The sequence below is a fragment of the Odocoileus virginianus genome, unplaced genomic scaffold (genome assembly GCF_023699985.2).
Source record: "Odocoileus virginianus isolate 20LAN1187 ecotype Illinois unplaced genomic scaffold, Ovbor_1.2 Unplaced_Scaffold_34, whole genome shotgun sequence".
NCBI lineage: Eukaryota > Metazoa > Chordata > Mammalia > Artiodactyla > Cervidae > Odocoileus > Odocoileus virginianus.
In genome coordinates, this window is record NW_027224296.1 from 193250 (window position 1) to 261042 (window position 67793).

The following is a 67793-nucleotide window of genomic DNA, read 5'->3' on the forward strand; positions in this document are numbered from 1 at the left end:
AACAAAGATTAGTCTGTGTGGTAAGTAATAACAACTTACTTTTTGTTGTTTAGTTGCTAAGTCCTGTCTGACTCTGCGACCCCATGGACTGCAGCCCACCAGACTCTTCTATCCATGGATTTTCAGGCAAGAATACTGGAGTGTGTTGCCATTTCCTTCTTCAGGGGATCTTCCTCACCCAGGGATTGAACCCATGTCTTCTGCATTGGGGGTGGTGGGGTGGTGGTGGATCCTTTACCATTAAATCACCAAGAAACTTATGCTTACTTATGCTCATATGTTAAATATCTGATTAGTACTTTCATCATCATCCCTCTTCTTTTGACTGAAAATGTCAGCTAGCAAATTAAATAATGACTTACAGCTTTCAGGAAATAATGCCTATTGAAGGGCCTTCCTTTACATGTGAGGAAACAGAAAGCTATGACTTGCCTAGTGACATACAGGCATTGATGCTCAACTACAGCTAGAGCCCATATTCCTTAATTCCCAGTGACATACACACAGCAGGCTGTGATTCCCATTACAGATTGAGATATGAGCCTTTCTACTTTGCAAAGATCACATTTCAGCCCTCATTTTGCTAATGCTTTTGGCCACTTTAAAGACAAACTTCATGATATAAAGCTATAATAGTTAGTTCAATATTTATGTGTGGGTCACAGAGATCCCTGAAGATCTGTGTAAAGATGGAACATAAAGAGTGGATGTTAGCAGAAGCCCTTTTTAGAAATAAATATAATTAAAAGTCCTAAATATTGACACTTGTCTAGATGATTCTCTTCCTTGAAAGTGAAAGTGAAGTCACTCAGTCATGTCTGACTCTTTGCGATCCCGTGGACTTCGCACCCACCAGGTTCCTCCATCCATGGAATTCTCTAGGCAAGAATACTGGAGTGGGTTGTCATTTCCTTCCTGGGGGATCTTCCAGATGCAGGGATCAAACCCAGTTCTCCCACATTGCAGGCAGATGCTTTAACCTCTGAGCCACCAGGGAAGGTTGTCTAGATGATTCTCTCTTCCTTAGGCACCTAGAATACTCAAATTGTCGGAAGCATGGATGGAAATTGAGATTCTCCACACTCTGATGACACTTAAAATAAAGGAGTTCTTAATATAGGAAAAAAAAAAGATGGGATTTCTTAAACTGGCACACAGATAGGAAGCCCAGTTACATTTGAATCTCAGGTAGATAATGGATTATTGATATAAATGCATCCCAAGTATTCTATGGAGGTTTCCATACTAAACATTCATTGTTTATCAGAAGCTCAAATTAAATTTACCATGCTGTATTTTTACTTGCTAAATCTGTCAACCTTATATCTAGAAGAATTTAGAATGTTATAGTGAAAAATACATTCCACTTGGGACTTCCTTGTTTTAGAACAATAGGATCTTGCCTGTCAGAAATTCCCTCCATCAAATAATGAAGACTTCTTGCTCAGACTAATATATCTGGTAAGGTCATCTCTGTTTCCACATCCCTGGAACCAACTGGCTCTAGGTGTTTCAGCATTAAAGGTTAGAGGTCCCATGTAGCAGGACTCTTGAGGGTCCTGTGTGTTCAGATATCCAAGGATTTAAGGATCAGTCAGAAGGTGATGTTTCCAAATCAGTTCTCACTATTATAAAATTCTTTACCAGTGAGCTTTCTCAGTTTCTCAAACTCAGCACTATTGATATTTGGTTCTGATTTATTCTTTTTTACGGGTACCTACACTGTTCAAGGTACCACATATAGCAGTATCTCTGGCCTCTATGACAGGATCACCCTCCCCCTAGTCTCTGCATTATGGCAATGAAAAAGGTCTCTAGATATTGTCACGTGTACACTTGGGAGGGGAGAGAAAGTGCATAAAGTGAAGTCGCTCAGTCGTGTCTGATTCTTTGTGACCCCATGGACTGTAGCCTACCAGGCTCTTCCATCCATGGGATTCTCCAGGCAAGAGTACTGGAGTGGGTTGCCCCAGTGGTTGCTTCTCCAGGGGATCTTCCTGGCCCAGGGATTGAACCTGGGTCTCCCGAATTGTAGGCAGACGCTTTACCGTCTGAGCCACCAGGGAAGTCAAGAAAGTGCATATTTGCCTGTAATTGAGAACTACTGCCTTGTTTCTTTTATTCTGGTAGCTTTTCATTTTTCCTCTGTCTGACTTAAAGCCATTTCTTATCTCCCAAATGATGCTATAGTATGGATTAAACAATTTAGCCTGTCTTTGGATCAGGGAAGAATGGTCTAAAATCTTCTTTCTTATGACTGCTTCCCCCCCCCTTTTTTTTATTTTGCTTTTATGAGCCGACATATTTCTCCCCCTGCTCTAAAATATTATTTAGAGCTAGTCCTATTGATTCTATTTCTCCAAAAGGTTCATTTTATTCTTTCAGTTCAGTTTTATGTAAATGCCTCCTTATTGTCTGAAAAAATCACAGAAACACAGAGTCACATACCTGAAAACTCTCACGGCCCTCTGTCCCTCCACTCCCAGGAAACACTTGTCCAGGACACTATGAAGAAGCTCGGTTACACCGAGGTCCCTCTACAGAGCTCTCTAGAAAGTATGGCCTTCCTGTTCTAAAAATGTAATGTTTGCAGTGGCTCAAACTTTCCCTTAAATAATCTTTCTCATAAAGAACTGACAAGCCTAAGATATCTTCTAGATCACCTTACACGGTAAAGAAGATCCTATTTTCTCAAACCTACAAGCAAAGCCGCATGTGGAAAGAACAGCCTCCCCTCCAGGCTCCGGAGAGTCGCTGGTTTGGGGGAGAGGACTCTCATATCTCTTTTACTCCTGGTGCCAACAAGACCCTAGAGAAAACTCCCTGCATTGTTCTTTGTTCTTTGTAAGCCTCCGAACAAGCAATTAGAACTAATGATCGTTTTCTGATGAAATTCTGATTTCTTGAAAAACAAACAGAAGCTTTAGAAACAGTTTATACAAAAGTTGATCAAAGTGTTAATGTCAAAAACAATCCAAAACATTTTGTGTAGTAACAAGAGACAGCAAAAGTTATGTTTACTAATTAGTAAATATACTTTTAGTATATTGTTTTATTCTTTTAAATTTTTTTCTAGATTTACTGAAGTACAACTGACAAGCAAAAATTGTATATATTTCAGGTATACACCTTAATGTTCTGATAAATAAATAAATAAATAGATAAAATCTGGCATGAGCAAACGCACATACAATTGAGTTAACTTACTTTTTGTAGTTTTAATATTGAATATAATCAACATTGATGACAAAACATTTACAAGGAACTCTGAAACTTATTTCCATTAATTGTAATATTTAATTTTGTGTGTGGGTTATAAATGTCATCTCCTCACCTCATTGAGGATTATTGTATCCATCTAGAGAAATAATATAGTTCTGTTCATGTATTAATATGACAGTTGCTGATAGAAAATAGTATATATTATAACCTTGTATAACACCACTGGGTGTTGCAGAAAAAAACTTTATACTTCAAATGTTAAATAATATTACTCAAATATCCTGCATTGCAGGCAGATTCTTTACCATCTGAGCCACCATGGAAGCCAATTTTTTTTTTTTTTAATTTTTATTAGTTGGAGGCTAATTACTTTACAATATTATAGTGGTTTTTGTCATACATTGACATGAATCAGCCATGGATTTACATGTGTTTCCCCATCCCGATCCCCCCTCACCTCCCTCTCTACCTGATCCCTCTGGGTCTTCCCAGTGCACCAGCCCCGAGCACTTGTCTCAAGCATCCAACCTGGGCTGGTGATCTGTTTCACCCTAGATAATATACGTGTTTTGATGCTGTTCTCTCAAAACATCCCACCCTCGCCTTCTCCCACAGAGTCCAAAAGTCTGTTCTGTATATCTGTGTCTCTTTTTCTGTTTTGCATATAGGGTTATCATTACCATCTTTCTAAATTCCATATATATGTGTTAGTATACTGTAATGGTCTTTATCTTTCTGGGGAAGCCAATTGTTAAAGAATATATCCTTCATTCTTTAGTAAAGAAAAAGAAAAGAAGATGGAATAGGGACTGTTGGATATTACCCAGGGTCGGATAGAAGTATCAATACTAAGATCATAATTTAATAAATGTTACTGGATATGTTACATACCAACAGGGAAAGAAATCATTCTCAGTAAATGATGTTGTGAACATTTCTATATAATTTGGGCATGAGAGCTGCACAATTTGTTTACAAGTACTGTTTCACTTAACAAAGTATAAAATAACAACAAAAGACCAGTAAGCTTAATACTTACCAAAATTTGAGTTCAAATATCATCCAAATTTGAGATAAAATATATAATGGAGTTGGATTTATTTTCACTGCATTTATTCTTTAAATCACCAAAAGTAAATGTAAGTACATAAAAATCTAGACTGTATATTGAAAACAAAACAAAAACCAACTAAAAAGTAAACTACATATTGAAAAGTGTGCCTGATACATAAAAATAAGTGTTACTAAATTATGATATTTTGTAAATATTCTTCATAGAGGTTGGTAATTTTAATGTGTAAAATGTTTTATAAATTATTTTGAAAAACTTGAATACCCAATGGAAATGTAAGCAAAATGAACAGAAAAGGAAGGAAATCATTGAACATTAAAATGCTTCCATCTTTTATATTTCTCTTGCCGTTGTTTTTCTCCTTTGCTTCTAATTTTTAGGTTCACATAGGAAATAACCTATAAATCCATTTGAGGATGTTTTCTGAAATTTTATTTTATCTAAAATATATTATTAGTGAGAAATATTTCTTTATACACCTTTTATTGCTGATCTGTGTACTTTGAACATATTTTATTTGACAAAAGGTATAAATATAGAAATAAAGTTGAATGCTTTATCTATATTTCCATGGTCCAGTGATTTATATATTTCTTCCACCCCTTCCACAATTCTGAATCACTCTTTCCATTCTATCTGATCAACAAAGTCACCAGCTTCAAAGACTATTTATTTTTGATGGCTAAAATTCCTTTTGGAACAGGTTGCCCAGGAAAACTTCATTTAATTACTAAGTCTAAAATCAACCAAGGAGACTCTGAGCTTCTACTGCAGGGGGGAAAGTTTCCAACCCTGGTCCAGAAACTGAGATCCTGTATGCCTTGTAGCGTGGCCTAAAAAACAAAAGCAATAACAACAACAAGAACAACAAAGCAAAGCAACCAAAGAAAATGTAATAATTATAATAATAATAATAATTCCTTCTAATAATAATTATAAGGAAATTATGACATTTATTGTACAATATGGAACCATGGAATTTTACTTAGGTCTTAAAAGATGACCACCACACTCTGTCATCTTTGGTTTAAAGAATAAAGCGTAATGTATCTATACTGAAAATAATAAAATCAAGATAAGAGGCTTGAGAAGTACTTGAATATTCAGTTACAGAGAGATTTATACAGTTAGTGGAGTTTCCCAGCTAGCACAGTGGTAAAGAGTCTGCTGCCAATGTAAGAAATGTGAGTTTGGTCCCTGGGTTGGGAACATCCTCTGGAGGAGGAAATGGCAACCCACTGCAGAACTGTTACCTGAAAAGGTCCACGGACAGAGGAGCCTGGCAGACTACAGTCCATGGGGTCACAAAGAGTTGGACATGACTGAGTGACTGAGTGCGTGCACACACACACACACACACACACACACACACACACACTTAGTGAAATGAAAACAGATTAGAAACTCTGCATTGTGCACCGCAATCCCTAAAAAGTCATGTTGTAGCCTTTTGTCGTATTTTCATGTCCACTCTTTGATTCTTTGGGCCATGATATAGCTGCTGTGACTTGCGACCTAAATTCCCAGATGAACTTATTAACTGACTTACCTTTCAGTTCAGTTCAGTTCAGTCACTCAGTCATGTCCAACTCTTTGAAACCCCATGAACTGCAGCACGCCAGGCCTCCCTGTCCATCACCAACTCCTGGAATTCCACCCAAACTCATGTCCATTGAGTTGGTGATGCCATCCAATCATCTCATCCTCTGTCATCCCCTTCTCTTCCTGCTTTCAATCTTTCCCAGCATCAGGGTCTTCTCCAATGAGTCAGCTCTTCACATCAGGTGGCCAAAGTATTGGAGTTTCAGCTTCAGCATCAGTCCTTCCAATGAACATCCAGGGCTGATCTCCTTTGGGGTGGACTGGTTGGATCTCCTTGCAGTCCAAGGGACTCTCAAGAGTCTTCTCCAACACCACAGCTCAGAAGCATCAATTCTTTGGAGCTCAGCTTTCGTTATAGTCCAACTCTCACATCCATACATGACTACTGGAAAAAACCATAGCCTTGACTAGATAGACCTTTTTGGCAAAGTAATGTCTTGGCTTTTTAATATGCTGTCTAGGTTGATCATAACTTTCCTTCCAAGGAGTAAGCATCTTTTAATTTCATGGCTGTAATCACCATCTGCAGTGATTTTGGAGCCCCCCCCCCCCCCAACAGAAGCTTACCTTTAGGTTCAGCCAAAGGCAGAAAAATAAAGAGAAAGGGGAGGGGGAGGAAAAGGAGGAAAAGTTCAAAGGAAATGGGAAGGAGAAAAGAAAGAAATGTCTTCTTGCTTTCCAGTGTCTTTTCCAGTCTCTCACCATACTCTACTCAGAAGCAAAATCAGCAGGCTGGTTTTTCCCAGGGACCAAGGACCAACAGGGCCTGTGCCTAGAGGCTGAAATATATAGACACCCTTAGAGCTCTGTCTCTTCCTCATGAGCCCATATCAGATGAGTTGAGCATGTCCTCCAACCTCTGAGATTCTGGCAAGGATACTTCTTCCCTGTGGTCCACACACAAAAAGAATGATATAGTTTCTTCCTGAAGTTAATAATCATTAAATCAGAGACTTCTCTGGTGATCCAGTGGATAAGAACACACCCTTAATGCAGGGGCCACAGTTTCGATCCCTGGGCAGGGAGCTAAGATCTCATATGCCATGGGTCAACTAAGCCCGCACACTATAATGAGACAGCCTATGTACTGCAACAAGAAGTCCACGGACTGCAACTAGAGAGGCCTGCAAGAAGCAACGAAGACCCAACACAACCAAAATAATTAAATAAATAAAATACCATTAAATGAATGCATTCTTCACCTCTCCAGGCTTCCAAAATCTAACATTCCATGTATTCAACCTGACTAGGGATTTCTTTCCCTAAGTGAACCTGCCTCATATAACACACCATGTACAATATATTCAACATGGAACAATTTCGAACGAATTTACAATCTTAAAAGTCAACACAGTACTTTAAGTTCTGATATTAAGCTCAATATACATACAGCTTATATAACAGTTTTTATTCATTTAACTATCTAATAAAAATAAAGATAACTTATAATATGTAAATGATAGTGAGAGAGAAGAGAATAAATAGTTCCAGGCCTCAAAGATTTCACTGAAACACACATAAAGTATCTTCCTAGTGCCAGTGAGTACCTACATGTTGTCAAAGTGTAATCTCGGTATAATGTTGAGAGGTTAACAGTAATAACCATTGTTCAAACTTGAGGAAACTGAGAAATTAAGAAGTTTGTATTGCTTGTCAAATTAAAAAAATGAGAGTCAAATTCCCTGTCCTGGTTTTCATAAACTCCAGTGTCCAGTTTCATAAACTCAAGTTTCATAAACTTTCTAACACTAGGATATACACACAGAGATATGCTTCATTAAGCAAGTGAATGCAATGTATAAATTTACATAAAACATAATGGAAGCACAAATAAAGTATCAGTGGCACATATGAACCAAGATTGAAGAAAGAGATGAAGTTTAAACACGTAAAGGAAGGATGAACAAAGGTCATTTTATCAAGACACAGAAAAGAAATATACACAGAAGTTAGAAGTCCACCTATGAGTCACAGTAAGCATTTAATGAATATTTTTAAGTGTATTATCAAGTGTGAAACGGATCAACAGCTCAGGGCTGGTGCACTGGGAAGACCCAGAGGGATGGGATGGGGAGGGGAGGGGGAAAGGGGATCAGGATGGGGAACACATGTAAACCCATAGCTGATTCATGTCAATGTATGGCAAAAACCAATACAATATTGTGATGTAATTAGCCTCCAACTAATAAAAATAAATGAGAAAAAAAATAAAGTAAGCCTGAAGAAAATAATTAAAAGTGAGAAAAGGGGCAAAAGTCAGAAATGCTGCTATTCATAACAATGTTTATTAAATAATTGCAACATAGAGATACCTGATGGTCTATAGTCCGTGGCGTTGCAAAAGATCCAGATCCCCTGGAGAAGGAAATAGCTACCCACTCTAGTATTCTTGCCTGGAAAACCCCATGGATGGAGGAGCCTGGCAGGCTACAGTCCATGGGGTCGCAAAGAGTTGGACACGACTGAGTGACTTCACTTTCACTTTCCAGTAAGGCAAATATCATTAATAAAGCAGGTCAAAAACATTTTCAGTGTGCATGTGTCTAAGTATGCACACTGAAATATTGTGTCTAAGGAATGTGCATATATTGGGACTTCCTTAGTGGTCCAGTGGTTGAGAATCCACTTACTTTTTCGGGGGACCTGTGCTTGATCCCTTATGGGGAAACTAAGATACCACATGCCACAGGGAATTAAATCCAAGCACCACAACTAGCGAAGTCCACATGCCACATAGAAGACCCAGCACAGCCAAAATAAAATAAAATAATTTAAAATTTTAGGCAAATCAACAAAAACTAAAAACTATACGTATCCTAGTTGAAAAATACTTTAAAATGCTAACCACTGTCTAACCTTCAGTGAGCTGTAATCTTTTTTAATAGTAACATCAGAGATGGAAGATCACCATAACATATAATAATGAAAAAGTTTAGAATATTGCAAGAATTACCAAAATGTGACATGTGACAGAGACATGAGCAAGCAAACATTGCTGGAAAAACAGTGCAAATAGACTTGCCTGATGCAGGGTTTCCACAAATCTTCAATCTGTAAAAATGCAGTATCTGCAAAGTACAGTACTGTCAAGTGCAATAGACAACATACGTCTATGCACACACACACACACACACATACACACATACATAGAGACAGCCAATTATGTGTTAGGGATATTCCTAAGCTATTTGCACTTGACATGTAATTTAATTTCCCTAAAACTTTTGTAATGTAATTATTATCAATGTCTCTATTATTTAGACATGATAATATATGAAACCCCAAAACCACTGGATACTGCAATGACAAAAACAAATAATAATAAAGGAAGTAAGAACAAAACAATAAAGAGAATATATAAATTTATATTTGCATACACATATGGAATCTTATTCTATGTAAAAACTGACAAAGGTGTGTTCCTTATTGTAAAATAACAGGTGTTCAATTTTGAAATGAATCATAGTCCCCATAATGGATGTTAAAATAAAATATGATACTTAGTCCATTAAACTCATGAAAGTCTAAGAGATAATTAAATTTGTGTGTTTTAACAGTCCAGTGCATGGTCCAATTTAAAACATTTTAGATAGCATCAAAGCAAAGAAGTAGGCTGCACATTTTGAAATATTCTCAATCAATCCTAAACTTGTAACTTGAAAAGGCACAAAGATAAGAAAATTAAAAAGATTCACTCATAGCTATTCACATCTTGACTGTTCTTTTCACTCCAACACTGAAATGCATCATTACCCTTTCATCAGTCTTCAAATTCTAACCCTGAGTCCTGCTAGGAAAATGTTCTCTAGGATAATATTTTGGAGCTCACCACTTTTCTGAGAGCTTCTTTCACATCCTTCTTCCTCAGACTATAGATCAGGGGGTTCAGCATGGGGATCATACAGTGTAGAACACTGTGGCCACTTTGTCAGTATCCATGCTGTTGCCAGAGTGGGGCTGGCAATAAATGAAAAGGATTGTTCCATGAAAGACAATGATGGCAGTGAGGTGGGAAGCACAGGTGGAAAGAGCTTTGCACCTTTTGTCTGCAGAGGGCATCCTCAGGATGGTGATGAGAATAAACAAGTAGGACGTGAGGATGACCACAATGGTGATAACCTCATTGAAAGTGGCCACAATGTATAGCACCAATTGAGTCACAGTGACATCAGAGCAAGCATGAGACAAGAGAGGGGGGAGATCACAAAAGAAATCATAAAAGTTGTTGATCACATTTGATCTGTAGGATGGGATCTGAAGAGCTAAACACAAGTGAATCAGAGAACATACAGCACCATTGAGATAGCAACAAAACACCAACTCCATGCAGAGATTCCGGGACATGGTGACCATGTAGAACAGTGGGTCACAGATGGCCACAAAGCGGTCATAGGCCATCACTGCCAGCAGAATGACCTCAGTTACCACAAACGTGCAAAACAGGTAGAATTGCACAGCACATTCCAGGAAGGAAATGGCCTTGTCATCATTTAAGATGTTAGCTAGAATCTTCGGCATGATGGTCGTGGAGTAACAGAAATCCACAAAGGACAAGTGGCTGAGGAAAAAGTACATGGGGGTGTGGAGTCGAGAGCTGACCTGAATCAGGGCAATTATGCCCAGGTTTCCCAAAACTGTGGCTCCATAGATGGAAAGAAACAGCAGGAATAGGAAGACTCTCAGCTCAGGGGCATCTGAGAATCCGAGGAGGGTGGAGTCTGTCACAGCAGTACCGTTTTCCTTTTCCATGTTCCTAATTTACTGGGTATGGAGTAAAATATTAATAGTTATTCTGCATTATATCATCCTTGATTCAGTTTCACCTCTCTTAAAAAAGACATGATAATGCATACTTTTCTATAAGGTTAGTGTAGTGATTTTGTTCATTACATTATGCAATTCACTATGCAAATTCACTGCTTTAGATTTATCTGAAGTTCTAAACAAAGAAAGAGAAAGTGTTAGTTACTCAGTCGTGTCTGAATCTTTGCCACCCCATGGACAAGACATTTTTGTCTCTGGGATTCTTCAGGCAAGAATACTGGAGTGGGTTGCCATTCCCTTCTCCAGGGGATCTTCCCCACTCAGAGATCTAACCTGGGTCTCCCGCATTGCAGGCAGACCCTTTACCATCTGAGTTACCAGGGACAGCAAAGAAGTGAATATGAAATTAACAGAAATGCTGGCTGCTGCACTGCGCCGTTATTTATGAAAGCAAATCTTAAGAATATGGTGTAAATCTCAAAGAAATAATCAAAGTTATGGTATACGTTTATATACAGGACTTCCCTGGTGACTCAGATGGTAGAGAATCTGCCTGCAATGTGGGAGGTCCAGGTTCCATCCCTGAGTTGTGAAGATCCCCTGGAGAAGGGGATGGCTACCCACTCTAGTATTCTTGCCTAGAGAATTTCGTGAGCAGAGGAACCTGTGGGGTTACAGTCCATGGAGTTGCTAAGAGTTGTACACAATTGAGTGACTGACATATATATGTATATATGCATATATATGCTAGATTTTCATATTTATGCCATATATCCAGTTTTTCATATATATATGCATATATATATAAATTATGCAGATTTTTGATGAATTGTTAAGGACCTTATTAATGACCATGAAAAGTGGCAAGTGGCAAATGCTAAGCCAGATTGCACAGATAAAATATTATGTATGTATATAAATTTCATTGTATATCCAATCATTAAAACATCATGAAATATAATTATTTTATAACAATTTTTTTACAAAGAAAAAGCAATGGAGAATTTTCTTATGGGCTGCATTGGAGAAGGAAGGTGGGATTTTTTTAAAGAAAAGATAAGGCATGTGATACATAGAAAATGCCAACAGAGGACAAGAACGTTCTCATTTCCTCTCCTTCCTGACCCTTGGAAATTTTAAATGTTTTAGAGGCATAAGTTCGTATATCTTGGATGAAAGAGGCTCTGGATTAAAACTCAAAATATCATTTGTATTCCATAGTGGCTGTACTAATTTGCATTCCCACCAACAGTGTAAGAGGGTTCCCTTTTCTCCACACCCTCTCCAGCATTTATTGCTTGTAGACTTTTGGATAGCAGCCATCCTGACTGGCGTGTAATGGTACCTCATTGTGGTTTTGATTTGCATTTCTCTGATAATGAGTGATGTTGAGCATCTTTTCATGTGTTTTTTAGCCATCTGTATGTCTTCCTTGGAGAAATGTCTGTTTAGTTCTTTGGCCCATGTTTTGATTGGGTCATTTATTTTTCTGGAGTTGAGCTGGAGGAGTTGCTTGCATATTTTTGAGATTAATCCTTTGTCTGTTGCTTCGTTTGCTATTATTTTCTCCCAATCTGAGGGCTGTCTTTTCACCTTGCTTATAGTTTCCTTTGTTGTGCAAAAGCTTTTAAGTTTTATTAGGTCCCATTTGTTTATTTTTGCTTTTGTTTATAATATTTTGGGATGTGGGTCATAGAGGATCCTGCTGCGATTTATGTCGGAGAGTGTTTTGCCTATGTTCTCCTCTAGGACTTTTATAGTTTCTGTTCTTAAATTTAGATCTTTAATCCATTTTGAGTTTATTTTTGTGTATGGTGTTAGAAAGTGTTCTAGTTTCATTCTTTTACAGATGGTTGACCAGTTTTCCCAGCACCACTTGTTAAAGAGGTTGTCTTTTTTCCATTGTATATCCTTGCCTCCTTTGTTGAAGATAAGGTGACCATAGGTTCGTGGACTTATCTCTGGGCTTTCTATTCTGTTCCATTGATCTATATTTCTGTCTTTGTGCCAGTACCATACTGTCTTGATGACTGTGGCTTTGTAGTATAGCCTGAAGTCAGGCAGATTGATTCTTCCAGTTCCATTCTTCTTTCTCAAGGTTACTTTGGCTATTCAAGGTTTTTTGTATTTCCATACAAATTGTGAAATTATTTGTTCTAGTTCTGTGAAAAATACCGTTGGTAGTGTGGAGATTTCTTAAAAAGCTGGAAATAGAACTGACATATGACCCAGCAATCCCACTTCTGGGCATACACACCAAGGAAACCGGATCTGAAAGAGACACATGCACCCCAATGTTCATCGCAGCACTGTTTGTAATAGCCAGGACATGGAAGCAACCTAGATGCCCATCAGCAGATGAATGGATGAGGAAGCTGTGGTACATATACACCATGGAATATTACTCAGCCATTAAAAATAATTCATTTGAATCAGTTCTAAGTGAGATGGATGAAACTGGAGCCCATTATACAGAGTGAAGTAAGCCAGAAACATAAAGACCATTACAGTATACTAACACATATATATGGAATTTAGAAAGATGGTAACGATAACCCTATATGCAAAACAGAAAAAGAGACACAGATGTATAGAACAGACTTGTGGACTCTGGGAGAAGGCGAGGGTGGGATGTTTCAAGAGAACAGCATCAAAACATGTATATTATCTAGGGTGAAACAGATCACCAGCCCAGGTTGGATGCATGAGACAAGTGCTTGGGCCTGGTGCACTGGGAAGACCCAGAGGGATTGGGTGGAGAGGGAGGTGGGAGGGGGGACCAGGATGGGGAATACATGTAAATCCATGGCTAATTCATTTCAATGTATAACAAAAACCACTGCAATGATGTAAAGTAATTAGCCTCCAACTAATAAAAATGAATGAAAAAAAAGGAAAAAAATATCATTTTTACCAGGGATAAGAAACCTGCTACGGAGAGACACCTCTATTCCACTCCTGTCTGCTTCAGAAGTTGGTCTCATGTTTCTGTTTTTCCATGAACAGTTCTGGGACTTCACTGGTGGCTCAGCAGTAAAGAATCTGCCTGCAATGCAGAAGATGTGGAGACACATGTCCAATCTCTGTGTCAGGAAAATCCCCTGAAGGAGGAAATGGAAACCCGCTTCAGTATTCTTGCCTGGGGAATCCCATGGGCAAAGGGGCTTGGAGGGCTACAGTCCATGGGATCTGAAAAGGATTGGACACAACTGAGCAATTAAACAACAGTAACAAAAACAGTCTTGAGGACCCCTCACTGCCACTCTCAGCGTCTGAGTGGCTTTCCAGAGAATCTCCCTGTGGTCTTTCCCAGGTTCCCTGGAGGGAGTTAACGTGACAGCGGAGGAAGTGGGAAGGTGGGAGAAATCAAGCATTCTTCCCACTTTGTTCACACTCATTTTCCTCTTACACTAATAGCTATTATAAGATATTTGGTTTTGCAGATTAAATTGCTATCATTTCTCTTTGATATTGTTCCTCCAAAGCTTTAAATACTTTCATAAAACAGTGTTTGCAACATGACATTTCTTAAAACACCCTCTAAGAGAGAACTAAATACAGAAGCTTAAAAATAAATCAGTACCACTGCTTTCCAACTCCCCCCAAATCAGAGTGCCATCCTACCAACCAACCTATGGGACAGACATTGCTTCTTTTGTTTCTGAAGAGGGTAGGAGGCAAAGTGATACAGACTCTATGTTTTCATTTGTGTCTGTCTCTGGGGCCCATACTCCTTAAGCTTCTGAAGCCAATCATTGATTTCTGTAGGCCTTCAGCAGAATATCAAGAAAGCAACATCATCTTGGGACTCAAATAATTAATGAGTTTTATGAGATAAAAGAGGGGTAAAACTATCCTAAGTGGGTACATGCTATTATCAATATAATCAAACATGATTCACTCCAAAGCTCATGATGAACTGCAGACCACAATAGGCTGCATTCAAACATTGCTCTGTTCACCAGGACCTACATCGTCATTATGAAATATAATAGGACTTCTAAACTTTGCCTGTTATATACAAAATCTTCATCCTTGAGGGCTTAGTGTCTGAAGTCACACCAGAGTTTTGCCAAATATCAGAGAAGGTTAAGAATGTTGAGCCTCCTTTCCTGAGAAGAATAATAGCTGATCACACGTACTTTGCATGTTTTGAATACAACTATTAACACATTTGATTTTTATTAGAATAAGTTAGGTAAGTACAATTATGTACCTTTACTAATAAGGTGACTGGGGCAAAGACAGCTGCCACTTGCACAAAATCGTAAGTGGAGTCCCTGATAGGATGAGCCCACATGCTGCATTTGGGCTTCCACCATCCACGTGATTCCGTGTGGGAGAGCAGACCTACCACACAGCTCTGAGTGGCGTCCCTCCTGCTCAGTGCCAAGGCCATTTAATGGGTTTGCCTGACGCATCTCTCCCAGGTCAGCTCCTTCTCTCACTATATGACTGATGTCCCTAAACCAACAGTGTTCAAAGGAAAGGCTGTGGTCTGTGTCTTTGGATATACAAAATGTTTCAAAAATTCCTTGAGTATAATTAGTTACGATAATTGGTTTCCAAATTCTTGACAATTTATATGGCCTTCCCTAAATTGATCCACCTGATAAGTTCCTGAGTTTGAGGAGTGTTTCTGTATCTTCTTTCTATCTGGCACTGTCACTATTCCTTTTCTGTCATTTTTTCAAAAGCAAAGATTCCTCTTTTCCATTCACATAATACCCTGTGAACTATCTCAATTAGAAAAGCAAAATCAGTTTTCCAAAACCTAAACACAAGAACACTGTGGGATATTACTTTCCAAGAAGCCTAAATTGTGCTTCAAACCTATGGTTTGATGTCTTATTTCTCTTTGATACATAAATAAATAAATAAATAAATTAAAAAAATATATCGGAAAATTATGACATTAGATGTGTTTTACCCCCAATACAGTGATGTTATGAAATTGAATATTAATAGATTTTTATTAGTTTGAAATTCTTAATACACCATAAACTTGTTTTCACAAAGTGTATCATACGAAGAAGGCTGTATATTGTCAAGGCTATATATTGTCACCCTGCTTATTTAACTTATATGCAGAGTGCATTATGAGAAACGCTGGGCTGGAAGAAGCACAAGCTGGAATCAAGATTGCTGGGAAAAATATCAATAACCTCAGATATGCAGATGTCACCACCCTTATGGCAGAAAGTGAAGAAGAACTAAAGAGCCTCTTGATGAAAGTGAAAGAGGAGAGTGAAAAAGTTGGCTTAAAGCTCAACATTCAGAAAACTAAGATCATGGCATCTGGTCCCATCACTTCATGACAAATAGTTGGGGAAACAGTGGAAACAGTGGCTGACTTTATTTTCTGTGCTCCAAAATCACTGCAGATGGTGATTGCAGTCATGAAATTAAAAGACGCTTACTCCTTGGAAGGAAAGTTATGACCAACCTAGGCAGCATATTAAAAAGAAGAGACATTACTTTGTCAACAAAGGTCCATCTAGTCAAAGCTATGGTTTTTCCAGTGGTCATGTATGGATGTGAGAGTTGGACTGTAAAGAAAGCTGAGTGCTGAAGAATTGACACTTTTGAACTGTGGTGTTGGAGAAGACTCTTGAGAGTCCCTTGGACTGCAAGGAGATTAAACCAGTCCATCCTAAAGGAGATCAGTCCTGGGTGTTCATTGTAGGACTGATGGCTGAAGCTGAAACTGCAATAATTTGGCCACCTGAAGCGAAGAGTTGACTCATTGGAAAAGACCCTGATGCTGGGAAAGATTTAAGGCAGGAGGAGAAGGGGATGACAGAGGATGAGATGGTTGGATGGCATCACCGACTCGATGGACACGGGTTTGGTTAGACTCCGGGAGCTGGTGATGCTGGGGAGTTAGGGAGGCCTGGCATGCTGCGGTTCATGTGATCGCAAAGAGTTGGACACGACTGAGTGACTGACCTGAACTGAACTGAACTGAAGAAGGGAGTCTCATGACAAAAACACAAAACCATTATCTATAAAGAGCATCATTGTCAGTGGCCTTTTATATGTCTGGGAAACACATTCACAAGAAAGCTGCTTTGCATGGCAGGTGTTTTACATAAATTACTTAAATATAAAAATTTATTGAAATGTATTTCATAGTCATTAGTCATAAATTGAGTAACATAAATATGCCGTTTTGTTTGATGAACTGTATTTAAACCACATAAAACAACATTTTAGAAGAATATCAGAAATGTGGAATGACATCAACAATATGTTAGATTTTCTAACTTTCAAATTTCATTGTTTTAATCAATTTTTTATTCTATGTGGAAGAATAGCAGTCATGTTTAATTGTTATATAATAAGCAGTACTTAATACTAAGTACATAATGAGGATACATAATTACTCATTCATTTATTCACTCATGTTTAAACATTTATTATAGGCTTGCCCAGAGATAAGTAGTATTTTAGGTACTGCAAGAAGAAAAAAATAATGTTCCTTTGTCAAAAATTTATATTTAAGGTGAACAGTTTAATAGATTATTGTCTTAGTCATCTATGAAAACTTCATGTAAATATATGCTACACGTCTTGGAAGGCTCTTTTCCCATTGTTAATGGGAATTGAAGACTTATTTGGACATTGGTTCAGGAAATGAAGCTTTTGTGTCTATTAATTTTCAGAAGGCATCATTCACATCCTTATTCCTCAGGCTGTAGATCAGAGGGTTCAGCATGGGGATGACCACTGTATAGAACACAGAGGCCACCTTGACAGTTTGTCACAAGTTCTTGGAAGTGGGCACACAGTAGAGAGAAAGGATGGCCCCATGGAAGATGGTAATGGCAGTCAGGTGAGACGCACAAGTGGAGAAAGCTTTGCAACATCCACTGGCAGAACGGATGTTTAGCACAGTGACAAAAATAAAGACATAGGAAGTGAGGATGATCAGAAGTGTACTCACCTCGTTGAAGGTGGTGAAGCCAAAGAACAGCAGGTTGGGGGTGTGTGTATTGGAGCATGAGACAGTAATGAGAGCAGTGTATTCACAGAAAAAGCAGTTGATCACCTTATGTCCAGAAAAGTTTAGTTGGAGGGCATAGCAAAGGAGTACCAATGAGCCACACATGCCCCAGAGATATGACCCAGCCACCAGCAGGGCACACAGCCTCTGTGACATGACCACTGTGTAAAGCAGAGGGTTACAGGTGGCCACGAAGAAGTCATAGGCCATCACCGCCAGCAAGAAGGACTCAGTCACCACAGCAATGCAGGACAGGAAGAACTGCAGCATGCAGCTACTGTAGAAGATGCTCTTATCGGCCATGACCAAGTTCTCGAGCAGCTTGGGAGTAACAATGGAAGAGTAACAAAAATCAACAAAAGAAAGATGACTAAGGAAAAAGTACATGGGGGTGTGAATCTTAGGGCTAATTTTGATGATTACCACCATGCCCAGATTTCCTACCACAGTGATAATGTACATGATCAGAAACATGAGGAAGAGAGGAATCTGAAGCTCTGGATAAACTGTGAAACCCAAGAGGGCAAACATTGTCTTCAGACTCAGATTTTTTATAGTCATCACTATGATGCCTTTGAAAAGAAAGGATGGGAGAAGGGAGTTTTTCTTGACAAAGAACTTTACAGAAATAAGTGAAAATCATACTATGACTTTCTGTGATGGACTAAATAAAATGAAAGGAATTATTAGTTCTAACTTTTTCCACTTACAACATTCCTTATATAGATAACTACTGTGGATGGATCTACTAATCCAACTGAGTCTCTGAACTGTTTTTGCATGTCCATTGCAGCTAGTATTTTCCTAGAAATACTTAACACATTGACGTGAGTACATTCACTCATCAGCTAGTAGCATAGTATGCACATAACTGATAGAAAATATTTGCACATGAATACACAAGCAAATGAAAGTGTCTAAGAAAAATGTGAGATGTTTGCCTCAAATAACAACATACATTGTTACTGTATTTTGCTTGCATACACAAATCAATTAAAGCCTTGAAGAGAATGTGTTTGTCTTCTAAGTATCAAGAAAAATAATAGAGACATCTAAGAAGAGAGCATCAGTTCAGTCAGCAGTCGCTCAGTCGTATCCGACTCTTTGTGACCCCATGAATCGCAGCACGCCAGGCCTCCCTGTCCATCACAAACTCTGCAGTTTACTCAAACTCATGTCCATCGAGTCAGTGATGCCATCCAGCCATCTCATCCTCTGTCGTCCCCTTCTCCTCCTGCCCCCAATCCCTCCCAGCATCAGGGTCTTTTCCAGTGAGTCAACTCTTCACATGAGGTGGCCAAAGTATTGGAGTTTCAGCTTCAGCATCAGTCCTTCCAATGAACACCCAGGACTGATCTCCTTCAGGATGGACTGGCTGGATCTCCTTGCAGTCCAAGGGACTCTCAAGAGTCTTCTCCAACACCACAGTTCAAAAGCATCAATTCTTCAGTGCTCAGCTTTCTTCACAGTCCAACTCTTATATCCATACATGACCACTGGAAAAACTATAGCCTTGACCAGATGGACCTTGTTGGCAAAGTAATGTCTCTGCTTTTTAATATGCTGTCTAGGTTGGTCATAACTTTCCTTCCAAGGAGTAAGAGTCTTTTTTTTTTATTCACTTTTATTAGTTGGAGGCTAACTACTTTAATTAGCCTCAATATTGTAGTGGTTTTTGTCATACATTGACATGAATTAGCCATGGATTTACATGTATTCCCCATCTTGATCCCCCCTCCCAATATTGTAGTGGTTTTTGTCATACATTGACATGAATTAGCCATGGATTTACATGTATTCCCCATCTCGATCCCCCCTCCCAATATTGTAGTGGTTTTTGTCATACATTGACATGAATTAGTCATGGATTTACATGTATTCCCATCTCAATCCCCCCTCCCACCTCCCTCTCCACCCGATCTCTCTGGCTCTTCCCAGTGCACCAGGCTCAAGCACTTGTCTCATGCATCCAGCCTGGGCTGGTGATCTGTTTCACCCTAGATAATATACATGTTTCGATGCTGTTCTCTTGAAACATCCCACCCTCGCCTTCTCCCACAGAGTCCAAAAGTCTGTTCTATACATCTGTGTCTCTTTTTCTGTTTTGCATATAGGGTTATCATTACCATCTTTCTAAATTCCATATATATGTGTTAGTATACTGTAATGGTCTTTATGTTTCTGGGTTACTTTACTCTGTATAATGGGCTCCAGTTTCATCCATCTCATTAGAACTGATTCAAATGAATTCTTTTTAATGGGTGAGTAATATTCCATGGTGTATATGTACCACAGCTTTCTTATCCATTAATCTGCTGATGGGCATCTAGGTTGTTTCCATGTCCTGGCTATTATAAACAGTGCTGCGATGAATATTGGGGTGCACGTGTCTCTTTCAGATCTGGTTTCCTCAGTGTGTATGCCCAGAAGTGGGATTGCTGGGTCACATGGCAGTTCTATTTCCAGTTTTTTAAGAAATCTCCACACTGTTCTCTATAGCGGCTGTACTAGTTTGCATTCCCACCAAAAGTGTAAGAGGGTTCCCTTTTCTCCACACCCTCTCCAGCATTTATTGCTTGTAGACTTTTGGATAGCAGCCATCCTGACTGGCATGCAATGGTACCTCATTGTGGTTTTGATTTGCATTTCTCTGATAATGAGTGATGTTGAGCATCTTTTCATGTGTTTTTTAGCCATCTGTATGTCTTCCTTGGGGAAATGTCTGTTTAGTTCTTTGGCCCATTTTTTGATTGGGTCATTTATTTTTCTGGAGTTGAGCTGGAGGAGTTGCTTGCATATTTTTGAGATTAATCCTTTGTCTGTTGATTCATTTGCTATTATTTTCTCCCAATCGGAGGGCTGTCTTTTCACCTTGCTTATAGTTTCCTTTGTTGTGCAAAAGCTTTTAAGTTTCATTAGGTCCCATTTGTTTATTTTTGTTTTTGTTTCTAATATTCTGGGATGTGGGTCATAGAGGATCCTGCTATGATTTATGTCGGAGAGTGTTTTGAGTATGTTATCCTCTAGGACTTTTATAGTTTCTGTTCTTAAATTTAGATCTTTAATCCATTTTGAGTTTATTTTTGTGTATGGTGTTAGAAAATGTTCTAGTTTCATTCTTTTACAGGTGGTTGACCAGTTTTCCCAGGACAACTTGTTAAAGCCCTTGTCTTTTTCCCATTGTATATCCTTGCTTCCTTTGTCGAAGATAAGGTGACCATAGGTTCGTGGATTTATCTCTGGGCTTTCTATTCTGTTCCATTGATCTATATTTCTGTCTTTGTGCCAGTACCATACTGTCTTGATGACTGTGGCTTTGTAGTATAGTCTGAAGTCAGGCAGGTTGATTCCTCCAGTTCCATTCTTCTTTCTCAAGGTTACTTTGGCTATTCGAGGTTTTTTGTATTTCCATACAAATTGTGAAATTATTTGTTCTAAGTTCTGTGAAAAATACCGTTGGTAGCTTGATAGGTATTGCATTGAATCTATAGATTGCTTTGGGTAATATAGCCATTTTGATAAAATCGATTCTTCCAATCCATGAACACGGTGTATTTCTCCATCTGTTTGTGTCCTCTTTGATTTCTTTCATCAGTGATTTATAGTTTTCTATGTATCTTTTGTTTCTTTAGGTAGATATACTCCTAAGTATTTTACTCTTTTTGTTGCAATGGTGAATGATATTGTTTCCTTAATTTCTCTTTCTGTTTTCTCATTGTTAGTGTATAGGAATGCAAGAGATTTCTGTGTGTTAATTTTATATCCTGCAACTTTACTATATTTGTTGATTAGCTCTAGTAATTTTCTGGTAGAGTCTTTAGGGTTTTCTATGTAGAGGATCATGTCATCTGCAAACAGCGAGAGTTTCACCTCTTCTTTTCCTATCTGGATTCCGCTTACTTCTTTTTCTGCCCTGATTGTTGTGGCCAACACTTCCAAAACTATGTTGAATAGTAGTGGTGAGAGTGGGCACCCTTGTCATGTTCCTGATTTTAGGGGAAATGCTTTCAATTTTTCACCATTGAGGGTAATGCTTGCTGTGAATTTGTCATATATAGGGTTTACTATGTTGAGTCATGTTCCTTCTATTCCTGTTTTCTGGAGAGTTTTTAATCATAAATGGATGTTGAATTTTGTCAAAGGCTTTCTCTGCATCTATTGAGATAATCATATGGTTTTTATCTTTCAATTTGTTAATGTGGTGTATCACACTGATTGATTTGCAGATATTAAAGAATCCTTGCATTCCTGGGATAAAGCCCACTTGGTCATGGTGTATGATTTTTTTAATATGTTGTTGGCTTCTGTTTTCTAGAATTTTGTTAAGGATTTTTGCATCTATGTTCATCAGTGATATTGGCCTGTAGTTTTCTTTTTTTGTGGCATGTTTGTCTGGCTTTGGAATTAAGGTGATGGTGGCCTCATAGAATGAGTTTGGAAGTTTACCTTCTTCTGCAATTTTCTGAAAGAGTTTGAGTAAGATAGGTGTTAGCTCTTCTCTAAATTTTTGGTAGAATTCAGCTGTGAAGCCATCTGGTCCTGGGCTTTTGTTTGCTGGAAGATTTCTGATTACAGTTTCGATTTCCTTGCTTGTGATGGGTCTGTTAAGATCTTCTATTTCTTCCTGGTTCAGTTTTGGAAAGTTATACTTTTCTAAGAATTTGTCCATTTCTTCCAAGTTGTCCATTTTATTGGCATAGAGCTGCTGGTAGTAGTCTCTTATGATCCTTTGTATTTCATTGTTGTCTGTTGTGATCTCTCCATTTTCATTTCTAATTTTGTTAATTTGGTTCTTCTCCCTTTGTTTCTTAATGAGTCTTGCTAATGGTTTGTCAATTTTGTTTATTTTTTCAAAAAACCAGCTTTTAGCCTTGTTGATTTTTGCTATGGTCTCTTTAGCTTCTTTTGCATTTATTTCTGCCCTAATTTTTAAGATTTCTTTCCTTCTACTAACCCTGGGATTCTTCATTTCTTCCTTCTCTATTTGCTTTAGGGTTAGAGTTAGGTTATTTATTTGACTTTTTTCTTGTTTCTTGAGGTAAGCCTGTAATGCTATGAACCTTTCCCTTAGCACTGCTTTTACAGTGTCCCATAGGTTTTGGGTTGTTGTGTTTTCATTTTCATTCATTTCTATGCATATTTTGATTTCTTTTATGATTTGTTGGTTATTCAGAAGCGTGTTGTTTAGCCTCCATATGTTTGAATTTTTAATAATTTTTTTTCCTGTAATTGAGATCTAATCTTACTGCACTGTGGTCAGAAAAGATGACTGGAATGATTTCAATTTTTTTGAATTTATCAAGACTAGATTTATGGCCCAGGATGTGATCTATTCTGGAGAAGGTTCCGTGTGCACTTGAGAAAAAGGTGAAGTTGATTGTTTTGGTGTGAAACGTCCTATAGATGTCAATAGGGTCTAGCTGGTCCATTGTGTCCTTTAAAGTTTGTGTTTCCTTGTTAATTTTCTGTTTAGTTGACCTACCCATAGTTGTGAGTGGGGTATTAAAGTCTCCCACTATTATTGTGTTACTATTAATTTCCTCTTTCATACTCGTTAGCGTTTGCCTTACATATTGCGGTGCTCCTATGTTGGGTATATTTATATACCCAACATATATATTTATAATTGTTATATCTTCTTCTTGGATTGATCCTTTGATCATTATGTAGTGTCCTTCTTTGTCTCTTTTCACAGCCTTTATTTGAAAGTCTATTTTATCTGATATGAGTATTGCAACTCCTGCTTTCTTTTGGTCTCCATTTGTGTGAAATATTTTTTTCCAGCCCTTTTTTTAGTCTGTATGTGTCCCTTGTTTTGAGGTGGGTCTCTTGTAGACAGAATATATAGGGGTCTTGTTTTTGTATCCATTCAGCCAGCCTTTGTCTTTTGGTTGGGACATTCAACCCATTTACATTTAAGGTAATTATTGATAGGTATGGGTCCCATTGCCATTTACTTTGTTGTTTGGGGTTCACGTTTATACAACCTTTCTGTGTTTCCTGTCTAGAGAAGATCCTTTAGCATTTGTTGAAGAGCTGGTTTGGTGGTGCTGAATTCTCTCAGCTTTTGCTTGTCTGTAAAGCTTTTGAGTTCTCCTTCATATCTGAATGAGATCCTTGCTGGGTACAGTAATCTAGGTTGTAGGTTATTCTCTTTCATTACTTTAAGTATGTCTTGCCATTCCCTTCTGGCCTGAAGGGTTTCTATTGATAGATCAGCTGTTATCCTTATGGGAATCACTTTGTGTGTTATTTATTGTTTCTCCCTTGCTGCTTTTAATATTTGTTCTTTGTCTTTGATCTTTGTTAATTTGATTAATATGTGTCTTGGGGTGTTTCGCCTTGGGTTTATCCTGTTTGGGACTCTCTGGGTTTCTTGGACTTGGGTGGCTATTTCCTTCCCCATTTTAGGGAAGTTTTCAGCTATTATCTCCTCGAGTAACTTCTCATGGCCTTTCTTTTTGTCTTCTTCTTCTGGGACTCCTATGATTCGAATGTTGGGGTGTTTCACATTGTCCCAGAGGTCCCTGAGGTTGTCCTCATTTCTTTTGATTCTGCTTTGTTTTTTCCTCTCTGTTTCATTTATTTCCACCATTTTATCTTCTACCTCACTTATCCTATCTTCTGTCTCCGTTATTCTACTCATGGTTCCCTCCAGAGTGTTTTTTATCTCATTTATTGCATTATTCATTTTTAATTGACTCTTTTTTATTTCTTCTAGGTCCTTGTTAAACATTTCTTGCATCTTCTCAATCTTTGTCTCCAAGCTATTTATTTGTAACTCCATTTTGTTTTCAAGATTTTGGATGATCATTTTTATTATCATTATTCTAAATTCTTTTTTCAGGTAGGTTCCCTAACTCCTCCTCTTTTGTTTGACTTGGTGGAAATTTTTCATGTTCCTTTACCTGTTGGGTATTTCTCTGCCTTTTCATCTTGTTTAGATTGCTGTGTCTGGAGTGGGCTTTCTGTATTCTGGTGGTCTGTGGTTCCTTTTTATTGTGGAGGTTTCACCCAGTGGGTGGGGTTGGACAATTGGTTTGTCAAGGTTTCCTGGTTAGGGAAGCTTGTGTCAGTGTTCTGGTGCATGGAATTGGATTTCTTCTCTCTGGAGTGCAATGGAGTGTCCAGTAATGAGTTTTGCGATGGGTCTATGTGTTAGGTGTGACTTTGGACAGCCTGTATGTTGACACTCAGGTCTATGTTCCTGCATTGCTAAAGAATTTGCGTGGTATGTCTTGTTCTGGAGCTTATTGGCTCTTGGGTGGTGGTTGGTTTTGGTGTAGGTATGGAGGCTCTTGGATGGTCTCTTATTCCTTAATGTTCCATGTAGTCAGGAGTTTTCTGGTTTTCTCAGGTTTTGGGCTTAAGTCTCCTGCCTCTGGATTTCAGTTTTATTCTTCCAATAGTCTCAAGACTTCTCCAACTATACAGCACTGATAATAAAACTTCTAGGTTAATGGTGAAAAGATTCTCCACCATGAGGGACAACCAGAGAGGTTCACAGAGTTACATGAAGAATAGGAGAGGGAGGAAGGAGATAGAGGTGAGCAGGAGGAGAGAAAGGGGGACTCAAGAGGAGAGAGACAGATCTACGCAGTTATCTGTTCCCAAAGTGTTCTCTGTAGCCCAGACACCCACAAAGATTCACAGAATTGGATTGGAAAGAGAAGGGGAAAGGAGGAAATAGAGGTGTTCTGAGGTAGAAAACAGAGAGTCAAAAGTGGGAGAGAGTAATCACCACACTCCTGAATAGAAATGGGAACTGAATATTGGATTCTTAAATGTCCAAAATTTATATCACATACTGAAAAACAAAGATTAAAAATCTAGTGTAGAGGTTAGACTCTTTGAAATACAATATTTAAAAACAAAAACAAAAACACAAAAAAATTTAGAAATATATATGAAGTTTGGTTTAAAAATAGGGCTTCTCTCTTTTTTTTTTTTGCAAGGTTATAGTGAAATGAAAATGAAAATTAAGGAATAATAGAGGAGTATTAGAGGACTTTAAAAGGAAATAGGAGAGAAAAACAAGAAAAAGAAAAAAAAGAAAAAAAAAAGAAAAAAATTTTTGTTTTTCCCTAATTAAAAAAATCATAAAAATATATGAAAATGAAAGTTGAGGAGTAATGGGGGAGTAATAGGGAATTTTAAAAGAAAATAAAAGAGAAAAAATTTAAAAAAAAGGAAAGAAAAAAAATTTTTTTTTTAATTAAAAAAAATATACATATATATCTAGGAATTTCTCTGGAGCTGTTGCGGTCAGTGTAGGTTCAGTTCAATTTCAGATAGCTCCTCTTTCCAGCTTACACTTCTTGATATCTATAGGCCCCTTCCTGTGTAGTCGGTGTTACCTTTGGGGGTTTTAATCTGTTGCACCGGTCCTTTCTGAAGCGGTTCCCTTTGTTTATTTGGCTTCTGTTTGCCGTCTCTTCGGTGATCTAATTTCCGCCCTGACACAGGCGGGCGGAGGTGATCTCTTATTTAGGTTCGCTAGTTCAGTTCAGTCCTGCTACCGGGAGGGCGGGGCGCTGCAGACAGACACCGCTCTGTGTGGATAGCGCTCACCGTGTTCCGGCCACACTGGATTTGCCCCGCTCACGGGTGTCAGTGCTTTCCCCGTCTACACTGCTCAGGCTCCCGGCTGCTCTATATGGAGCGGGCCCTGCGTTGAGTGCGGTTCCAGTTTTCGGGTACTCCACAAAAGCGCAGATTCGGTTGCGCCTGCATTTTGTGCCTTCCCCGGCCTGAGCGGCTCTGGCAGCCAGGGGCTTGGGCGCACTCTCCCCGGGTGCGGCGCGCCTTTTCCCTCCGTGGCCCCAGCGCGCGCCGGTCGGGTGCCTGCGGCTTGTGTTTGTTCTCAGGAGCTGGCCTCTAGCCGCGACCCTCCCAGTGGCAGATTGGAGTAAGAGTCTTTTAATTTCAAGAAGAGAGCGTAGCAATCCCATTTTATTTTATTTTATTTTATTTTATTTTTTTTTTAATTTTTATTAGTTGGAGGCTAATTACTTTACATCATTACAGTAGTTTTTGTTATACATTGATATGAATTAGCCATGGATTTACATGTATTCCCCATCCCAGTCCCCCCTCCCACTTCCCTCTCCACCCGATCCCTCTGGGTCTTCCCAGTGCACCAGGCCCGAGCACTTGTCTCATGTACCCAACCTGAGCTGGTTATCCGTTTCACCCTAGATAATACACATGTTTCAATGCTGTTCTCCTGAAACATCCCACCCTCGCCTTCTCCCAGAGTCCACAAGTCTGTTCCATACATCTGAGTCTCTTTTTCTGTTTTGCATATAGGGTTATCGTTACAATCTTTCTAAAGTCCATATATATGTGTTAGTATACTGTAATGGTCTTTATCTTTCTGGCTTACTTCGCTCTGTATAATGGGCTCCAGTTTCATCCATCTCATTAGAAGTGATTCAAATGAATTCTTTTTAATGGCTGAGTAATATTCCATGGTGTATATGTACCACAGCTTCCTCATCCATTCGTCTGCTGATGGGCATCTGGGTTGCTTCCATGTCCTGGCTATTATAAACAGTGCTGCGATGAACATTGGGGTGCATGTGGCTCTTTCAGATCTGGTTTCCTTGGTGTGTATGCCCAGAAGTGGGATTGCTGGGTCATATGGCAGTTCTATTTCCAGCTTTTTAAGAAATCTCCACACTGTTTTCCATAGTGGCTGTACTAATTTGCATTCCCACCAACAGTGTAAGAGGGTTCCCTTTTCTCCACACCCTCTCCAGCATTTATTGTTTGTAGACTTTTGGATAGCAGCCATCCTGACTGGTGTATAATGGTACCTCATTGTGGTTTTGATTTGCATTTCTCTGATAATGAGTGATGTTGAGCATCTTTTCATGTGTTTGTTAGCCATCTGTATGTCTTCCTTGGAGAAATGTCTGTTGAGTTCTTTGGCCCATTTTTTGATTGGGTCATTTATTTTTCTGGAGTTGAGCTGGAGGAGTTGCTTGTATATTTTTGAGATTAATCCTTTGTCTGTTGCTTCATTTGCTATTATTTTCTCCCAATCTGAGGGCTGTCTTTTCACCTTGCTTATAGTTTCCTTTGTTGTGCAAAAGCTTTTAAGTTTCATTAGGTCCCATTTGTTTATTTTTGCTTTTATTTCTGAAATTCTGGGATGTGGGTCATAGAGGATCCTGCTGTGATTTATGTCGGAGAGTGTTTTGCCTATGTTCTCCTCTAGGAGTTTGATAGTTTCTGGTCTTACATTTAGATCTTTAATCCATTTTGAGTTTATTTTTGTGTATGGTGTTAGAAAGTGTTCTAGTTTCATTCTTTTACAGGTGGTTGACCAGTTTTCCCAGCACCACTTGTTAAAGAGGTTATCTTTTTTCCACTGTATATCCTTGCCTCCTTTGTCGAAGATAAGGTGACCATAGGTTCGTGGACTTATCTCTGGGCTTTCTATTCTGTTCCATTGATCTATATTTCTGTCTTTGTGCCAGTACCATACTGTCTTGATGACTGTGGCTTTGTAGTAGAGTCTGAAGTCAGGCAGATTGATTCCTCCAGTTCCATTCTTCTTTCTCAGGATTACTTTGGCTATTCGAGGTTTTTTGTATTTCCATACAAATTGTGAAATTATTTGTTCTAGTTCTGTGAAAAATACAGTTGGTAGTTTGATAGGGATTGCATTGAATCTATAGATTACTTTGGGTAGTATAGCCATTTTGACAATATTGATTCTTCCAATCCATGAACATGGTATATTTCTCCATCTATTTGTGTCCTCTTTGATTTCTTTCATCAGTGTTTTATAGTTTTCTATGTATAGGTCTTTTGTTTCTTTAGGTAGATATACTCCTAAGTATTTTATTCTTTTTGTTGCAATGGTGAATGGTATTGTTTCCTTAATTTCTCTTTCTGTTTTCTCATTGTTAGTGTATAGGAATGCAAGAGATTTCTGTGTGTTAATTTTATATCCTGCAACTTGACTGTATTCGTTGATTAGCTCTAGTAATTTTCTGGTAGAGTCTTTAGGGTTTTCTATGTAGAGGATCATGTCATCTGCAAACAGCGAGAGTTTCACTTCTTCTTTTCCTATCTGGATTCCTTTTACTTCTTTTTCTGCCCTGATTGCTGTGGCCAAAACTTCCAAAACTATGTTGAATAGTAGTGGTGAGAGTGGGCACCCTTGTCTTGTTCCTGATTTCAGGGGAAATGCTTTCAATTTTTCACCATTGAGGGTGATGCTTGCTGTGGGTTTGTCATATATAGCTTTTATTATGTTGAGGTATGTTCCTTCTATTCCTGCTTTCTGGAGAGTTTTAATCATAAATGGATGTTGAATTTTGTCAAAGGCTTTTTCTGCATCTATTGAGATAATCATATGGTTTTTATCTTTCAATTTGTTAATGTGGTGTATTACATTGATTGATTTGCGGATATTAAAGAATCCTTGCATTGCCTGGGATAAAGCCCACTTGGTCATGATGAATGATTTTTTTAATATGTTGTTGGATTCTGTTTGCTAGAATTTTGTTAAGGATTTTTGCATCTATGTTCATCAGCGATATTGGCCTGTAGTTTTCTTTTTTTGTGGCATCTTTGTCTGGTTTTGGAATTAGGGTGATGGTGGCCTCATAGAATGAGTTTGGAAGTCTACCTTCTTCTGCAATTTTCTGGAAGAGTTTGAGTAAGATAGGTGTTAGCTCTTCTCTAAATTTTTGGTAGAATTCAGCTGTGAAGCCATCTGGTCCTGGGCTTTTGTCTGCTGGAAGATTTCTGATTACAGTTTCGATTTCCTTGCTTGTGATGGTTTTGTTAAGATCTTCTATTTCTTCCTGGTTCAGTTTTGGAAAGTTATACTTCTCTAAGAACTTGTCCATTTCTTCCAAGTTGTCCATTTTATTGGCATAGAGCTGCTGGTAGTAGTCTCTTATGATCCTTTGTATTTCAGTGTTGTCTTGTTGTGATCTCTCCATTTTCATTTCTAATTTTGTTAATTTGGTTCTTCTCCCTTTGTTTCTTAATGAGTCTTGCTAATGGTTTGTCAATTTTGTTAATTTTTTCAAAAAACCAGCTTTTGGCTTTGTTAATTTTTGCTATGGTCTCTTTAGTTTCTTTTGCATTTATTTCTGCCCTAATTTTTAAGATTTCTTTCCTTCTACTAACCCTGGGGTTCTTCATTTCTTCTTCCTCTAGTTGCTTTAGGTGTAGAGTTAGGTTATTTATTTGACTTTTTTCTTGTTTCTTGAGGTAGGCCTGTAATGCTATGAATCTTCCCCTTAGCACTGCTTTTACAGTGTCCCATAGGTTTTGGGTTGTTGTGTTATCATTTTCATTCATTTCTATGCATATTTTGATTTCTTTTTTGATTTCTTCTACGATTTGTTGGTTATTCAGAAGCGTGTTGTTTAGCCTCCATATGTTTGAATTTTTAATAATTTTTTTCCTGTAATTGAGATCTAATCTTACTGCACTGTGGTCAGAAAAGATGACTGGAATGATTTCAGTCTTTTTGAATTTACCAAGACTAGATTTATGGCCCAGGATGTGATCTATTCTGGAGAAGGTTCCGTGTGCACTTGAGAAAAAGGTGAAGTTGATTGTTTTGGGGTGAAACGTCCTATAGATGTCAATTAGGTCTAGCTGGTCCATTGTGTCCGTTAAAGTTTGTGTTTCCTTGTTCATTTTCTGTTTAGTTGATCTATCCATAGTTGTGAGTGGGGTATTAAAGTCTCCTACTATTATTGTGTTACTATTAATTTCCTCTTTCATACTCGTTAGCGTTTGCCTTACATATTGCGGTGCTCCTATGTTGGGTGCATATATATTTATAATTGTTATATCTTCTTCTTGGATTGATCCTTTGATCATTATGTAGTGTCCATCTTTGTCTCTTTTCACAGACTTAATTTGAAAGTCTATTTTATCTGATATGAGTATTGCGACTCCTGCTTTCTTTTGGTCTCCGTTTGCGTGGAATATTTTTTTCCAGCCCTTCACTTTTAGTCTGTATGTGTCCCTTGCTTTGAGGTGGGTCTCTTGTAGACAGCATATATAGGGGTCTTGCTTTTGTATCCATTCAGCCAGCCTTTGTCTTTTGGTTGGGGCATTCAACCCATTTACATTTAAGGTAATTATTGATAGGTATGGTCCCGTTGCCATTTATTTTGTTGTTTGGGGTTCACTTTAAAGGATACTTCTCTCCTGGGACAGCTTCACTGCTGAGGAGGACAATAACTCGTTTTGAATTCTAAGTGGAGTGTACACTTTATCAGGATTTATAGCTTATGGCTTAACTTCTATTACAGATCTAGACATTGCATACATGTCTCTTAAGGGTCTCAAGATTTATCAGGTAAGAGTTCTCTCATAATTAACTACTTCTCATTTTTGTAAAAGTTTATATACCAATTTAAACTACACATAAATAAATATGTATAAGTGCCCATTTCCCAGTAGCAAGTTTATTCTCTTCTTTGTGAAATGGTTGTCAGGGGTCTTGAAGCATGGTTGCAAATTTGTTTCTTTAATATTATTGGACTCAGAATTGTCTAGCATTTACAGTGATTTAACATAAAAAGAAAAGTGAAAAAAAAAAAACCTCAGTTACCATTTCAAGAAAATAATATTTTTACTGTGTCATAAACAACTTCAAAAACTTACCTGCAGCAGAGAAACAGGTCTCCACCGTCCTGTTTTTCTGTGGGCTGAGTATAATTGCGAGACCAAGACACTTACATCTGACTCTCTAGCCCTGGAGACTCAAACCCAGGAGGACCACTAGCAATATTTTCCTCACAAGCATCAAAACAGATATTAAGGCAAATGGTAGGTCTCATATAATTTTTAATGACTAGAACTTTTTGGAATTACACAGAAATGTGTGGCTTGAAATTCGCTGCTCAGCTTTGTTTCTGTGTAATTAAAATGCCCCCTGGAATGAATGACACTAAAATAAAGCTAAGGGAAAAGATCCTTAATGATGTCTAAAATTGGAAGTTTAAATACATAGTTTTCTTTGCAATTTGGTTTGTCTGTTTCTTGAGTATATGTTTAATATTTATTCTTTCTTGGATTTACTTACAGTTTGCCAAAAAATTTAAAAGATTTAGATATAATTTTCCAACTTTTTTTCACACCTGATATGCCCAGTGTTGCAATTATTTTCCTGGAAAGCATCCTATCAGAAATATATTTCATGTTTGAGTTATAATGAACAGGACACAAGTCAATTCACAGTCAACTACATCAGCAATAAGTGAACAATGAACTCCCAGATGCTCCAGCTGGTTTTAGAAAAGGCAGAGGAACAAGAGATCAAATTGCCAACATCTGCTGGATCATTGAAAAAGCAAGAGAGTTCCAAAAAAACACATTTATTTCTGCTTTATTGACTATGCCAAAACATTTAACTGTGTGGATCACAATAAGCTGTGGAAAATTCTGAAAGAGATGGGAATACCAGACCACCTGACCTGCCTCTTGAGAAACCTTGCAGGTCAGGAAGCAAGTTAGAACTGGACAAGAGACAACAAACTGGTTCCAAATAGAAAAAGGAATATGTCAAGGCTGTATATTGTCACTCTACTTATTTAACTTGTATGCAGAGTACATCATGAGAAACGCTGGGCTGGAAGAAGCACAAGCTGGAATCAAGATTGCCGGGAGAAATATCAATAACCTCAGATATGCAGATGACACCACCCTTATGGCAGAAAGTGAAGAAGAACTAAAGAGCCTCTTGATGAAAGTGAAAGAGGAGAGTGAAAAAGTTGGCTTAAAGCTCAACATTCAGAAAAACAAGATCATGGCATCTGGTCCCATCACTTCATGGGAAATAGGTGGGGAAACAGTGGAAACAGTGTCAGACTTTATTTTTCTGGGCTCCAAAATCACTGCAGATGGTGATTGCAGTCATGAAATTAAAAGACGCTTACTCCTTGGAAGGAAAGTTATGACCCAATCTAGACAGCATATTAAAAAGCAGAGACATTACTTTGTCAACAAAGATCCATCTAGTCAAGGCTATGGTTTTTCCAGTGGTCATGTATGGATGTGAGAGTTGGACTGTAAAGAAAGCTGAGTGCCAAAGAATTGACACTTTTGAACTGCGGTGTTGGAGAAAACTCTTGAGAGTCCCATGGACTGCAAAGAGATCCAACCAGTCCATCCTACAGGAGATCAGTCCTGGGTGTTCATTGGTAGGACTGATGTTGAAGCTGAAACTCCAATACTTTGGCCACCTCATGCGAGAAGCTGTCTCATTTGAAAAGACCCCAATGCTGGGAAAGATTGAGGGCAGGAGGAGAAGGGGACGACAGAGGATGAGATGGTTGGATGGTATCACCGACTCAATGGACATGGGTTTGGGTGGACTCCGGGAGTTGGTGATGGACAGGGAGGCCTGGCGTGCTGCGGTTCATGGGCTTGCAAAGAGTCGGACACAACTGAGCAACTGAACTGAACTGAACTGACCCTGTGTGTCATGCCATCTCCTATCATGTACAGGGAAGGCTGACTTGCTGCAGTCCATTGGTAGCACAGTCAGACACAAATGAGTGGCTGAACTGAACTGATGATGGGATCATTAATATTTGATTTCCACCCAATTGAAATCAGACAAAGACACTACCCTGATCTGTCTTCGTGGCTGAACTCACTGTTGACCTCTTCCCTCATCTGTTTGTATAAAATATCTAATACATACATTGCATCTCCCATATAGCTCAGATAACAATTTGCCAGTTCTGTGAAACTGTACCCCTTTTGTTTGTAAATCAGTTTGTGAAAAGTGGCCTAGCTAATTTTTTAATAATACTCAAATAGGCCTTTATCTTACATTTCAATAAAATTTTGTCACTTTTAATTGACAAATGAGAGAGGAATTTAGGTTTACCTCTGTCAATTTTCTGAAACAGTGTAGTTTATCCTCCTCTAGTAACTGCATCCAGAATAACTAGATTGCTTTCACCCCTTAATGCTAGCTCTACATATTTATACTTATAAGTCGAGTTTTAATAACTGGATTCCTTGTAATGATTGTTGTAAGAGTTAATCTACCATGAGGCTTATCCGTCATGCTGCTTCCACTACAAGCACAATCTGGAGAGGGTGTAGAAAAGACCTTTACTAACTGTTGGTGGTGAATGCAATTAACTATACATGCACTAGTGGTCAAATATACAGTGCTGCTTGAAAAGAATTCCATTTTCTTTAAAAATTGCCTTAGGATAATTAGATTTACTTGCTGCATAAGGAATCCCAGCAATCGCCACTTCTGGGCATTACAACCCAAGGAAACAGATCTGAAAGAGACCTCACCCATGCTCATGTCACAGCACTGTTTATCTGCCGATCATTGACAAGCAATCCCAGTCCCATGTCCAGTCGACATGGAGATGGACAGCTCTTGTACATAGTACACCATGGATATCTCCTGTCTCAAGCCATTATAAAAGAATCATTGAATCTTTAATAGAATGGTCGAACTCAAGTCCATTATACAGAGCTGAGTAAGCCGATAATAAAGTACCTCACAGTTATTACAATTATAGTCTGAGGACTTTGAGAAATGATGGTAATTATTAAGTCACTCACTATTATTTCTTAATAAGCTAGAAAATTGAGACATCATGTTGTATAGAATCAGACTTGTGGACTGCTGGGAGAAGGCGAGGGTGGGATGTTTCAAGAGAACAGCATTGAAACATGTATATTATCTAGGGTGAAACAGATAACCAGCCCAGGTTGGGTACATGAGGCAAGTGCTAGGGCCTGGTGCACTGGGAAGACCCAGAGGGATCAGGTGGAGAGGGAGGTGGGAGGGGGGACTGGGATGGGGAATACATGTAAATCCATGGCTAATTCATATCAATGTATAACAAAAACTACTGTAATGATGTAAAGTAATTAGCCTCCAACTAATAAAAAAAAATAAATAAAGAGATTAATCAATGTATTAAGTTGCGGTCATATGTTTTAGCCTCTGATCATGCATCTTTAAAAGGTTCAATATTCCTATTGTTACTGTTAAAACTTTGCCACAAACTTAGTGGTCTATAGTAATTCATAATTATTACCTTGCTGGCAAGAAGTCCACAATGAGTCTTATGGGGCTTGAGACAAGGAATGAGCACAGCTCTCTCCTTCAGGGCATCCCAGAAACGCTTCATCCTCTTCTTCCTGCTTCTGGAGGCTGCTGGCACTCCTTGACTAGCAGCAGCCTCACTCCAGTCTCTGGTCCATTGTCACATTTCCATCTCCTCTGTAACAAAGCTCCCCCATCAGCCTCTTATAAAAACACTTGTATTTAGTACTCAGATCATCTTCCTGTCTCAAAGTCCTTATCACAGCTGTAAAGTCCCCTTGTAATAGAAGGTCACACTCACAGATTCCAGAGTTTAGAGCCTGAGTGACTTTGAGGGATATCATTCAGTCTCTCACAGTTATTTTTTAATTTTGTCCTGAGAAGAATTTTGAAGTAGCTATGCATTTGTGTGTATGCATATGTATGTATTTGTGTATGCTCACACTGTCAGGCGTGTATTTATCTATCTTCCTCTCCCACTAAGCTATACAAAGTATTGGACAATGATTATGAGGAAATAACCAACCCCACCTCTCAGGACTTTGCTGCTGTTATAGTCCTCTACTGTTTCTGCACTTATTTGAAAATTTTGTCTTCTGTTTGTATCATCTTCTCCATTTAAGAGATGAAATTTGCTACTTTCATCTATTTCCCACCTTTATTGAGGCATACTGTTTTCTAGCTTTATTAGCTTAGAACACTACATAATTTTATGTGTACAATGGGATGATTTGATATACATATGTATTGGGAAACATTACATTAAAGTTAGTTAACATATCTGTCATCTCACGTAGTTACAATTATGTGTGTGTGTAATGAGAGCATTAAGATCAACTCTTTAGAAACTTTCAAGTATACACTAGAGTACTTTTTAACTATAGTCACGATGCTGTACATTAGATCTTCAGAACTTATGGCCTTCTTTTTCTTTCTGAAAAACTTTATTTATTTTAATTGAAGGCTAATTATTTTACAATATTGTAGTGGTTTTTGCCATACGTTGACATGAATCAGCCATGGGTGCACACACATTCCCCATCCTGAACCCGCCTCCCACCTCCCTCCCCATCCCATCGCTCAGGGTCATCCCAGGGCACCAGCCCTGAACAAACTGTATCATGTATCGAACCTGGACTGGTGAACTTATTGTCTTATAACTGGAAGTTGCACCCTTAGACCAATATCTCCCTACTTCCCTCACTCCCTAGCCCTTGCAAACCACTATTAAACTTTCCTTCTATGAGCTCATTTTTTCTGATTCCACATATAAGTGAGATGACATGGCATTTGTCTTTCTTTGTCTTAGTTTATTTAGCATGCTGCCCTCAAGATTCATCCATGTTGTTGCAAATGACAGGATTTCCTTCTTTTCTATACCTGAATAATATTATATATTATTATACATACCCATAAAATTCTTAATCCTTTCATTTGTCAATGGACACTTATGATACTTGTATGGTTTCCATGCCTTGGCTATTGTGAATAATGCTGCAATGAATGTAGGGGTGCAGATATCTCTTCAAGGTAAATTGATTTCATTTCCTTTGGACGTATACTCAAAAGTGAAATTACCAGATCATTTGGTAGTTCTATGTTCATTATTATGTACCTTTTTCTATACAGTCATCAACAGTGCACCAAGATTCTGTTTTCTCTTCACTAGTAGCAAATTCTTGCTAGCATTTTCTCTCCTCTTTCTCTTTTATTTGTCTTTCTGTTTAGCTTTTGGATAATAGCCATTCTTAAAAAGTTGTTGCTGCTGCTGAGTCGCTTCAGTCGTGTCCGACTCTGTGTAACCCCATAGACAGCAGCCTACCAGGCTCCTCAGTCTCTGGGATTCTCCAGGCAAGAACACTGGAGTGGGTTGCCATTTCCTTCTCCAATGCATGAAAGTGAAGTCTCTCAGTCGTGTCCAACTCTTAACGACCCCATGGACTATAGCCCACCAGGCTCCTTTGTCCATGGGATTTTCCAGGTAAGAATACTGGAGTGGGTTACCACTTTCTTCTCCAAAAGGTGTTAGGTGATATTTCACTTTGGGTTTAATTTGTGTTTCCCTAATTATCAGTGATTTTGAACATGTCTTCATTTATCTTTTGGCTATGTGTATGTTTTCTTTGGAAATAAGCTGCTTCTCTTCTGGAAAAAAAAAGATCATTATAATTATGTTGTAAATCAAGGTGACTCTGCCTTTTGGCTAGGACTTAATTTTTTCAGTGAGTTAAACATTTCAGAATACTAAATACTAAGGTCAGTTAAAGAGCAGTTTCATCTTTTAATTTTCTAGAGCCTGCTTTTTTCTTTACCAATATATCATTGGATAAAAACCATTTACCATTCACAGCACTTCTAAATCTTCCACATGTGAAATGTCTAAATGGTTTTGGATTTACACCGGAGATTTATGTCACACTGGTTATAAACAAGAAAATGAAGACAGGTTGTTTTATCTACTCCAAACTCCCTGAGCATCAAAAGGTAATTGCTTCCTAGAAAAATATATTTTGGTACTTTTAATGATCTCCCTTGGGGAAGAAATAAAGAACACTGAAATTTTCAATTTTGACTTTTCTTTCCCTTTGAAACACTGAGAGGTTGAGCTAAAAAAAATAATAATAACAACATTTGCTTATTTATTTTTCCTAGAACACTACATCATAGATCAAAGATCCTTTCATAACTTCCTGGCAGTTCAGTTCAGCTCAGTTCAGTTCAGTTCAGTCGCTCACTGTGTCTGACTCTTTGCGACCTGATGAACCGCAGCACACCAGGCCTCCCTGTCCATTACCAACTCCCGGAGTCCACCCAAACCTATCTCCATTGAGTCTGTGATGCCATCCTACCATCTCATCCTCTGTTGTGCCCTTCTCTCCTCCTGCCCTCAATCTTTCCCAGAATCAGGGTCTTTTCAAATGAGTCAGCTCTTCGCATGAGGTGGCCAAAGTATTGGAGTTTCAGCTTCAACATCAGTCCTTTCAATGAACACCCAGGACTGATCTCCTTTAGGATGGCATTTCATTCCCCTCTTAGTCCTTGGTGGTTAACTTCATCTGTAATTTGGTTATTTTCACTCCCATGATATTGTTTATTTTGTACCTATGTGAATATTTATAAACAAGATATATAGCATTCACTGTACTTTTGGATATAAATGAGATTGAAGTATATTTATGCTAACTAGTACATTTTTCTAATGTAATAATTTTAATTTGTACAGTATTTAATTGTGTGACTAAACCATTTTTTTAAAGTCCTTTAAAGCTATTTCCATTTTTTGTTATTGCAATCTATATGCAGCTGAATGTTTTTGCACATTTTTTTCATTTATTTTTATTAGTTGGAGGCTAATTACTTTACAATATTGTAGTGGCTTTTGCCATCTTTTTGTGTATATTTGAGTTTCTCCAGAGCAGTGATTTGCTATGATTTTTCATGTAATGACATACATAGAAAAAAAAATACCTATTGGATACACAAGGAAAAACTGAAGATGATTTGTTTTACATATTTTCTCAGTTTTATCACCTATTTATTGTATTTTCCTAATTATTTTGTCATAGATATTATAATATTGATATTTAGTAAATACTGATTGTAGATATTGATCTTCAGCTTCTTAAATATATTTATTTTTTTTTCTCTCATTCTGAGGTTTCCTTTTAATGTTTCCATGTGCTTCAATAGAATATACTTTAATTCTAACATAGTGCATTTATTTTGATTTTTAATATTTACCTACTCTGAATTCATAGTTTGTTCATTACCTTAAGAGAGACCAACTTTCATAAGAATTTTTAATTGAAACATTAGCATAAAAATAAGTATAGTTGCTTAAAGAGAGATTTTCACAGACTTTCTACAGGGTATTTACATATTTCAGACACTTTTTCTTGTGAATCATCCATGATTTTTCTGGAACCTAAATATTTTTTGAGGTGCTATACTTCAGGAATGCGAGTAGCACTATTTCAAGCTTTCCAGTGAACACAATTATCACTTGGTAGGTACCCCAAAGCAGTTTATCTAGAAATAAGTGGAATGATCCAGTATCACTCTGGCTTTTAATCCAAGTTATAAACAAATTTCTTCAATTGTGGTGGACCAGAATCAACCTAATCAGGGATATTATTTATCAAATATATCTAGCACTCTACAAGTTTGAATTTCTGCATCCAAGTAATTCAAATGAACTAATATTACCTGAACTATTAACTACGTTACTGAATAAACACTTCAGATTTTCTGAAATCTGTATTAGTTTAGAAAGGGCAAGATCCATAAATTTAACATGATCAGTTTTAATAAACTATATTCAAGGCTTAATTATGAGACACTTTTGATAACGGAAGTGTCATTTCTGTGATTCTGAAAACTGCAAGAGTCAAATGTTTATAGAATATGTAACTACAACTAAATATTTAAAATTATACAAAAATATATTCCAAGGTACAGTACTCAGCAATAGAAGCATTTATATAAGTATGGTTATTTTTTAACTTTGAGTGTATTATTTATGCTATTTTACCTTTTTAACTTTCAGGTGACAACTATATTCATTAAAGAGACATCACCTAGGTGAAGTGCTAGTCACTTAGTTGTGTCCATCTTTTTGTGACCCCATGGACTGTAGCCAGGCTCCTCTGTCCATGGGATTCTCCAGGCAAGCATAGTGGAGTGGGTTGCCATTTCCTTCTCCAGGGGATCTTCCCAACCCAGGGATCGAACCTGGGTCTTCTGCATTGCAGGAGGATTCTTTACCATCTGAGCCACCAGGGAAGCTCCCTTACCTATGTGAGCACAGTACTAATTATTATGAATTTAGTCAAAAATTTTCATTTCTTTTCATCTTTTATTCATCTGGCAAAACATGTTTCTAGGTAATTTTTTAGGCATTAGAGATATAAGATGCAATAATAAAACCAGAAATTTCTTCTCTCTTGGAGTGTATACAGGGAGAAGGAAACAAGAGACAAATACATTGTTGCATGTGTTAAGCATATCATCTATTTCCAGGAAAAAATATAAATCAATAAATCAAGTTAAGGGAATAATGAGTGATTATCTCATTATATTAGGTTTTCAGAAAAGAACTTTCTTGGAAGGTGATAGTTGAATAGGCACATACATGATTTCATTATATTATTATTATTAGTGCTAAATATTTTGGAGTCTATTAACTTCCTTACAAGGTGTTTCATGTTTTTTTATTTCAAGTATTATGTCAGTGAGTATATAAGTATGTATACTGTATGTCAATGAGTTCAGCATGAGGATTAGCATGGTTTAAAAGAGACTCTACTTGAACAATTATTTATGAGAATTTGCAACTGAGAATACTATAGAGGGGCTTCCCAGGTAGCTCTAGTGGTAAGGTACCTGCAGGAGACATAAGCGACTCGGGTTCTGCCCCTGCGTCCAGAAGATCCCCTGGAGGAGGGCATGGTGACCCACTCCAATATTCTTGCTTTGAGAATCCCATGGGCCAAGGAGACTGGCGGCTACAGTTCAGGGTCTCAAAGAGTCGGACACGAGTGAAGTGACTTAGCACACAGCAAGCACATACTATAGACAGAAAGGATGGTGATGTGTGGGAGCCACAAGTAGACAGGACTCTGTGATGCCCACAGATGGAAATTATCCTTAAAATAGTGACTGAAGTGAAAGCTGGGAAATGATGACTTTGAGCTTTTTTAACTCATTGAATTGGCTAAAGTAAAACAAGATCCAAAAGGGCAACAGAATATGCATATCAATTATGTTAACTATGATGGACTCACAGTAGGCAATACAACTTAAAGGATGAGTGCAAGAAATAGTCTATGTTCAGCTGTAGCATCAGCCAGAAGGATGGAACATAGCTTCTGGGGCACAACAGCTGTGTAAAGTGCAGGATTACAAACTGCCAGGAAGGAGTTATGTACAAATAACACTAAAAATGAGTTTTTTTATTTTTAAAGAATTGTGTGTGGTTTAGGAGGAAAGAGAGAGAAGTGGAATTAACACATCCTCCTTCCCTGTGTGTCTCTGTATATCTTTTTCTGTGTCTTAAAAGGGCACTCATTAGATTTTGGGTCCACTTTAAGCTCATCTTGACTCTTACCTTAATTATATCTGCAAAGATCTTATTTTCAAATAAGGTGACATTCTGAGTTCTGGGTGACATGGATATCTGGGGGACAATATTCACCCACATCACTTCCATGGTGGCTCAGAAGGTAAAGAATCTCCCTGAAATGCAGGAAACGCAGGTTCAAACCATAGGTCAGGAAGATCCCCTGGAGAAGGCAATGGTTACCCACTATATTATTCTTTCCTGGAGAGTTCCATTGACAGAGGAACCTGGCAAGCTATAGTCCATGGGGTGGCTAAGAGTCAGACATGGCTGAACAACTCATATTTTCATTTTTCATACACCCACAACACACATCATTTTACACATGATATACAGTTATTTTATTTGACATTGAACTGAACAGAAACTAAAAGATGAAATAGCCAATTTACAACTCTAAATTTATGATCTAGTGAGCTGACTACATAATTTTAGTCATCATCTCTACAAGAAGATTTAATTAACAGTATATAATAGATCAAATTTCTTTTGGAAATACATATCTTCAACTAAATTGTATTAAGTGATTCATTAATTTCCTGACACTCTCTTTTACATCTTTGTTCCTGAGACTGTAGATCAGAGGGTTCAGCATGGGACTCACCACTGTACAAAATACAGAATGTACTTTGACCATGAGCCATGAATTTTTGGAGCTGGGTGCACAATAAAGGGACAGGACAGTCCCATGGAACATGGTGATGGTGGCCAGATGTGGGGGCACAAGTAGAGAAGGCTTTTTGGCGAATCCCAGCAGAAGGCATTTTTATGATAGTGACAAAAATGGAAATATAAGTAGTGAGGACAATTGCCAGGCTGCTCACCTCATTGCATTTGGCGTTGGCAAAACAGAGCACTTGGCTGATGAAGGGGTCAGAGCAGGAGACGGAGACAATGACAGAGTGCTCACAGAGGAAATTATTTATGATGTTAGACCCACAGAAGGATAATGTCTGGAGAAAATAGGTGAGTGTCAGGGAAGAGACTACACCCTACGTGTAGGGACAGGCCACTAATGATGCACAGAGCTTTGGGAACATGACACTGTGTAGAGTGGAGGCTTACAAATGGCCACAAATTGGTGATAGGCCATCACTGCCAACATGAATGCCTCTGCCACTGCAAACACACAAGCCGAGAAGAATTGCATGATGCATCCCGTGAAAGAGATGGTACTGTCTTCCACAACCAAATCTCCAAGAGTTTGGTGTAACTGTGGTGGAATAGTAGAAATCAACAAAGGACAAGTGACTGAGAAAAAAGCACATGGGGTTGTGCAGTTTGGGACTGATCCTGATGATGGTGATCATGCCCAGGTTCCCCACCATGGTGACTGCATAGGTGGTGAGGAAAAATAGGAACAAGGGAACCTGGAGGTCGGGATATTCTGAGGAGCCTAAGAGGGTGGCTTAGGCTTAGCCTAAGTGGCTTAGTCACTCTCTTAACCTAAGAGAGTGGTTCTGGCACTCTGATTTCCTTCAGCAAACCACATAATTGTTGTTGGAGAAAATCTGAAATAGTGATAATAAAATAATAATAATGATGATAGTCCATGGATATCATATTTATTATGTGTCAGACATTGTGTTAAAATATTGGTACATTAGTTTTGAGCACTAAATAAGATTTATGAATTTCAAAACAAGCAGTTTCATATTTTACAAAAGGAAATGGAAGCATATATGAGTTAAGAAACTTGTTTGAATTAACACAGCCTGCTGGTGATGAGTTAGGTTTGAAGTGATCATGAGTGACAGAAATTAATTTAGTTTTGAGTCAGAGAGATATATTTTCTATATGTCAGAGAAAAACATGTTTTTCACAGTTCCATCATTCTCAAGGTCTGTGCTGTTTAATGGGAGTAACATAACAATAAATGAAAACATAGCACTCAAATTTATTTTAAAAAGCAAGAAGAGTAATATTTTTAGAGGCAGTAATACTTCTATCATTATGTTCAAACTGAAGATCATCGAAAAGGCAGAGGTCATGAGTCACCACAAGAATTTTCACATTTTGAAAAACATAAATGGACATTGAGGGAAATAAAGCTCTATCTTCAAGTTTTCCAGTGATTCCAGTTTGATGCTAAAATTATTGGCTTTGTGTTCAATGCAGCAACCTGGTAAAGTAATGAAGTTGTATTATAATTTGTAGTACCCTCACTTTTGTTTTCTTTCCCATTTGACTATTTATCATTTGTCTCACATAGTGTCACTGATGCTCTCGATGTAGTCTTTTAAATTCTTTGATCAATATCTCTTAACTTGCTATCAATATTTTTAATCTAATAAATTTATTAGGAATATTATAGCATTAAATGCTTTTAGAATATCTGAATTATAGAGTAACTTAAAATATATTTTGCTCAACTGTTCCATATTCTATACTGTTTCTCAAGAAAATCAGAGAATACGGTAATAAACACAAGGTTGCATTATGACCCACAAAACTTCTGGTGACAGTATTATTGAGTTTGATTAAAACCACAAGTGAAAAAAAAATAAAATAAAAAAACACAGGTGATAATCTTGCTTTGAGTTATACAATTATTTGTATACATTATTTTGAGAAAGCAAAAGCATCTTGTACTGGTAAGCAGTTTATAGCAACAGAAGTATATTTATTTAGCAAAGATTTTAAAGTAAGTTAACCAATAACAAGCACACATCTGAAATATTCATTAATAAAGGGACTATTAGTTCAACTCTCATAAACACAGATGCAATTTTAGTTTTGCCTGATCATGTGAAGGGAGAAATAATTCATTATTTCTTGAATAGCTTTGTGGTACTTTTGACACTCAAAAAAATGTATTTCCTATATGCAGAAAAGGGAATGGTTGGGGAGTGGAAAAGAGTTAGTGACAGACAGACTGGCACAATGAAAGAAGCAAGGAGTTGGAAACTTAGATTTAAATTCAGTTGCAAGCTTTGGCATTCACTGTGTGATCTTTGGTGAATCACTCAGATTTTATGAGCCTCAACTTCTTTATCAGTAATAGTGACATGATAATGTATATTTTATAGATGTATAAATATTGTTAGGAAATGACATTAATATAATTAGTACAAAGTCTGATAGTTGTGGAGTTCAAAATATATAAGTTTTCCCACCCTCATCCCTTTTAATTCTTAATACTCTGAATAGCTGGCATTATTTTTAAACACGTATTATTTTAAACAATCTAAGAAACAGGTCAAGGTCCAAACTTGGCAGCAACAAAAATGCAGGAACAATTTGTGATGTCGAAGAATAGCTCAACTTTTTTTTTCCCTGAATTTCCTCTTGGCCCTGTTCATGTTAATTCATCAATCACTGTCCTTCAATAAATTGTCTCTGTTTCCCCTTTGTTTTCTCTTTATTATCTGACTCTTACTAATCATCCAATTTTAATCTCATGGTCACCTAGGTTTACCCAACTTCTCTGTAGTGGTGATACCCTGAACTGTGAGAAAATTAATTTCTTCTTGATTACTTTATCTGTTATGACAGTTTCTGTCTCTTAAAAACTTTAATTTCTCCCTATCAACTAATTTACCAAGTCTAAATTTCTCTGCTCAGTTTTACATAAAGCCTTATCCTAGCTATATTCTTCAATTTTCAACCTTCTTTAATCAAGTCAGTATTCTTAGAATATAATGCCTGTAATTTCCTCTTTTCTTACATACTGATGCATTGATGAACAATCTGCAAAGCATTTCATGAAAACTGCTATCATAAGGAAACTTTTCCTTTTCACTTCAACCATATTTCCTATACCCTTGACATACCTGCAGACATTACTGTCAGAAAAATGGAATTGTATATTATGGTGTTCATTATTATTATCTACCTATGATTCTTACCTTCTTTCGACTCAGTTTTGAGGTACTGAGGAATTCTCAGGCATTATAATATTTTTAAAAAATTCATTTTGGCTTCTGCTAAGCACAATGTGGATATCCTCAGAGCAAAAATCAGGATGATACCCCAGTGAAGGAGGAGGAGATCAAAGCTCAGCCTTCAGGAAAATGGACTCAAGAGACATCACCACACAAAGACTGACAAAGGGTGTCCACTGCTTTAGAGGTTTCAGGATCTCAGTGTTCCCCAAAGGAGAGAAAAGAAACAAGATAGAACATCCCACCTGAAACCAACTCACCTGAAGATCCTATATTCTACTATTAATTGTCTCCAGGGGAGTTCCCACTCTGAATTCAAATATCATGTAAAATATTAAGGAGTGGGTTAATGTAGCAGGAGCCCACAAAAATTTAATGGGACTGGAATATAATTCTTTCTTAATATCCAGGAAAACTCAGAGAAAGGAAGAGACAGAGAGAGAGATTTGGAAGCTGAATCTGATTCCTATGAACAAAATGTAGGGCTTATGTATGCTTCCATGACCTTGGGGATTTAGACCCCAGAGAGTATTTCTTGAGCTATTTCTTTTTATATCCCACATCCAGAAATTAGCTGGAATGCTTTTCTATGTGGCAATTTGCAAGAAGATAATTTCTTCTAAATCACTGGAGATAGTGCCTCAGTAGCCTCTTTCATGGATTTCTTTAAGAAATAATTATAGAAAATTTATGAACTGAATAAGAAAACATGGTGACTACAGTAAAATCCAAAATGAAAGATAAATAAGCTAATCTTTCAGAGATATTAATAACTGCTATTATATATATTTACTGTATGATTTTTCTGTCCCAATTCTGTGTATGAAATGCCATGTGTTTTGAGATGTATGAACAACATAACTTGGTCTCTGGTTTTATTGATATTATTGTCTGCAGAAACAATGATGTTCTTCATTGAAACTAAATTGTCTTTCCTTCTAAATATGAGCTATACACACTTCCAAGCATATATTAATACAATTAAATCATATAATCTCTTAAAAATGCTGAATGCATCTTGGTGATGAATGGTGAATGTTTAAGTCTCTAAAACCTCTGAGTGTCAATCAATCCACTTGTTTCACTACACTGAAATGTCACACAATTAGATCCACTGACTTGCCTGGTGGCTCAGCGGTAAAAAACAAGTTGCCTGAAATGCAGGAGATGTAGCTTCTATCCCTGGGGTCAGGGAGAAACCCCGGAGAAGGAAATGGCTGCCCCCTCCAGCATTCTTGCCTGAGAAATACATTGGACAGGAGAGCCTGGTGGGCTGCCATCCATGTATTTGCAAAATATTTGGACATAGCTTATTGACTAAACAACAACAACAAATGCTTTCCCTAGGCTCCTGATAACCTGACTAACCCTTGCCAGACTCTACCAGGAAGCCATAACACACCAGAGGCTGTTTCTCATCAGGCACAGAATTATTGTACATAGTGTGATGTTGATCCAAAATCCCACAAGTCATCATGGCTATTCTTTCACTGAGATAAGTTTGAGGTCCACAATGCATCTTCCCCCATTTCAGACACCTCTGTACCCTGGACTAACTTTTGAGCTGATATCTACACTCTAGCCACCCAGTGTTAGCAACCTTGTTGGATATTAATTGTCCATGCTGCACAACAATTTGCCACCAACTTAGAGACTTCAACTGCTGTCACAGTTTCTATAGCGTAATAGTCTGGGGAGTGTCTGCATAACTTCATAAGGTACTGCTAAAGTGTTTTCAAAGTTATTTAGCCTTGTATTCTTATTTGAAATGCATAAGCATTCAACTTGTTCCACATTTTCACCAAGATTTGAAACTCTTATTCATATTAGCTATTCTAAATAGAGAACACTAGTTTCTCTTTGTGGTTTAAGTTGTCATTTTAATAAGACTGTCATTGATGACTAATGATGCTTAGTGTTTTTTCATGTGTTTGTAGATGGTTTGTGTGTTTTGTTTTGTCAAATGTGTGCTCAGATAGTTCATCAAACCTTTAAGTGTTTTTTCTTTTTCTTGTTGTTTTGGCTATAAAGACTTCTCTGTATGTTTTATATACAAATAATTGATCAAATATAAGTTTTGCAAATATTTACTCACAGTCTATAGCTTATATTTTAATTTTATTAATGGTGCCATTTATGATTAAGAAACTTTTATCAAATATTTTTAGTGGTAATGGAGTTCCTTTTATTGTTTTTTAAAGATCCATCATTTTTGTGTTCTTAAAAAATCTCTCACCCCAAGTTTTGAAAGATATTTTGTTTTATGCTAAATTTTTTAGTTTTAATTTTTATGTCTACATCTATGATTCATTCATCTATGACTTCTTGGAAGGAAAACCATGACAAACCTAGACAGTGTATTAAAAAGTACAGACATAACTTTGCTGACAAAGCTATGTTTTTTTTCAGTAGTCAGGCTCAGGTGTGAGAGTTGGGCCATAAAGAAGGTTGAGTGACAAAGAATTGTTACTTTTGAATTGTGGTGCTAGAGAAGACTCTCGAGAGTCCCTTGGATAGCAAAGGGATCAAAACCGTTAATCCCAAAGGAGATCAACCATGAATAGTCGTTGGAAGAACTGATGTTGAAGCCGAAGCTCCAATACTTTGGCCATCAGGTGAGAAGAGCCGACTCATTGGAAAAGACCCTGATGTTGGGAAACGTTGAGGACAGATGAAGGGGGCAACTGAGGATGAGATTGTTGATTAGCATCACTGACTCAATGGACATGAGTTTGAGCAAACTCTGGGAGATGGTGAAGGCTAGAGAAACCTGGTGATCTGCAATCCATGGGGTGGCAAAGAGTTGGAAACAACTTAGTGACTGAACAACAGCAATGATTAATTTCATTTCATTCATGTTAATAGTTGTGTATGCTCTGAAATAAAAATTAGAGCTTATTCCTCCATGTGGATACTCAATTATCTCAGCCTTCTTTATTGAAAATTATCATTTCTCTATTAAACTATAATAACAGGTATTTTTGAAATTTAAATGACCAGAGACACTTGAGTCCATTTTGGTACCCTATTAGTCTAGTATCCTATTGCCTTGATTACTGGAAAAGCTTTTGTAATAAAATAAGGATATGAACATGGGGAAAGTAGGATGATATTTTAATTTTGTTTGCTCGTCAGCAGGCTATACATTTCATGAATAGAAATTGACTTCCACCATTTATTATGCAATGATTAGCAAATGATACTTTATAAGCTACAATATGCTGAAACATTTGCTTAAGCCAGCTCTGGAGTATGATTATTAGTCTAGGGACTTATGTCTGACTTGCACATATCTGATGAGCTGAAAATAAGTTTTTCTTTGGAAGGGAAAGTTGCTCAGTCATGTAGAACTCTTTGAGACCCCTTTGGAATTCTCCAGGCCAGAATATTGGAGTGGGTAGCCTTTCCCATCTCCAGGGGATCTTCCCAAATCAGGGATCGAATCCAGGTCTCCAGCATTGCAGGCGGGTTCTTTACCAGCTGAGCCACAAGGGAAGCCATTTCTTTGGAAACACACATATAAAATTATACTATATATGGTAAAGAATTCATAAAGCAATTGTATTCCAATAATAAAATAAAATAAAGTAATTAATTAATAACAGTCACTGAAAAGTTTTGTTTAACAAGACATTTTTATTATCAATAGCAAAACACATGAAGTAAAATTGCTTTTCATGGGCTGTGAACTCTAACTGATGGTACCTAATTGTTTTCAGAATGTACAAGTTTGAACCCTAAAAAAATAATAAAGAAACAGGGTTACGGGGCCAAAGTGGGAACAAAACCTAATACATTTCATTAAGCTCTCTTCTCCCTGCTGACTCCAGTGTCTTCTTTTCTAGATTGCTGTCATGCTTGCCTAAGCACTAGTCTAAGACAACATTTGGTCATTGTATGATTAGCATAATTGTGTTATTGTTTGATTACTCATATTTGATTGCTATTGTGTGTTCAGTTGATTAGTTCTTGGAGTCCACATTGCCCTCCTGTCTTTAATTTTCCCAGACTTGTGTTTTGAAAAGGGAGTCATAAACAGTTTAATGCCTTCTTTGCATGAAACTTGAACTTTCTCCTTAGTCATCTTTCTTATGATGTTCATGCCAAGTGGCTAAGGCAGAAAAAAAATAGCTTATTTCGCCCTGTACCCATAAGCTTTTAGTAAATTTGAATTCACTCAAAAGCAATTTACAAATATTACAAAAAAAGGTCAAAAATTTTGTTTGTTTTGGTTTACATTTGGTTTACAGCTATTTTACTAAACATTGATGTATGCAACAATCAATAATCAACTATCAATAAAAAGTTATCCTGCCATAGGTATATTAACTAAAAGCTTATTTATTAAAAGATTTGAATCATCAATTTCACTACAAGAATTGAACAATCTGTAGCATAGTAAATCAGCTTTTTTTTCAGAAATAGAATAATGAGTCTAAGAATATTAGGTGGCATGACAAAGTGATTTTGTGAAAACTAATCTTGTGAATGTATTTTTTACTTCTTTGTTCCTCAAGCTGTAGATCAAGGGGTTCAGCATAGGAATCACTATTGTGTAAAACACAGAAGTCACTTTAACTGTGAGCCAAGACTTTTTTGTATTAGGAATGCAGTAAAGGAAAAGGATGGTTCCATGGAAGATCCTGATGGCTGTCAGGTGGGAAGCACAGGTGAAGAAGGTTTTCCAGTGCACACTTGCAGAGGGCATCCTCATAACAGTGATAAAAATGAATATATAGGACATCAGAATAATCTCAAGGCTGCTCGCCTCATTGAATATGGCAGTAATAGAACATAACATCTGACTGATATAGGGATCTGAGCAGGAGACAGAAACAATTACAGAGTGGTCACAGATAAAATTATTTATGGTGCTAGACTTGCAATAGGATAATGCAAGAAGAAAGTATGTGAGTGTCATGGAGCACACTACACCCCATGAGTAAGAGCCAGTCACCAAGAGAGCACAGCGCTTCGGAGACATCGCAGAGGCATAGAGCAAGGGGTTACAGACTGCCAAAAAGTGGTCACAGGCCATTGCTGCTAACATGAACGTTTCTGCTACACCAAATAGGCAAGCGAGACAAAATTGCACAATGCAACTAGAGAAAGAAATGGTTCTGTCCTCCACAATCAAATTCTCCAACAATTTTGGTGTAACTACAGCAGAAAAAAATTGACAAAGGACAAGTGACTAAGGGAAAAGTACATGATCTTGTGGAGTTTTGAATTGATCTTGATGATTATGATCATGCCTAAATTCCCTACCACAGTGACCATGTAGACAGAAAAGAAAACAAGGAAAAATGGGACCTGAAGTTCTGGATATTCTGAAAAATGCAGGAGAATAAATGTGGGTGTGATACTGTGATTTCCTTCTGATAGCAGAATGATTACTGATGAACAAAGGACCAAACATTATTCCTGAAAAATAGAAATGAATAGAAAAGAGAAACAGAGAAGGCAGATGCTTCATGTTTCTGGGGAGTTGGTATATATTCCCCAGGTATGGTCTTCAGACCAACAGCAGCAGGGACACCTAAGAATATGTCAGGGATGAAAATTCTAAAGCCCCATCTCCAACTTCCTGAATCAAAAACTCTGGAATGGAGCCCACAATTTGTGATTTATCCAACCCTCCAGGTGATTTCTGATGCATGATAAATTATGAGAACCACTAAAATACAGACTATTAATGCTATCATTTAAAATTTAGCCCTTAGTTAGTATTTTTAATATATAACTAAAATATAAATTTGGAACACAAGATAAATTGTAAATCACAAGATTTTGAGATGCCAAAAAGAAGCAGAGTACTTTGTTATGGTTCTAACAGTTACACTAAGGATCAGAGATCACATGATGTGTAAAATGTGCCATATAAATCTTAGTATAATTTTCTTTATATTCTAGTCATATTAAAGAATTAAGCACCCATAAAGTTTGTGAATTGGCATAAATCTTAAGTTGTAACTAGTTCATGCCTTCTATCTTGTGCTTGAATTAATTATAGAATCTTATTCATGAAATAATCATGTACCTTCCATGAAAACCTCCGTTAAAGTTATAATGCCTCCTGGGATAATTTTTGAGCTTTTTATATTGACATTTTGCTTAACATTGATTCATTCATTAATTGAAGCTAATTAACTTTTTAAATTATTTTTAAATGTGATTTTAGATCATCTATTTTAATATAAAAGACTTCCACAATGGCTTAACAGTGAAGAATCCACCTTCAATGTAGGAGGCACAGGTTCGATTCCTGAGTGGGGAAGATTCCCTGGAGAAGAAAATGGCAACCCACCCCAGTATTGCTGTGGGCCTTTCTGGTGGCTGAGTCAGTAAGTAATCTACCTGCAATGCAGGAGACCTGAGTTCAACCCCTAGGTTGGGAAGATCCCCTAGAGAAGGAGATGGCAACCCACTCCAGTATGACTTAGCAGCTAAACCTTTTTGATATATATCTAAAATTATAAGTGAGTGTTAGTTGCTCTCTTATGTCTGACTCTTTGAAAACCCACAGACTGTAGCCCACTGGGTTTCTCTGTCCATGTGATTCTCCAGGTAAGAATACTGGAGTGGATTGCCATTCCCTTCTCCAGGGGATCTTCCCAACTCAGAAATCAAACCCAGGTTTACTGCAGACAGATTCTTTACCATCTCAGCCACCAATATATGGTTAAATATATCATATAAAGTATATATAATATTATGAGAAACAGAAAGATACAATTATATTTACCAACAATAATTTTATGCAAAATGCATTCAAAAACAATGAAAATTACATATTTTCTCTACCAATGAGTAAATCTCTGCTATGATGAGGAAAACTTGGACAAGATAGGGAAGCAAGAGCTGCAATGCTTAAAATGAATGACCCCAAGACACAGACGTAAAACTAAAGTAAAATTAGATGGATGGCCTGTTTCATCTTAGTTTTGTCTAGATCAAGTATCAGGCTGCAGTCTCAGCTCCACGAAGGCCTGCTTGATATCCACTACAAACAACCCTAGAAATAAATAATGTGTCATCAGAATATTTTTTCCAATAGCAAGTGGTATTGGACAGATACATTGTAAATACCCATTATTGTTCAGATTATTTTAATAAATGACTCTCCTTCGACATTTGAAAATATTAGCAACACCTTGGTATATTAGGAAGACTGGAACCACTGTTTTAGTTTACTGATGCAATACTCACATCAATAACAAAATAGACTGAAAAATTTATTTGGTGTTCAACCTTAGCAATTTTAAATGATTTTGGAGAAAATCAGTGGATTAATGGTAGGTTTGTATTCAAATTGGAACTAGGTTTATGGAATTACAGAGTCCTGTGTATTTTTGCAATTTCCCTATTGCTCATTGCTGCCAGTTTCAGTAATACAAATCTTAATTGTCAAAACCACTTCATGCCATATTAGTGCAAACTGAAATGTCTCTGATCATAGAAAGGTATCTTCTACAGTTTGTGGAATAATCTATATGAGCTGTAGCTCCATCTTTTCCACTTAATTTGAAAGATACAGAAAGTAACATAAACTGACCTTAAACCAGATGTTCTTGATTAATTTACTGAGAATTTATTTTTAAGATTAATTATTCTCAGGTATATTTCTTCTCAGTATTCAAACATTCTTTAAGATATTAAAAGACTTTAGGCTTGCAAAATTGATAATATATTTCAATGAGCATGCCAACAAAATGGCATTTTATTTCTAGGGACATTAGAGGTATCAAAAAACACAAAGAAAAATTTAAAAGCTGAATTCACAGTCTAAATTCTGTGAAACCCTGGGACTTCTGTTTCCCCCCATGACCATGAATATATGAAGTACACAGAATTGTAATTGGAGTATTACTCAGTTCAGTTCAGTTCAGTTCAGTCACTCAGTCGTGTCCAACTCCTTGCAACCCCATGAACTGCAGCATGCCAGGCCTCCCTGTCCATCACGAATTCCGAGAGTTCACCCAAACCCATCCAACCATCCAACCATCTCATCCTCTGTTGTCCCCTTCTCCTCCTGCCATCAATCTTTCCCAGCATCAGGGTCTTTTCAAATAAGCCAGTTCATCTCATCAGGTGGCCAAAGTATTGGTGCTTCAGCCTCAACATCAGTCCTTCCAATGAACACCCAGGACTGATCTCCTTCAGGATGGACCGCTTGGATCTTTTTGCAGTCCAAGGGACTCTCAAGAGTCATCTCCAACACCACAGTTCAAAAGCATCAATTCTTTGGTGCTCAACTTTCTTTATAGTTCAACTCTTACATCCATACATGACCACTGGAAAAACCATAGCCTTGACTAGACAGAGCTTTGTTGGCAAAGTAATGTCTCTGCTTTTCAATACTCTGTCTGGGTTGGTCATAACTTTCCTTCCAAGGTGTAAGCATCTTTTAAAATCATGGCTACAATCACCATATGTATGATTTTGGAGCCCAGAAAAATAAAGTCAGCCACTGAGTATTACTCAGTGGGCCACAAATCATGTTATTAGTAAAAACACTGTCTTGTGTCATTTCAGTAGATGCATTTTCTTCTAAATCATTAAAGATAATTACACCACCACATCCATCACATTAATTACTATTTTGACATTGAACTTTTGAAATAATAAGTATTCACCTAATAAACATGAAATGTAGACTTTGAAATATGAAAAAGTGTAGAAATAATTGTTATTAATGGCATTTCAAATCCAGTTTTCAAGTTTAGAGTAGAGAAAATTGGGCAGCTTTGCATTAAGCAAAAGATAAAGGTAGTCTTCCCCAGTTATGTAATGTGGATATCACTCATCCCTGATATGATGTCATGAGAAAAGCTTCACCTCTGTGATAAAATCATATTGAAAATCTACAATCCCAGTTTAATGTGACAGAATCATTAGGTAAACCCATATCCAGAAACATTCTTTAGGATACCTTACCAATATTCCTTAGAATTGTCAAAGTCAAGAAAAAACAAGAAAGGAGTCAAACACTGTTTCAGACCAGAGGATACGGAGGAGATGTAAAAGTAATCCAAAATGGTACCCCAGATTACATCTCAGAGAGAAAAGAGTGTATTAGTGGGAAAAAACAAACCAGATGGAATCCAAATAAAATTTAAATTTTAGTCATCATAACATACCATTAATTCTTTCTTATATTTTATTTTACTGTGGTAAGAACACAATATGAGATCTACCCTCTTAAGATATTATTAAGTGTACAATACAGTACTGTTGACTATACTATAAATATCATTTTGTACAGTACAACTGTGTGTGTCTTGCTAAACTGAAACTTCTTAACCATTGATTTGTAAGTTCCTGCTTCCCTCTCCACTAGCTTCTGGTAACTATTATTCCAGTCCTTGATTCTGATATATCATACAAGTGGAATTGTGCAGTATTTGTCATTCTATGACTGACATTTTAATTTAGCATAATGTCAAGTTTCATCCATGTAGTCACATATTACACAATTTCCTTCTTTATAAAGATCAGATTGTATTCTACTGTTTACATATGCACCACATTATTTTATCCGACTATCTGTCTATAGATATTTCAGTTGTTTCCACACCCTGGCTATTGTGAATGGTTCTACAGTGAATGTGGGAATGCTAACATATTTTTGAAAGCTTGATCTCAAATTTTTAGGATAATACCCATAAGCAGGATTTCTGAATCATGTACAATTCAATTTACAACTTAATAAAGAACCTCTAGACCATTTTCCATAGCAGCTGCAACATTTTGCATTCCCACTAACAATGTACAGTGAGGTGTGATGAAAACTCTGAAATATCTTTGCAACTTATTTTTTAAATTAAAAATTATATAATTTATTTTTAAAAGTCATCATTTAAAATTTCATCATCAATTAGTAGTCCCATTTTATTGTATCTCCAATACTACAACCAACTCTGCTTTATGCCAACATACTATCAATTCTGAACTGAAAAAGTGTAAATGTAATAAGTAGCTCTCAGTATCTCCACTTGGCATCATTTTGCTACAACATTTGCCAGACTTTGCTTTTAGTATTTGTGACTGTCAGTGTGTTGGGTGCAGGTTGAGAGGTAGTTTTTGGAAGTAGTAAACAATATTTTTTCAACTTATTATTAAGTAAATAACAACTAATTAGTGAATGCAAACTTACAATTTCCTAATAATGTTGGGCTGGGCATAAAAGTTCATTCCAGTTTTTCCATAATATGTTACAGAAAAACCAGAACAAAATTTTGGCTAACACAACATACACATTTCACAAAGAAGTAAGCAAGACACAACAAATCTAATTTCCTGGGCTAGAAAATTGGTATGTGAAGTCAGGGTTTGAACACTATATTCTTCACATAAATAGATACTAGAAAATCACAGGAGCTTTAGAGTCTCCTCCCCTAATAGGTTTCCTGGTGGCTCAGACAGTAAATAATCTGCCTGCAAGGTGGAAGAAATGGGTCCAATCCCTGGGTGAGGAAGAACATCTGCAGGAGGGCATTGAACCCACTCGAGTATTCTTGCCTGGAGAATACCATGGACAAAGGATCCTGGTGGGCTACAGTCTCTGAGGTCACAAAGAGTCAGACACAACCAAGTGACTCAGCACACCAGGAATAGCCATTACTGGAGTATCTTCTTGGATTACAGTAACTGGCCTTGGAGTACAGAATGAAGCAGGGCAAAGGCAAATAGAGTTCTGCCAGGAGAATGCACTGGTAATTGTAAACACCCTCTTCCAACAACACAAGAGAAGATTCTACACATGGACATCACCAGATGACCAATACCTAAATCAGATTGATTATATTCTTTGCAGCCAAAGATGGAGAAGTTCTATACAGTCAGCAAGAAAAGACTGGGAGCTGACTGTAGACTCACATCATGAAGTCCTTATTGTGAAATTCAGACTGAAAATGAAGAAAATAGGGAAAAATCACTGGACCATTCAGGTATGACCTAAATCAAATCCCTTGTGATTATACAGTGGAAGTGACAAAAATATTAAAGGGATTAGATCTGATGGACAGAGTGCCTGATGAACTATAGACAGAGGTCTGAGACATTGTACAGGAGACAGGGATCAAGACCATCTCCAAGAAAAAGAAATGCAAAAAAGCAAAATGGTTGTCTGAGGAGGCCTTACAAATGGCTGTGAAAAGAAGAGAAGTGAAAAGCAAAGGAGAAAAAGAAAGATATACCCATTTTAATGCAGAGTTCCAAAGAATAGCAAGGAGAAATAACAAAGCCTTCCTCACTAATCAATGTAAAGAAATAGAGGAAAACAATAAAATAGGAAAGGATAGAGATCACTTCAAGAAAATTAGAGATATCAAGAGAGAATTTCATACAAAGATGGGCTCAAAAAAGGACAGAAATTGTATGGACTTAACAGAAGCAGAGGATATTAAGAAGAGGTGGCAAGCATACACAGAAAAATATACAAAAAAAGTTCTTCACAACTTAGAGAATAACGATGGCATGATCACTCACCTAGAGCCAGACATCCTGGAATGCAAAGTCAAGTGAGACTTAGGAAGCATCAGTATGAACAAAGCTAGTGGAAGTGATGGAATTCCAGTTGAACTGTTTCAAATTCTACAAAATGATGCTGTGAAATGCTGCACTCAATATGTCCACAAATTTGGAAAACTCAGCAGTGGCCACAGGACTGGAAAAGATCAGTTTTCATTCCAATCCCAAAGAAAGGCAATGCCAAAGAATGCCTGAACTACCTCACAATAGCAGTCATCTCACACACTAGTAATGTTCAAAATTCTCCAAGCCAGACTTCAATAATATGTGAACTGTTAATTTCCAAATGTTCAAAATGCTTTTAGAAAAGGCAGAGGAACAAGAGGTCAAATTTCCAACATCTGCTGGATTATCAAAAAAGCAAGAGAGTCCCAGAAAAGCATCTATTTCTGCTTTATTGAATATGGCAAAGCCTTTGACAGTGTGTATCACCACAACTGTGGAAAATTCTTAGAGATGGGTATACCAGACTACCTGACCTGACTTTTGAGAAATCTGTATGCAGGTCAGGAAGCAACAGTTAGAGTTGGACATGGAACAACAGACTGGTTCCAAATAGGGAAAGGAGTATATCAAGGCTGTATATTGTCACCCTGCTCATTTAACTTATATGCAGAGTACATCATGAGAAACAGTGGGCTGGAGGAAGCACAAGCTGGAATTAAGATTGCCAACAGAAATATCAATAACCTCAGATATGCAGATAACACCACCCTTATGGCAGAAAGTGAAGAAGAACTAAAGAGCCTCCTGACGAAATTGAAATAAGAGAGTAAAAAAGTTGGCTTAAAGCTCAACATTCAGAAAACTAAGATCATGGCATCTGGTCTCATCACTTCGCATGGCAAATAGATGCGAAAAAGTGGAAACAGTGGCAGACTTTTTTTTTTTTTTTGGTGGGGGGAGCTCCAAAGTCACTGCAGATGGTAACTGCAGCCATGAAATTAAAAGACACTTACTCCTTGGAAGAAAAGTTATGACCAACATAGACAGCATATTAAAAAGCAGAGACACTACTTTGCCAACAAAGGTGTGTCTAGTCAAAGTTATTGTTGAGGGAAACTACGTGACTGCCTTGAGGAGAAGGTCCTCACAAGGAACTGGTGAAGGGCCAGGGCCGCCAGGCATGTCTAGAGGTTTTGCCCTGGGAAACATTTCCTGCATATATGGCTTTTACGACTGAATGAGAATAGTGCTGAGGATAACAAGCTTACCTTGAGGAAAACAGACTGTCATTTGATCCTGAGAAAATAGAGTCTATGTGTCTCATGAACTTTGTAAACTTGCTGTTATCAACTTTGTACATGCTCAAGCTCCATCTGTGTAACCTTGGTTTTTGTAAGCTATTTCCTTGCTCTCATGTATAAAATGATTTGCTGTAGAAGTAAAGTTTTGTCAGTCTCCCAGAGAGGCTGTCTGTGTCCTGTTTTCAGAGTCTACTCCGCTGAGCTTTCCACAAGTGGAGCCCAACGTGGGGCTCGAAGTCACGACGAGTTGAACACGGAGAAAGATTCCTGCAGAAGGAGGTAAGCAGACAATGGGACACCAGGCAAATAAGATACCTTTTGTTTCACTTATGCATCATTTTTTGAAACAATTCGGCACTAACATTTCTGTTGATCAGTTAACTGAATGTTACCAGCTTGTTTTAGAATACAATCCTTGGTTTCCTGAGGAAGGGACTTTAGATTAACAAGTATGGCAATGTGTTTGAAATAATGTCTTAACTGCATATCGCCGAGGTGCTCAAATTCCTCCCTGATGGTGGGTTACTTGGGCATTGGTTCGGACTGTTATCGAACAACTTGATGGCAAACAGTTGATGTAGAAGTAGAAACGGTGCAATCTTTACATGAATATGAATTAGATGAAAAGGATATGCAAGGTGCTTTACATCATAAGAATGTTCTTTTTAATCAGAAGGGACCCACTGATGTTGGCCATGAGAGACAAACACCATCTGCTGTTTGTGATTTTTGGTCTCCTAAAACCGAAAGTAATTTTCCCCCACCGCCGAAGGAATTCCCTAGCACCACTCTTCCTTCCGCTCCTGCTCTAACACTCCCTTCACATGCTTCCCTTGATGCTTTACCATCACGGGACTTATTTAAACATGCATTCCCCATTGTATTTAACCTACCACAACTAGGTCATGTTACCTGGAACCCTGCTGATTTTACTTTAGTTTCTGCTTTCAAAAAAAGCATGCACTCTTTATGGGCCCACTTCTCCATACTGTCTTGAATTCCTTCGGAATTGGGCGGATCATTGGCTTCCTGCCGACTTTGCAGTGGTAGGTAAAATGGTTTTGACTCCTCAACAATTGTTGCAGTGGCAAATGTGGGTTAGTGATGAGGCAAAAGAAATTTTACAGGAACAACAAAGTCGTGGAAATCCTGCTCAACTTACTTTTGACATTTTAACAGGAACTGGCACTATGGCTGAGGTAGGGGCTCAATTACAGAATACTGCCCCACCCATGGTATATTGGATAAAGGAGGTTGCCTTGCATGCCTGGGCAAAGGTTGACAGTGCTCTGTCTGATGGGTCTTTCGTCAAAATATTTCCAGGGCCACGGGAGAATATGCCCAATTTCTAGGAAAACTTAAAGACTCTGTAGAGAAATTCATTAAGGATGCTAATCTGCAGCAAATGTTGCTAAAACAGTTGGCATTTGAAAATGCTAATGAGGACTGTCAGAATGTGATCGCCCAATTCGAGAAACCGGATCTATTATGGATTATATGAAAGTCTGTCGAAACATTGGCTCCATTCAGCATAGAGCTAAAGTTGCAATGATAGAAACTCTCACTGCACAAAAGGTTATAAATTCCCGTTTTAATTGCGGGAAGCCTGGCCACATGAAAAGCAGTGCCACCTCCCCATTGGACCAAGGCAGCCTCCTACAACTATGAATTTCAAAGAGAAAGGGAAATCTCCGGACCTTGCCCGCGATGCACAAAAGGGAATCATTGGCTAAATGAATGCAAGTCGAAATATGACAAAGCGGGGAATCCACTATTACAAAAGAAAGATTGCCAGTCGGGAAACTAAAAACAGGGCCACTCTTCAGCCCTGCACACAAAGAAGGGAATCTTCCTAATATTCTTCAGTTGCAGGCAGCTACACAACATAGTGCTTGTGTTGATATTCCTTGTCCTAAAGATATGGAACTTTTGATGATAAATTCTCCTTATAAAATTAACACTGGGTATTATGGCCTGATACCCCCTCAAACTGTGGGACTGATTTTAGGTCACAGCAGTTGTACTATGCCAGGGCTCATGGTCATGACTGGAATTATTGATGAGGATTACATAGGGGAAATTTCAGTAATGGTTCAAATCACCCGGAATTTATATTTGCAGAAAGGTGACAGGTTTGCTCAGTTACTTCTTCTGCCATATATAAAACCACAAAAGACTTCTACCACTGCCAGAATGGGGGGGTTTTGGTAGCACTAACATTGCTGCAGGATTAGCTACTTTATTACATGAACTTAAAAAACCTTTATTACAACTTAATATTCGGGGAAAAAATTTTGAGTGCATGCTAGACACTGGAGCGGATACTTCCATTATACGCCACTTTGAATGGCCCCCAGAATGGCCCATGCGACTGGCCTCTAATAGAATAATTGGTGTAGGAGAAGCTAATTCCTTAACCACTTTTGAAAGTGTTTCCTATTTACAAGCTCATGGTCCAGACCAAATTACAGTTTATATAAAACCCTATATTACTGAAGTTCCTATTAATCTTTGGGGCCAAGATTTCTTACAACAAACTAAAGCAAGACTTGTACTTAATGAACCTTTTTGATCGGGGCCACTGAGTGGCCATTCGAAACAGGCCAAGAAAATTGTCTCTTACCTTGAGTTTACTGGTATTATTGTCCATCAGGGCCATGCTCATATACAGACATTAACTGGATATGGTCCTGATATACATCCCCATTTCAAAGTTAGAATTTAATACAGCATTGCAAAACAATATTATGATACAAAATGCCTTTTCTAATTTCCAGGGAACTTTACTTCCAAATTTGCCCAAAGGTAAACTTTGGGACTTTCTAAAAACAACTCCTTTTGTTGTCAATTCCATCATATCTGAAACCCCTATTCCAGAAGCACCTACCTATTACATAGATGGAAATAAACAAGGATATTCTGGAATAGTGGGTCCTCACTGGATGAAACGAGTAAAAAGTCCTTTTCCCTCTGTCCAGAGAGCTGAACTTTATGCTTTATATCTTCTACTAGAGTGTGAATCTTCCCCTTTTAATGTACTTACAGATTCATTATACATTGCCTCCATGTTTCCCAATTTTGTCACAGCCCCACTTTCTTCTTCAGATTTGGAATTGACTCAATTGTTTTTGTCTGTTCAGACTCTCATTCAATCATGTTTATGCCCTTTCTATATTACACATATCCGTGCTCACTCAGGCCTTCCTGGACCTTTGACAGCTGGAAACAATAAGGTAGATAAATTAATAAGTTCTCTCTTCTCTTCTCCAAAAGAAGAACATGAGCTTCTTCATACCAATGCTAACCACCTACATGGCCACTATCATATTTCTTTATCTGCTGCTCACGATATTGTGTGATCTTGTTCTGTATGTTCCCCATTACATCAACGGATGTCACCATCAGGAGCTAATCCTAGTGGCCTCCATCCTAATGAATTGTGGCAAGCTGATTTTACCCACTTTTCTTTACCCCGTACCTCTCTGCTTTTTGTTGTAGTTGACACTCATTCAGGTTTCATTTGGGCTGTTCCTGCCTCTTCTGAGTCAACCAAAGCAGCAATCCAGGGTTTACTGTCTCCTTTTTCAGTGATGTGCCTACCTCATACCTTGAAAACTGATAATGGTCCTGCTTTTACTTCAAAAGGTTTTGCGGCCTTTCTTTCAGATTGGAACATCCTTCATCTTCGTGGAATCCCCTATGATCCCCAGGGGCAAGCCATTATTGAACGGGCCCATAGGACTCTTAAATTAACTTTAAATAAGTTAAAAGGGGGGGACACTCTATACAAAATATGGCCCAAAAGGATATTTACCTCTTACTTTACTTACCATAAGTTTTTTGAACAAATCTTCAGAAAAGATGACTAGAGACAAAAGGCATTTCTTGAATATGCCCAAGACTAATGTTTCTGAGCAATTTTTGAATTTGGATGTTTGGGTTAAACGATTCAATAACTGGAAGCCAGGGGTGTTAAAGCTCCTAGGCAGAGGATGTGGTTTGTCTCTACAGATGGAGAAGACATCTGGGCTTTGCAGCAATGTATACGTCCTCGGCAACCCGATCCCTCGGGAGCAAAAAATGGGTGACCCACATCACCAAGAGAAAGACCACAATGTCACTGGAGGAAGAGAAACAAAGGAAAAGAAGAACAGCTCCAGCTCAACTGTACCCCACTTGGGCACAGATAAAGAATCTGACAAGGAAAGCTGAAGATGTACTGAAAGAAACTGGAACCCCTTTAACTCCTGATAAACTTTTCTTGGGTATGCTAGCTGTATTGTCCTGTACATCGGCGGTGAGTGCTAATTATACATACTGGACTTACATTCCTGCTCCCCCTTTGTTGCAATTTGTTGATTGGAGTGAACCTAGCCCTCTGGTCTTCACTAATGATAGCCAACACTTCCCTCCTCCATGGTCTAGAGCTGGACCTACTCACCCTGATCAAGAGGGGAAAGCAATCAATATATCCATAGGGTATAAGGTTTTACCTATTTGCTTCGGTGCAAATCCTCCTTGCATGTCTATATTTCCTCAATGGTGGGGTTATTCCTATAATAATGGCACAGGTTTTAGGTTGGGTTTTTTTGCTGCCACTTCATTTCTGTTAAATCAATCTGAAAAGTACTATCATGGGCAAATTTCTAACAGTACAAATGCTTTATTTTTACCTGAGGAACCTCCCTGTGAAGCAGTATCCTGGTGAAGAAAACATCAGGGCCCTCCATTATTTTGGTCTGAGTGCTGGGGAATTATTGGGAAAATATCTCATTATTTGAATGTTACCTTTATTGATTGGGGACCACATGGAATGTTTGTTAATTGCTCTGAATGGGAAGAAGGAAGTTGTAATGGGACAAAAAATATTAGATTTAATCATTCTTTGGGGGGACTATGGCATCAACAGAATGATATCCTCAATTGGTATAATGGTGGCCTGTCTCCACCCAGGCCCCATATGATCCATCCTCAACTTGGGCCTGAACATTGGCACATCTGGAAAATACCCGCCTCTTTACACCAATTTGCTACCCTTGTAGGACATGCTCGTACTTCAGGCCCCCGAAATTATACTATCACTTATGATAGCACTGGGTTCATTCAAGCATGTGTACACCCTCCTTTTCTGTTTGCTATAGGAGAATTCATTATTACAAACTCCACACAACTTGTCAATTGCACAAACTGTAAACTCTACACTTGCTTAAACCATAGTTTGCCATTCAATCATAGTAGGGAGGGAATTTTCCTTATGAAACAGAGAGCAGAATTATGGATACCTATTTCTCTTGATGAACCATGGTCTGACTCTATGTTTCTATCATTTTTACTAAAAAGAGTTGTCAAAAGAACTAAACACTTTGTTGGTTGGATTATATTAGGCATTATTAGTCTCATAACAGTAGTGTCTCTTGGCACTGTGTCAGGCATGACCTTATATAATCTCATTCAAAATCATGAGTTCATTACTTCATGGCATAAAGATTCCCATGACCTGTGGGCACAACAAGCAAAAATTGATCAGCAAATCCAGGCCCGGTTAGATGAAATACAGGATGCTTTATTATATGTAGGAGATCAAGTAAATCGATTACAATTACCACTCAAACTGAAATGTCATTGGAACTTTACAAACTTTTGTATTACTAATTTACCCTACAACATGCCTCTGAGTACCCTTGGGACATGATTAAAGCTCATTTGCAATTAGTATATTATCTATAGTGAAACAGATCACCAGCCCAGGTTGGATGCATGAGACAAGTGCTCGGGCCTGGTACACTGGAAGACTCAGAGGGATTCAGTAGAGAGGGAGGTGGGAGGGGGGGATCGGGATTGGGAATACATGTAAATCCATGGCTGATTCATGTCAATGTATGACAAAACCCACTACAATATTGTAAAGTAAGTAGCCTTCAACTAATAAAAATAAATGAAAAAAAATAAAAGGAAAAAAAATAAAAAAATAAAAACTAACATGAGTCTTAATATTGAAAAACTGAAGAAACAAATAAGCGACAGTTATTCTCACTTACCCCCAGAATTATATAGTTTGCATTTTATGATGCATTAACCTCTGCCTTTTCATCACTAGACCCTCAATCTTGGGTTTCATCTTCTCATATTGTCTCATATGTTCTAATAATTCTCATTATATGCATTGGTATTATAGGCTTCCAGATGCCTCTGGATCAGATCCTCCCAAATCCAAGCTACAGGAATAAAATTGATGGCTGCAGTCCTAACACTAAAAAAGAAAAGGAGGAAATGTTGAGGGAAACTACGTGACTGCCTTGAGGAGAAGGTTCTCACAAGGAATTGGCGAAGGGCCAGGGCTGCCAGGCATGTCTCGAGGTTTTGTCCTGGGAAACATTTCCTGCATATACGGCTTTTACGACTGCATGAGAATAGTGCTGAGAATAACAAGCTTGCCTTGAGGAAAACAGATTGTCTTTTGATCCTGAGAAAATAGAGTCTATGTGTCTCATGAACTTTGTAAACTTGCTGTTATCAACTTTGTACATGCTCAAGCTCCATCTGTGTAACCTTAGTTTTTGTACAAGCTCCATCTGTGTAACCTTGGTTTTTGTAAGCTATTTCCTTGCTTTCATGTATAAAATGATTTGCTGTAGAAGTAAAGTTTTGTCAGTCTCCCAGAGAGGCTGTCTGTGTCCTTTTTTCAGAGTCTACTCCGCTGAGCTTTCCACAGCTATGGTTTTTCCAGTAGTCATGTATGGGTGTGAGAACTGGACTATAAAGAAAGCTGAGAACCAAAGAACTGATGCATTTGAACTACAGTGTTGGAGAAGACTCTTGAGAGTTCCTTGGACTGCAAGGAGATCCAACCAGTCCATCCTAAAGGAAATCAGTTCTGAATATTCATTGTAGGACTGGTGTTGAAGCTGAAACTCCAATACTTTGGCTACCTGATGTGAATAACTGACTCATTTGAAAAGACCCTGATGCTGGGAAAGATTGAAGGCGGGAGGAGAAGGGGATGACAGAGGATGAGATGGTTGGATGGCATCACTGATGCAATGGACATGAGTTTGAGTAGGCTCTAGGAGTTGGTGATGGACAGGGAGGCCTGGTGTGCTGCAGTCCATTGGGTCACAAAGAGTCAAATACTACTGAACAACTGAATTGAACTGAATAGTTCAGTTTTTTTTTTTTATATGAATACTGTCCTTGTATATCTCCCTATCACACTCTCTTTTTCATTTCTACATAATATTCACTGAATTGAATAATAAAACTCTATTATCATTTCTGTGTTAAGAGACAAATATAATCTTGATGGCAAAAACTAACAGATAAAGGACAATAAAAGGAAATTACAGAACAATCTCAGTAATGATCATAGGATTTTAATTATACATAAAATATTGACACATTAAACCAATCAACTAATATAAAGGTAAATATGTAATGCTCATAGTAATTTTCTCAGTAAAAAACACATATTTTGATTAGAAATTTTTTAAAAATATGTTACCATATCAAAATATTAACTGGAGCCCATTATACAGAGTAAAGTAATCCAGAAAGATAAAGACCAATACAGTATACTAATGCATATATATGGAATTTAAAAAGATGGTAACAATAATCCTATATGCAAAACAGAAAAAGAGACACAGATGTACAAAACAGACTTTTAGACTCTGTGGGAGAAGGCAAGGGTGGGATCTTCTGAGAGAATAGCTTTGAAACAAATATCAAGGTTTTTTTTTTTATATGAATACTGGTGAAACTATCAAGGGTAAAACAGATCATCAGCCCAGGTTGGATGCATGAGACAAGGGCTCAGGGCTGGTGCACTGGGAAGACCCAGAGGGATGGGATGGAGAGGGAGGCGGGAGGGGGGATCGGGATGGGGAACACATGTAAATCCATGGCTGATTCATGTCAATGTATGGCAAAAACCACTAAAATATTGTAAAGTAATTAGCCTCCAACTAATAAAAATAAATGGAAAAAATAATAAAGGAGTTAAAATGAGGAAAATTAGCTTGATAAATTCAATATTCACTCACTAGAAAACACAATATAAAAACAGACACATATAAAAAAAAACAAGCATGAGATAACTTTGCTTAACATTTTAAGCATGAAATGTTAAGTATTCATACTTTCCTTGTTAGATGAGGAAGTCAAGGATACCTACTTTTACTGCTTATTCAAAATGGTATTAATGTTTTCACTTAGTTAACCAAACACACAAAAAATGTAAAAGGAATAACACTGGAAATAACATGTCCAGAAAATGTTTAATTAGAGATTGTATGATATGCATGTTGAAAATCCAAAATAATCTACAAATAAATTATAAAATTATTAAGAGATATTTTTAGAGTTGCCAAAATGCATTGAATCCTAATTGAAAAACAATAAACATTTTACAAATGACATTTAAAATCATATGAAAAATAATCACACATCCAGATTAATTTAAAAATATATTCAAGAACTTTATAAAAATATGATATATCTTATATTGTAAAACATGAAGTAGATCTAAATAAACATAATAATGTAGAGTGCTTATGATTTGGAAGACTTGAGGATGCAAACTTATCATTCTCTGCAAATAGATCTACAATTCTACTGTTTTTCTACACTAAATCTAAACAAGAATAACTCTAAAGTTTCTTTTAAAAGGTAAAGATAAATAATATGTTAAACACTCTGCAAGGTAACTGTAAAGAGTAACTTTACACTCTGTAAAGAGTAACTTTTTAGGAGTAGCTCAACTTGATGTCAAAGCCTATTAGTCAAGGGTAGTTCTGATTATAAAACACCTAGAAACATACAGAAAGTCTAGAAACAGAACTACAGATATACTGATATTTACTTTATGAATATTCTGACACCAAAGAGCATGTTAAAATGAGTGAATTTTTCAATAAGTATTTCTGGGGTAAATATACACCAATAAGTCAAAATATAAAATTAGCTTATAGTCATGCCCCACAAAAATTTACTTTCAGTTTGAAATAAATTTAAAATTAGAAAGAATGCATTTGAATCAGTTCTAATAAGGTGGCTAAAACTGGAGTCCACTGTACAGAGTGAAGTAACCCAGAAAGAGAAACACCAATACAGTATACTAATTCATATATGTGGAATTTAGAAAGATGGTAATGATAACCCTATATGCAAGACAGAAAAAGAGACACAGATATATAGAACACACTTTTGGACTCTGTGGGAGAAGACAGAGTCTTCTGGGTGGAATGATCTGAGAGAATAGCATTGAAACATGTATATTATCAATTGTGAAACAGATCGCCAGTCCAGGTTTGATGCATGAGACAAGTGCTCAGGGCTGGTACACTAGGATGACTCAGAGGGATGGGATGGGGAGGGAGGTGGGAGGTTTCAGGATGGGGAACACATGTAAATTCATGGCTGATTCCTATCAATGTATGGCAAAAACCACTACAATATGGTAAAGTAATTAGTCTCCAACTAATATAAAAAAATAAAATAAATAAAATAAATAAAAATCAATGTAAAAAGAGAAAATAAAACCCTGGTTTGGAAATATAGGAAAAAATATAAAATAAAATACTGTATGAAATTTGTGATAATTTAGCACATAAAATATGAGAATATCTTTACTATTTTGGAGGTAAGAAGTGGATCTTAAATAAAACATTAAAAGCACTTCACCGTGTAAAGAAACAGTTTGATAAACATTGATTCATTAAACATAAGGGAATGTGTACACCTAAGTACATCACCAAGCGAGTGAACAGACCAGCCACAATTTAGGAGAAAACATTCATGATACACACATCAAAGGATTTTTACTTAGAATGCATAATGAAATACATATATCATAATAAAATATTAGCAACCTAATAGAAAAATAGGTTAAAAAAACCCTGAATAAGCCCTTCACAAAGAAGTAAGACAAGTCAAATGACTAATAACTAAATTATAGGTATTAAACCACATTAGTAAAGTGGAATTGAATTCAAAACCACAATGAAGTACCCCTACTCACCCACCAACCTGAAAATATTAAAATGTTTGCTATGACAATATTAAATGTTGGCAAGAATGGGCAATAATTAGAACCCACAAGCAATATAGTTGGAATTTAAACTAATCCATCTATTTTGAAAAATTGTTTGATGGTACCTAGCAAAAGATCAGAAAAAAGCACCATTTGATCTGGAACATTCAGAGATAGGGCAAACCTCACACAATGAGTCCCCATGTGTAATGCAGCACATTATTGTGTAAGAATGTTCATGCAAC

At 37.5% G+C, this 67793-nt stretch overlaps 2 protein-coding genes and 2 pseudogenes across 2 annotated transcripts; all 4 read right to left on the reverse strand.

Annotated features, from left to right (window-relative positions):
- Positions 1-9793: 9793 nt before the first annotated feature.
- On the reverse strand, positions 9794-10645 carry LOC110146835 (olfactory receptor 5L1-like). The gene has a single exon (XM_020907901.2). It carries the CDS (start codon positions 10643-10645, stop codon positions 9794-9796), a length of 852 nt encoding a protein of 283 aa, XP_020763560.2.
- A 6778-nt stretch (positions 10646-17423) lies between these two features.
- On the reverse strand, positions 17424-18053 carry LOC110146836 (olfactory receptor 5D14-like). Its single transcript, XM_020907902.2, has one exon. The coding sequence runs from the start codon at positions 18051-18053 to the stop codon at positions 17424-17426; it is 630 nt and encodes a 209-aa protein (XP_020763561.2).
- Positions 18054-41363: 23310 nt separating this feature from the next.
- Positions 41364-46216, reverse strand: LOC110153047 (olfactory receptor 5D13-like; annotated as a pseudogene).
- A 2970-nt stretch (positions 46217-49186) lies between these two features.
- On the reverse strand, positions 49187-50022 carry LOC110153042 (olfactory receptor 5D13-like; annotated as a pseudogene).
- Between the last annotated feature and the right edge of the window lie 17771 nt (positions 50023-67793).

Excerpts from the sequence above, each read along its gene's own strand:
- LOC110146835 (XM_020907901.2), bottom strand. The coding sequence starts at position 10,645 with ATGGAAAAGGAAAACGGTACTGCTGTGACAGACTCCACCCTCCTCGGA.
- LOC110146836 (XM_020907902.2), bottom strand. The coding sequence starts at position 18,053 with ATGTACTTTTTCCTTAGTCATCTTTCTTTTGTTGATTTTTGTTACTCT.